The following is a 72,089-nucleotide window of genomic DNA, read 5'->3' as shown; positions in this document are numbered from 1 at the left end:
ACCAACACAAGGTAGAGATTATTCAATGACTCTCCCTGCCCATTTCTAAAATCTCCCTACGGTCACTACTTGGGCTGGTAGCGTGAGGCAAGCCCCCCACCTGCCAAGAATGAAGAAAATTAATTTTGCCACATGAACATTGATTTTAAACTATTGTTGGTGAAAAAGAACTTGCTTTAAATAACAATTGGAGACTTTGGCATATCAAGAGGCAAGTACTTCAAAGGACAAAGGAGCTATTCCCTGCTCCAGTTTAATCCACAGTGGACTTTTGATTTCCAGATGTTGAAGCATTACAGGTTAACTACTAATATGGCCGAATACACAGCCGACGTGGTCGGGCCAGTTTGGTCACATGACTAACTGACTGTTGCGAGTTTTTTGAATTTGAGCTTCCAACAAGGAATTTGAAATCAGAAGGCTGTTAGCTCCTGGACTGAGAACACCTCTCTCCTGTCTGCTCTCATCTCGCTCTCACCAGCTTCGGAAACCATTGAAGACATATGAACCCCAAGAGAGAAAAGTCTCCTACAGTGAACAAGGTTTAAGAAGAATACTGAGCCCCGACGAAAAGTAAGAGCTGTCTACAATCAAGCGAGCTGGAAACACAGAAACAGTAACAAGAACCCCCCCTTTTGACTGCCTCAAACCTCTCCATTTATTCTTTCTTCTGTTCTTTTCTGTCCCTATTTGCATGTGTGTATCGCATGTGCATGCTAGCATGGGCGCGTCGTATATCTGTAGGCGTTAACCGTATTAGAGTTTGAGTTTAAGGTTTAATAAATTTCACCTTTCTTCTTTGAACCTAAAGAAAACCTGGTTTGCTCAGTTCTTTGCCTTATAATTGGAAAGCTGTGAACAAGGATTCACAAAGGGGGAGCTCAAAACACAGTGTGTTTAAAATTAAACCCTATTACAATAAGACTAGGTGAAGACAGTAAAAGACCCCTAGACACCTTTCTCACCTGGTGGTAACAGTAGGCTATCAAAATAACTTTATATCGGGTTTTGCAGAACTTGCTAAACCATTGTATGATCCGTTTAAGGAAAAGAATGATGACATCGCTGAGGCCGAACACACTGCCTCAGTAGAGACGCTTAAGCAAGCCGTCATGCAGGCAACCTGCCTGATAGCCCCGACCCAACCCAGCCCTTTCATTTAGAGGTAGGAGCAATGGACCGAAGCCTTACATCAGCAGTCAGCCAAGAAAGAGGTGGAAGACTCCAACCTGTTTGTGCATTTCGCATCCTACAGGGGGTAGAAAATACCTATTCTGCCTGCAAGGACCATCAGCCTTTTAGGTTGTGAAACATTTCACCTACATTACTGGAGTTAAGAAGGTAATCCTGCATTCTCCACACACACCATTGAACCTTTTACTTAAACCCGGCGACACTCTTGTCTGTTCACAGTGTAATAGCAATTGGACTCTTGAACTATTACAAAGAGACACAGATATCACCCCAAGACGAACCACTCTATTGCCATTGCTGTTGGCCTATGAGGGTCACCCACATCAGTGCCCACAACCAGTGCTGGGCTTAGGAGGCCACCCAGTATTTCGGACTCCTATCCAAGATGCTCAAGACGTCTATATTGATGGAACACCATTTCAAGTGGATGGATCCCCCTACACCAGATGCGCTATTGCTCTGCCAGATCAGACCGTCTAATTCAAGCTCCCAACCCACTCATTGCAACAAGGCAAACTCGTGGCCGTCGTGGTAGCTGCCAAAATGACTGCCTCTAGCTCCACAAATATTTGGTCGGATAATAGTTACGTGTGCAACACGGCCCTTGCACTTTCCCTTTACCATAAAAATTATTTTTGTTCATCTGAAAGTAAGGATCTGTTCCATGTAGGTTTACTCCACATGTTATGGGCCACCTTGCAGAACCGTAGTGCCCCTTGTCATATTGGTAAGGTTAATGACCACAGGAAAGAATCCTCAACCCATACTCAAGGTAACAACCTTGCAGAAAGGGTGGAAAAGGAAGCTGCCTTGACCAGGGAGACTGCACCCGTTTTTTTTTTATTTCCAAAATATACTTTATTCATAAAAATCTGTAAAAATTACATTCCCAAACAGTTTAAAACAGCATCAAATCAAAAAATACAAACAGTGCAAAGTTGATCAGTTTCCTTCTATACAATCATGAGTTGCCTCACAACCCTTCCATTTCATTGTCATGCCATATACATTTTTACATTTACAGCACACAAAATTTCTCCGATACAGTTCGAGGGGTTTTCCATGGATCCAGCCCCTCAGTTCAGCTTGGTGGGGGGACCTTACACTGTGGTCTTTCCCCATTGAGCCTTTGCTGCGGCTACCCCAAGCTTTAGTGCGTCCCTCAGCACGTAGTCCTGGACCTTGGAATGTGCCAGTCTGCAACATTTGGTGGTGGACAACTCTTTGTGCTGGAAGACCAGCAAGTTTCGGGCAGACCAAAGGGCATCTTTCACCGAATTGATAGTCCTCCAGCAGCAGTTGATGTTTGTCTCGGTGTGCGTTTCTGGGAACAGCCCGTAGAGCACAGACTCCTGTGTTACAGAGCTGCTTGGGATGAACCTCGACAAAAACCACTGCATCTCTTTCCACGCCTGCTTTGCAAAGACACATTCCAGGAGGAGGTGGGCAACCGTCTCTTCCCCACCACAGCCACCGCGGGGGCATTGCGCGGAGGGGGCGAGACTTCGGGCGTGCAGGAAGGATCTGACGGGGAGGGCCCTTCTCACCACCAGCCAAGCTACATCTTGGTGCTTGTTTGAAAGTTCTGGCGATGAGGCATTCCGCCAAATGACTTTGGCGGTCTGCTCGGGGAACCATCCGACAGGATCCCCCGTCTCCTTTTCCCGTAGGGCCTTGAGGACATTCCGTGCAGACCACTGCCTGATGGACCGGTGGTCAAAGGTGTTTTCCCGCAGAAACTGCCCAACGAAGGATAGGTGGTACGGCACGGTCCAACTGCATGGAGCGTTCCGCGGCAATGTGACCAGGCCCATCCTTCGCAACACCGGGGACAGATAGAACCTCAGCACGTAGTGACACTTGGAGTTTGCGTACTGGAGATCTACACACAGCTTGATGCAGCCACACACGAAGGTGGTCATCAGGATGAGGGCCACGTTGGGTACGTTTTACCCGCCCTTATCCAGAGATTTGAACATCGTGTCCCTCCAGACCCGGTCCATTTTAGATCCCCAGATGAAGCGGAAAATGGCTCGGGTGACCACCACAGCGCAGGATTGGGGTATGGGCCAGACCTGCGCCATGTACAGCAACAAAGTGAGCGCCTCGTACCTGATGACCAGGTTCTTACCCACAATGGAGAGAGATCGTTACTCCCACATGCTCAGCTTGTGTTGTACCTTGGCTACTTGCTCCTCCCAGGTTTTGGTGCACGCCCCGGCCCTTCCAAACCATATCCCCAGCACCTTCAGGTAGTCTGACCTGACGGTGAATGGGGACAAAGGATCAGTCAGCCCAGTTCCCAAAGAACATGGCCTCGCTCTTGCCTTGGTTAACTTTGGCTCCCGAGGCCAGTTCGAACCGGTCGCAGATGTTCATCAGTCTGCGCACAGACAGCGGATCCGAACAGAAGACGGCGACGTCATCCATGTACAGGGAGGATTTCACCTGAGTGCCTCCGCTGCCTGCACCTCTGTGGGTAGCTTCATCTTTCTTCCCTGCCAGTACTGCGGTTACTGCTCTGCTTGATTTAGCTGACTTCCATAAATCACACTCACCTTACTCTCATGTCATTGAGTGGCACCTGCAAGGAAAGCACTTACCTGCCCCTCAGCCGGGCTGCACAAACTAGGTTGCAAGATCAGGGTTCTACTCCTCTCCTAATGGCTAAAATCACCCAGGGTAACTGGGTTGTTTGCCTTCCATCCTCCCTTTGTGATGAGATGATGCACCTCTTCCACTCCCATTCCACTGGTGGACACTATTCCACTCAAACTACCTTAGCTAAACTCTCACAGGTTGGATGGTGGCCTGACATGACCTCACATGTTGAACCGTGCATTAACAGATGTCTGCCATGTCTTCAGATGAACACCTCTCTTCATACTAATTGTGCCTTTTTATGTTCACAACCGCCCCCTGAGGGTCCTTGGACACACATTGAGATTAAAATTATTGGGCCTTTGACCAAATCACTACTAACTACTCATATGTACTAGTGGTCATTGATCAATACACTAAATGCATTGAAGCCTTTCCATGTCGCAGTAATACAGCCAAGACCCTATTGAGTGAGGTGTTCTGCAGGTGGGGACTGCCCCTACAAGTGGATAGTGAATAGGGATTGCATTTTACTGGTGAAAATTTTTCCTCCTTACAAAAACTATTAGATATTAAACATAAGTTACACAATTCTCATCATCCACAATCATCAGGAATTGTGGAAAGGGGGAACAGAATACTGAAAACAATGCTTTCTAAATTTTGTGCAGAACACTCAACTCAATGGGTTAACATGCTTCCGCTTTGCTTAATGGCTATTAGATCAACTTCACATAGGACCACTGGAATTTCGCTATATCAGGCAATGACTGGTAGGCTTATGAGAATTCCCAGGCACCTGACTTTGATCGGTACCACTCCATTAACCCTACAAGCGTACAATCAAAAGTGGTTGGATGATTTGGTATATTGATCGGACTGTAGCTAGGAATTCAGGGGTGTCAAAGATGCAACTTAAGAAGCAACTTGACAAACTTGACCTTTTGAGTATCAGGTTGGTGACAAAGTAATGATCCAAAATTATAGACCTAAGGAACATTAGAGGCCTGCTTTAAGTTGGGAAAGAGAACCTGACCTGAGCCTGACCGAACCACAGCAGACCCGAGCCCGACCCAGCCCGAGTCCCTCTGATTTTGCCCCGAGCCCGACCCAACCACTACTCGAGCCGACCCGAACATCCGTTTACTTACCTTCCTGACACCGAACCTGCAGGAAGCTGCAGCGCATGTGCGATGACGTCATAGTGACATCACTCGCTCACTGCGCAGATTCAGTTTCGTCCCGGACTCCCAGCTCAGGTAAGTTTTTTATTTTTTAATACTTAGCAGCAGAACACTTACTGTGTGTGTCCGGCCTGACCCGACCCGACTCGACCTGGACTCAGCCTGACCTGACCCAAGCCCGAAAGCCGGCCCTGATCCGACCCGACACATCATCGGGTCTCATCGGGTAGCAGGCCTCTAAGGAACATTCCTTTGAACCAAAATGGAAAGGTCCATTTAGCATTGTTGACAAATTAAATCCAGCTGTTTATTTGATCCACATCTCCCAGGACAAGAAGGCAACCTCACCAAAATTTAAATGGTACTATATCAATCAGATGATATTACAGGGCAATGCGATTGAAGCCAAAGATGTGGAAATACCTGCTCATAACTATTCTTGTACTTAAGACCGAAACCTCACAAATCTCCTACCGCATAATGCCAACATAGGTTGGTGGCAACCCTGTCATCCAGCAGAAGGAGGAGATGGAGTTCCATGGAAATTCACAGGAACACTGGAAGGAACATCCGAGGTTAATTGTGCTCTGACTGGAACTCGGAGGGTGTAGCGAGTAAAAGAGGCAAAAGGGTATGCCCTCCTTAAAATGTAATGTATGAGGAATCAATACCATCTGGCATTTCACCCTCAACTTGCGGCTGTAAGAACTAAGGGGTTTATGAACTGCTACGTTAATCTGTTTTCACTGCATTGCTTAAATAAATAATAATAGAATGTGTGAGCTGCTACAATTGAAAGTGGGATGCTTTCAGGAAATGATACGGTTACAGTAGTGAACAGTTATATTTTGTACTATGTGTATCAATGCATTATATTATGGTTAAGTTGTATACCTTATGTCTGAAATTATGTTTGCTACATGAAATGTATATTTGTATTTGTATGCTGTGTTGCAAAGATTCTGAAAGTGTATCTAGTACAATAGCAGAAATAGCCTTGAGAAAAGACAATTAAATGTGATCTGTGTAAACTTTTGTAAGAACTTGTTAAAATGAACAGGAACCATTTGTTAGTGTGTACCTGCTAGCAGAGAGAGAGAGAGACAATGTATGGATCATGACATCAATTCTGACTAATCATATAAGCTATGTTGGAAAATGGATTAATATGATTTGAAGGAAGCTATGGAGAAGGATAAAAGGAGGTTGAGAAACATCGATGCACACAAACTTGAAGAAGATAGATTACAGTCACCAGAACACTTGAAGAGAGAAGACTGTGCCACACCGACTCAGGAAGCAAGAACCAAAGTTTTCACTGTCTAACTAATGCAGTTGTTAAGTATTGCATTGTAAATCTTTGCTGTGCTTAATAAACTCTATATCTTGATTTAAGAATATCAGAGTTTCTATCTTGTGGGTCCAAGACTAGTTAACGTCCCCAAAGACACAAAGATCTTACAGTAGTTCGCTGAATGCGAAGGTGTTAATTTGGGGTATTAATGGAAATTATTTACCCGTTGTTACAATCATCTAGTTGCATGATTCATATGTTTTAGGAGTATAACTTTTAGTTTGGGAATTAAAATTTTTAATTTAAGATAAATCAAACACCTGTTTTGAGAAGCTGGCAAACAAACCTAAGGTAATTACAAATTAAAAGGTGGCCCATGTTTATTTACAGAGGTCAGAGTTAGAAGTGTGATAACACGAAGTAATGGGTAGCCTTCTAGTAGTTTCTTAATGGAGCCAGAAAGTCTGCAGAGATTGCAGATGTCCCCATCAGGTATATAAATTATTCATGTGGGTACCCAGAATCAAAGGAATGTTTTGGAGTTGGAGTTAAATTAGTTTAAATTTTTATCTGGGACATCCTAAGTGTACCATGTTGCTATGGAGATAGATTATGCAGGGAGATGCCTTTTGTTTTTTTTCTCTGATTTCTCACAGAAAGTCAGTCTGTACTTTGGAGCAGCTTGAACCAAGTGGAGAGAGAATCTGCCAGACGCTGGAACAAGGAGCAGAGAGGCCATCAGGAACCAGGGGTGATTCTGATTTGGAGTCACTACGCAAGGATGCGAGCGAGGCCCTTGCACAGGCTGGGAAATACAAATTCATGAGGTGTTGAAGGAGGGTTGAAGGGTTCGCCTTGCTGGATGCTAACAGAAGGACCATAAGAGATTTCATACCTCGGAGGATAGCTGTAACAATTAGGAGTGTCAAAAGCAAACTCCTGAGAGCTGTGATATGCTTTGGATGGGTCCCAGGAGAAATAAGGAACATTCAAGATCCTGTAAAGTATAGGGGATCTTTTGGGTGGAAGTAAAAGTCAAATGGGGAGTGTTCTGTTGTGATTTTGGGTTTAAAGTATGTGATTAAAAATTATCCTGTTGTTAGTAGTGCTTGCTTTGTTTAACTCTTATAAAGGTTTTGTTTAAAATGTGAAATCTTGTGGTGTAGTTCTTTCAGTTAATAACTGGAAGTTCAAATTTCTCTTTTAAAAATTTACTGGTCTCTAACAGGATAGTAACACTGTTCCCTTATGTAGGGTTGATTTAAAATGTGACTTAGTCACTGGTCCTTTTACTGTCCTTTTACTGTCAGTGTCATTTCTATTGAAGGTGTGGATCTTTTGCTAGGAAATGACTTGAATGAGGATAAGGTATTGGCGTCTCCAGTGGTTTCGGGGAAGCTAGCTGAGGCAGCGGAAACTGAGGTTTTGCAGGAAGAATTTCCTGGAATATTCCTTGATTGTGTTGCTTCTAAGTCCCAGGCTCATAGAAACATATAAGATGAGGCGGATTCTATTGTTGTGGAGGACTATTTTGATATTTTTTGTTGACTAAAACCTTTTTTAAGGATTTGGAGGGGGATGTTAGTTTTAAAGGCTCCAAGGCTAACAATAATGAATTGTTTAGAAAATCTTCCTTGGTTGAGGCACAACAGGCAGACCCTGATTTGAGAAGCTTGTCTCAGACTGTGTGTTCTGTGGCAGAGGCTGAAAAGGCCCCCAAGTGTTATGGCAAGAATGACATTTTTGATGAGGAAATGGAGACCTCCTGAGCGGCCCGGTGATGAAGATTGGCCTGTAGTCCATCAAATTGGGCGGCACAGTGGCGCAGTGGTTAGCACCGCAGCCTCACAGCTCCAGGGACCCGGGTTCAATTCTGGGTGCTGCCTGTGTGGAGTTTTCAAGTTCTCCCTGTGTCTGCGTGGGTTTCCTCCGGGTGCTCCGGTTTCCTCCCACATGCCAAAGACTTGCAGGTTGATAGTTAAATTGGCCATTAGAAATTGCCCCTAGTATAGGTAGGTGGTAGGGAAATATAGGGACAGGTGGGGATGTGGTAGGAATATGGAATTAGTGTAGGATTAGTATAAATGGGTGGTTGATGGTCGGCACAGACTCGGTGGGCCGAAGGGCCTGTTTCAGTGCTGTATCTCTAAACTAAACTAAACTAAATTGTTGTCCTTCCCTGCTGCTGCAGTGAAATTTTGAGAATTGCCCATGAGATTCCAGTCACAAGTCATTTGGGTATTCAGAACAGTCAGCTAGGGTAATGGTGCATTTTTATTGGCCAAAGCTGCATCAGGATGTGGTTGACTTTTACAAGACGTATCACATTAGATGGTTGGGAAGCCACAGCCTTCGATTAAGCTAGCCTTATTAATACTGCTAGCTACATTTGATGAACTACTTAGTAGGGTTCTTGTGGATTGTGTCTAAGAATAGGTTGGGTCTTAGGTATCTCCTGACCATTATGGATTCGTCCACTCCGTTTCCAAAGGCAGCACCATTGAAGAAGATTGCAACACAAGTTATGTTTGAGGAGTTGGCCCAATTCTTTTACAAGGTATGGTTTGCCAAAAAGAAATTCAGTCTGACAAGGGGTCAAATTTCATGTCATGTGGATTTCGGGAGGTCGTGTGTAATTTAGAAGTGAAGCAGCTCAAGTCGTCTGCTTATCACCCACCATCTCAAAGTGCTTTGGAGAGGTATCAGTAAACCCTAAGAGTATGATTAGGGCCTGCTGTCTTAAGTATCCCCAGGATTGGGCTAAAGGGATAGCATTCTTGTTATTCACAACTAGTGACATGCCAAATGAGTCTGCTGGTTTCAGTCCCTTTGACTTGGTCCATGGGAATGAGGTTAGGGGCCCTCTCATTAAGGATTTTTGGCACAGGAGAAAACTACCCTCCTAGATTAAGTGTCAAAGTTCTGAGAAAAGCTCTTAAACACTTGTGTGGTGGGTAGAGAATAACTCAAAGCTTCTCAGCAGGTGATGAAAGCACAAAAACGGCTAAGGCACATAGTTTTCAACCCAGGGATAAGGTGCTAGTCTTGTTGCCTTGCCTGGAGAACCCATGAAAGCTAGGTTTAGTGGACCCCACTATATCAAAAGGAAACTCTGTTACGTGAACTATGTAGTTACTATCAGGCTATCGAAAGAGTCAAAAGGTGTGTCGTGTGAATATGCTGAAGAGGTATCATGACTGTGAGCACAGTCAGCCGGTAGGTGCACCACAGGTGGTAGAGAATGTAGATGATGATACTGGTGCACATGATGAACCAGCTGATGAGTCTGACACAGAGTTCTCAGATTGAGCTTCCAGCAGTGAAGCTGGCAAACACAGAAGTCTTGGAGGATCTGGACCTGAGCAACAGGGGAAAGACATAGCTAACCTATTGAAGGAATATAAGCCTGTATGCGTAGTTAAGCCAGGTCATACTTCTCTGGCTAATCATGGGGTTGATGTAGGGGAAGCGAAACCAATTAAACAAAACCCCTATGACTCAATCCCAGGAAACTGACCCAAGACAGGAGGAGGCTCGATACAAGTTAAATGATATAACTGAACACAGTCAAAGTTGTTGGAGTTCTGTCATTCTGGTACCAAATTCAGAGGGTTCTCAGTTGGCATTGATTACCAAAAGGTTAATGCGGCAACTAAGACAGACATCTGAACCCAAGGCTCGAGGATTATATTGATAGGGTGGGGAGCTCTGCCTTTGTTAACAAGATTGATTTGCTTAAGGGATATTTGCAAGTCCCCTTCACTGACCAAGCCAAAAAAAAATTCTGCTTTTGTGACACCAGTTAGCCTGTTCGAATGTAAAGTCACGCCATTTGGTATGAGAAATGCACCAGCCACCCTTCAAAGATTAACCAATCAAGCGACTGCCAGGTTGAGTAATTGTGTTATGTACATTGACCATCTTTTAGTGGACAGCGACACTTGGACTGATCATGTCAAACATTTAGAGCTCTATTTGACGGGCTGGCCAAAGCTAACCTAGTCATAAACCTGGCAAAGAGCAAGTTTGCGAAGGACAAGGTCGCTTATTTAGGAATGTCGTGGTCATGGTCAAGTGTTACTGTGAGAGGCCAAGGCTCAACTGATAATAGACTTTTGTCGTGCCTGGTACAGACATGACATATATTCCTAATTAAGATACAAACTTTATTAAATATGGATTCTTTGAAACAGACTTTTATAGAGTCATTTACAGCACACAAGGAGGTTATTCAGCCTATCGAGTCCATGCCAGCTCTCCACGGAGCTAAGCTCAGTCCCACGCTCTGGCTCGCTTTCCATAGCTCTGCAAGTCTATTTCTCTCAAGTGGCCATCCAACCTCCTCTTGATGTCAGTGATTGTCTCCACTTTCACCACCCTTGTGGGCAGCGAGTTCCAGCTCATTACTACCCGCTGCATTTTCCTTTAAAAAGTGGACAATATGCTGCAAAGATGGTCACTGAAGGTCAGATGATCTGGCCTGTGTATTCAAAAACTGCCTCACTGTCTCCAAAGGACAAAAGGATACATTCCAGACTAAGAGGTGTTAACTGCACCCATCCTAAAACCCTCAGGAGACATTCCTGAATTGAATGGTTTTCTTGAGACAAAGGAGGTGTGAAGTAGCCACATCATAACAGAATAGCACCTATCCAGAAATCAATAAATAGCCATGGATTCCACATATTGGTCCACTGTATGGTCACACCAGGGGAGAAGGCCATGTGTCAAATGGCAAAAATGCTAATGGATGAATTCTTACCTTAAAAGGCAACCCTCTGCAGAGAGGGGGAAAAAATCACGTCATCACAAAAGGCAGTCTTGCTATTGGCTGTGGAAAGAAGTCCAGCCAGGCAAGGAAGGAGCCCTGCTGCTAATTCTACATTTCAACTTGTTGCAGCAGAGAATTTAAAGGAGTCACCACCTCTAATCTGACGTCTTAACCACCAGAAAATCTACAACACCTCAAGACTACAAACACCCAGGCCTGCACCTTTCAAAAAGACTGTCCCTCTGAGAAAATTCAACATGTTTACATTAAGCCACGAATACCGACCTCACTTTAAATCATTTATCCTTCTCCTCTCTATCTATTCTTGTGTATGCATTTGAGTGAATGTGTGTGCAGGTGAGGTTGCGACCATTTTGGGAATCGTGTAAAAGTAAGTAGTTATCTTTTGTTTAACTTACGAGAAAACCTGTCAGTTGTCTGTTCCTTTGACCCTAAAAACATCAGCGGCTAACTCATATTGAACAAAATACAATTGTGGTCAGTTGGGAGGTAAAAAGTGGGAACCACCCACAGCCCTTATCACCTTCCCGTAACACTTACCTGTACCCAAGACAAAGAAAGAAGTGTTACAATTTCTGGGTATGTGTAGGTGCTACAGGAATTGTTTCCCTAATTTCAGCACAGTAGTCACCCCATTGACCATTTAACAAATTTGTCAGAGTCATGTCAAACAGCATTTGAGAAGTTAAAGGCAATTTTGATAAAGGAGCCAGTTCTTGTAGCCCCAGATTTTAGTACGGTGGTTTTCGACACCAGTGATATAAGAGTAGGAGTGGTGCTGATCCAAGATGATGCTGGTATGGAACAGCCCGTTAGTTACTGCTCTAGGAAGCTTAATAAGCATCGAAAAAAGTACTTGACCATTGAGAAAGAGGCATTGAATCTTACACTGGCTCTTCAACAGTTTGAGGTATATGTAACCAGTAACCAATAGTCATGGAGAAGTACTAGTTTATACAGACCACAACCCACTTGTGTTTCTATAAAAAGTTCAGAATAAAGAACCTCAAGGTGTTTCACTGCAGCCATTTACACTAAAAATTATGCATGTTGCAAGGAGAAGCAATATAATTTCTGATGCTCTGGCGAGAGTTTAAAAAGGTGTAAGAGAGAGTGAAGATACTGTATTCTGATAATTTTATTATGTTTGAATCCTACTAATCCTAATTGTCACATTTACTTATTTTGTTATTGGTCAAGCCCTTATGATTTTGTGGATAGGATATTTATAATTGTGAAATATAAAAATGTTACTTGCACAATATGTAATAAGCTATTTAAAATGTTTATGCTGTTAAGAACTTTACAACAGTTCAGACGTACAGTCCAGGGAGGCGGGGGTGGGGGTGGCGCAGTGGAAAGAGTGCGATAAAGGAGGGAAAGTGTCATAGAATCTGCGGTCTGTAGCACCCTGGGGAGCGTGTTTAAGCTGTCCTCTGTTGAATGTTCAGTTAAACACCAACCGATTGCAAAGATTATTTCTCTTTTTTTGGAACAGACGATCATAACAGAAATTTAAACAAAAACTTTTAGTTTCTAGGGGAGCTAAGGACTGGTTGAAACCAGATAAAAAGGAGACAGAGCTTTCCAAGCTCTGATGGGAGGAAGGTGCATTTTACAGGCAGATTGAAGAAAGTGAAGATTGGATCTCGGAGCAGTTTCTGTTATTTAGAGGAGCTAATTAACCGGACACGGCCTTACAGCGCACAGGGTTGTCACTGAGAAAGGGAATACTGGTTGATCCACGCCGTCAAGCCTGTCGTGAGCAGAATTGAGAAGGTTCTGGAGAAGCACGATGTTTTTCTCATAAAGACTGCACGTGTTGTCATGGCCACGTGGTTATGGGTGTGAGCGGTTCCCACTGTTCAACTCCCACCTGACCGTATCTATTTTTTTTAAAATTCGACTTTAACCCCTTTGTTTTATGTCAAATAAACTGACAGCGACAGGTTTTCTTGAAGGTTTAAAACAGAAGAACAATTATTGAGCAATGTGCCTTATTGCAAAATTGTCGCAACCCCATCCACTCACATGTCGACCCGCGCACGCACACAGAGACAGATAGGAAAAGGGGTAAGTGGCTTTCAAATGAGGTAGGGTTTCAGGGTTCACGGTAAACCTGTTGAATTCTCTCAGAAGTCAGGTTCTCATCGATTGCAGGCCTGACATGTTTGTAGATTTCTCTGTTGGTTGAAAGTTCAATTTGAAGACAGAGGATCACTGCCAATTCACTGTGGCACAAGTTGAAAATGTAGAATTCATAGCAGGCTGTCCTCCTTCTTGGCTTAGAGTCAGAGTTTTACAGCACAGAAACAGGCCATTCAGCCCAACGCGCCTGCACCGACCATCAAGCACCCATCCTAACTAATCCCATTTCCCCGCACTTGGCCCTAGCCTTGTATATTCTGGCATTTCAAGTGCTCATCTAAATATTTCTTGAATGTTGTGAGTGTTCCTGCCTCTAACACACCTTCAGGCAGTGTGCTCCAGATTCCAACCACCCTTTAGGTGAAAAAATTCCTCAACTTCCCTCTAAACCTCCTGCCCCTTACCTTAAATCTAAGCCCCCTAGTTATTGACCCCTCCGCTAAGGGAAAAAGTTTCTTCCGATCTGTCCTATCAATGCCCCTCATAATTTTGTGTACCTCAATCAGGTCCCCCCTCAGCCTTCTCCGCTCCAAAGAAAACAACCCCAGCCTATTTAGTCTGTCTTCATAACTGAAATGCTCCAGCCCAGGCAACATCCTGGTGAATCTCATCTGCACCCTCTCCATTGCGACCACATCCTTCCTATAGTCTGGTGACCAGAACTGTACACAGTACTCCAACTGTGGCCTAACCAGAGTTTTATGCAGCTCCATCATAACCTCCCTGCTCTTATATTCTACACCTCGGCTAATAAAGGCAAGTATCCCGTATGCTTTCCTAACCACCTTATCTACCTGTGCTTCCGCCTTCAGTGATCTATGGACAAGCACCCCAAGGTCCTTCTGACCCTCTGTACTCCCTAGGGTCCTACCATCCATTGTATATTCCATTGCCTTGTCAGACCTCCCAAAGTGTATCACCTCACACTTCTCAGGATTAAACTCTATTTGCCACTGCTCCGCCCATTTTACCAGCCCATCTATATCATCCTGTAGTCTAAGGGATTGTAAGAATTCACAGCAGTCTGCCCTCCTTCTTGGCTTGTTTCCCCAGCTGTTAGCTGGACAAGCTTTTAGTGATGCTTTTTTCTGGTTTTCTCCTCTCTCTGCCTCGAGGGCTGCCTTTTTAAGTTAAAAAAGTTTGTCGCATCAGATTCTGGTAGCAGACACTTTGGTGTCTCTCCCATGCAGATCACACAATGGCTCAGGATGCGAATAATCCAGTTATGATGCTTCCACTTCATACCTTCTTTGTTTCAGTAGAACCCATTCAATTCAGGGATGTTTCAGAATGGGTACAATTAACACCTCGCAACCTGGTTAGGCAGCCTTTGTTCTAAACAGACACTGTTGCAATGTTCGAATATACGTGGCTGTTCGTTGCAACAATACTTCTTTAAAAAATGGACTAAGTTTATTTTTATAACTTCAGTTTGAGTCTGTCTTTTTTTCATTGTTGCACTTCTCATAAGCATGACACTGTGGCGTTCAGGAGTAAAAGGGAACTACTGTCAGTTGGGAATTAGTAGCTGCATCTTGGAAGACAGGATCTGAACACCTTACAGAAGAATTGCAGAGTTTTGAAGAATTGAGACACTAATTTGGTGCCAGGCATGCTGAGTATTCAGCATTTAGATGAGCACTTGAAACGCCATAGCATACAAGGCTAAGGGCCAAGTGCTGGAAAATGGGATTAGAATAGTTAGGTGCTTGATGGCTGGCATGGACACGATGGGCTGAAGGGCCTGTTTCTGTGCTGTATAACTCTATGACTCTATGGACAACCCAGTAAATCTGAGAGATCCATCTTTGCTGTAGCTGATAGCGAATGTGTAATTAGTAATACCTTGACCATAATTTGTCTGGTAATTCATATTTAACATATTGATTTTGGTTTGATTGTTGAAGTAAAAGTTATAAAAGTAAAATCTTGCCCATTTGGTTTTTGCTGGGGTCGTTAGTAAAATTCAGTTCTTTCAGTTTGTTGGTCCCCACAGGGATCATAACACTAGCAAAACTGAAGTCAATGAGAATCACAGAAAAACTCTCTACTGGCTGGAGTCATAACTAGCACAAGGGAAGATGGTTGTGGTTGTTGGAGGCTAAATCATCTCAGCCCCAGGACATCGCTGCAGGAGTTCCTCAGCGTTGTGGTCCGAGGCCCAACCATCTTCAGCTGCTTCATCAATGACCCTCCCTTTAACACAAGGTCAGAAGCGGGTTGTTTGCTGATTGGGAATGAACACTGTGCATTCACATCTCTTCATATTCAAACAGTTTATGCCCCCATGCAGCAAGATCTGGACAACATTCAGGCATGGGCTGATAAGTGGCAAATGACATTCACGTCACTTAAGTACTAGGCAAAAACATTTTCAATAAGAGAGAATCTAATCATCTCTCCTGGACATTCAATGACATTACCATCGCCAAGTCCCCCACCATCAACATCCTGGGAGTTACCATTGACCAGAAACTGAACGGCATCAGCCATATAAATAACATGGCTACAGCAGCAGGGCAGTGGCAGGGAATTCTGCAGTGAGCAACATATAAAAATACAAATTAGGAGCAGTAGGTGGTCACTTGGCCCCTAAAGCATGCTCCGCCATTCAATAAGTTCATGGCTGAACTGAATACTCCACATTCCCACCTACCCCTGATAACCTTTCACCCCCTTGCTTATCAAGAATCTATCTGCCACTGCCTTAAAAATATTCAAAGACTCTGCTTCCACCGCCTTTTGAGGAAGAGAGTTCCAAAGATTCACAACCCTCAGAGAAAAAAATTCTCATCTGTCTTAAATGGGCAACTCCTTATTTTTAAACAGTGGCCCCTAGTTCTAGATTCTCCCATAAGGGGAAACATCCTTTGAGCAATTCACCCCCAAAGCCTGTCCACCATCTGCAAGGCGCAAATCAGGAATGAGAGAATACTCTCCACTTGCCCAGATAAGTGCAGCTCCAACAACACTCATGAAGCTCGACCCCATCCAACACGAAGCAGCCCGCTTGATCGGTGCCCCATCCACCACCTTAAATGCTCACTCCCTCCACCACCAGCATACAGCGGCAGCAGTGTGAGCCATCTACAAACTGCACTCGCCAAGGCTCCTTCAGCAGCACTTTCCAACCCAAATCCCTCACCGTCCTGATTTGGAACTATAATCGCCAGTCCTTCACTATCACTGGGTCAAAATTCTGAAACTCCCTAACAGCACAGAGTATACCTACACCACATGGACTGCAGCAGTTCAAGGCAGTGGCTCACCACAAACTTCTCAAGGGCAATTAGGGATGGGCAATAAATGCTGGCCTTGGGTGTGATGCTCACACCCCAAGAACAACAAAAAATCTATGCACATAAGGACATAAGGTTACAGACCAATATGGACAGGTTGAGTGAGTGGGTAAAAATCTAGCAGATGGAGTATAATGTGGGAAAATATGAAGTTGTTCACTTTGGCAGGAAGAATAAAAAAGGCAGAGTATTACTTAAACGGAGAAGACTGCAGAATTCCGAGGTTCAGAGGGATCTAGGTGTTCTAGTGCAGGAGTCACTAAAAGTTAGTATGCAGATACAGCAGGTAATAAAGGCTAATGGAATGCTATCATTTATTACGAGAGGAATTGAAAATACGGTGTGCAGTTTTGTCTCCTTACTTAAAGATGCAAATGCGTTGGAGGCAGTTCAGAGGTGGTTTACTGGATTGATACCTGGAATGAATGGGTTGTCTTATGAGGGAAGGTTGGACAGACTGGGCTTGTTTTCACTGGAGTTTAGAAGAGCGAGGGGAGACTTGATTGAAGTTTGTAAGATCCTGAACAGTCTTGAAACGGTGGATGTTTCCTCTTGTGGGCGAGTCCAGAACTAGAGGGCACGGTTTTAAAATTAGGGGACACCCTTTTACGACAGAGATGAGGAGAAATTTTTTCTGAGAGTTGTGCGACTTTGGAATTCTCTGCCTCAGAAGGTGGTGGAGGCGGGGTCATTGAATATTTTAAAGGCGGAGATAGATTCTTGTTAGGCATGAAAATCAAGGATTATCGGGGGTAGGCGGGAGTGTGGAATTCGAAAGCACAAAGATCAGCCATGATCTTATTGAATGGCGAAGCAGGCTTGAGGGGCCAAATGGCCTACTTCTGCTCCTAATTTGTATGTTCATAATACGTAACCCACCCCCCCCATCCCTTCTGCCAAAATGCATCACCTCACACTTCTCTGCATCAAATTCCATCTGCCACTTGTCTGGCCATTTTACTAGCTTTTGTCCTGTTGCAGTTGATTGGTACCATCCTCACTGTGTGCAATATCCAAGTTATAGTAGAACCTTCTGACTGAGGCAAGAGTACCACAATAAGGCTCCTGTCTCCAAGTGACATCCAAAAACCAGCGGGGAAGAACTCACCTTGTTTAGTCATTCAAGCCAAGTAAATTAAAGTCTCACTACTCACTCTTTTCATCCAGATCTATTCACAACACGAACTATGTTTGAATTTAGAATGATTATTGAGGTGATTTGCTTTTGTACTTCCACCATGCACCAAGGGGCAAAGAACTAAACTGTGCCTCCCCTCCCCCCATAGCTTGCAATTTTCCATCCATTCTAATCACAGGCCATGGGTGTGTAATGTCCCTGTCAAAAGTAGAAAGCTTTTTCTTAGAACTCTTGTTAATCATCTATAGTAGTTGTCAACATCTCATGGACCCTACCTGTCAAGAGCTTGCACAGCAACTGACATACATGCATGAAAAAAAAACAGAATTCTGCATAAAACGTCACCATGCAGCCCACAAAAAATGATTCAAACGATTTGAAGCCATAGCTCATGTCAGGTGTCAAAGGACACTTAGATACTGAATTGTCACACTCGGGTGCTAAAAAAGCTTGTATCTTGGAATTCAAGAAATCTCAGCCTGGCCTCAGTACTTATACAACGAGTTAAATGAGCTGCTGCACATATTAGAACAGTGTCTCAAATATGATGAATTAATATCTTTGTCTTGCCCAAGGGTCATTCTCAGGAACACTGCAACAGAGGCCAGTACCTGTCATTCGCCAGGAGCTCTCCATTTCAATCACATCAGTATAAATGGAGTGATGCATTTCCTGACATGAATTAGGTAGAGAAAAAAACAAATCTATGGCACCAACAGCTCCCAATTATAAAAAAGGTGCTTGCATTGGCAGAGGTGACCATTACTCTTAACTGTAGTTCACTGACCACTTTTGTTGCAAATAAAAAGTTGGGGAAAGGGAATTATACAGAATTACAGCTGAGTCAACATTGCCTAGTGGATCATGTGGTGTGTCCAGTGGTACACTGAAGGCCATCCATGACAGGTGGATCCTACTGATACAGGTTGCTTTGTGGATGATTAAAACCTAATTATGATCTAACTGCACACATCTTTAGTGTGAAGAGACCATTTATATTGCGGTAACCTGCTGTATGGGTGTGTACTTGACTGGCGGACTGGACAAATCCTTGTGTCACCCCATTGGTTGATTCAGAATACTCCCTCGTGGGGCATAGCCAAGCCTCTAAGCCCAGAAGTACATAGAAAAACTGAGACTTATGAATGTACCACTGCAGTGGCCTATGGTAATTCAAACTTTACCCTGTGCTCTCATCAACCACCAGCACCAAGCTCATTAGATATCTTGTAACACTGCCAATCTCTATCCCGCTTCTGCTGCTGAAACACTCATCTGTGCTTTTGTTACACCTAGACACAACTACTCCAATGCTCTCCTGGCAAGCCTCCACCTTGCACCCTCTAAACTTGAGCTCATTTAAAACTCTGCTGCCCGTATCCTAACTTGAACCAAGTCCTGTTCATTCATCACCCAAGCTCTTACTTACACTGGGTACCAGTCTGTAAACACCATAGTTTTCAAGTTTTCATCTTGGTTTTCAAGCATCTCCTTCATAACCTCTCCCCTCCCTATCTCCACAATCTGCTCCAACACCACAACCCTCAGACACTGTGTCCTCCAATCCGATTGACATCATTGCAACATCTGTGGCTATGCCTTCAGTTTAGGCCCCAAGCTCCGCAATTCCCTCCCTAAACCTCTCTGCCTCTCTCTCCTCCTTTAATAAGATGCTCTTTGCAACCTCTGACTGAACTTTTTGTCACCTGTCAAAATAACTCGTGGTTCAATGTCAAATTGTGTCTGATTATGCTTCTGTGAAGGACATTGGTACATTTTACTACATTAAAGGCACTATATAAATGTAATTTATTCCATCTGATTGCAGTTTCTGATAAAGTTAACAGGCGATAATGCAATTAGGCTCAGGTAATCACTCCCAAGGATAATTTGCTTGATATGTAAAGAATTTAAACCGTGTTAGACTCCACTTATACATACATGTACTCATCTGTAAAAACTGAGAAAATGGCACTTGTGTACTTGTTAGAAACTACTTATTAAAAGTGGAACAGGTAGTTACAATGCGTTCCAACACTGCCTGAAAGCCAAAAAAAGGAATTTGTCAGTTGCTGGCAGGGTGTAGTGTAATTTTGCAGTTTTAATTGACTTTAGATAGTTTTTGTTAAACAAAAGTAATTGGACTTGTATTTCTAAATTGCTGTACATTAATGACCAAGCTATCTGAATGGTGTCAGACTAGTTTAGTAGCAGCAACATTGGCCTGATTATAAGGAGCTTCTATACCAATCTCTCTCACTGCTGTCTCTGATGGAACATCTAATGTCAGCATCTTGTGCAATGGAACTGCTGAATGCCAAAGAGAATGGCCTAGTTAAAGAGCATCTCTGCCTGTATCAAAAGATAAGACACTAGAGCACAATTATACTGAAGACCAGTTACAGGCAGTTTATTCAGTGTTAAAAATTAGGCAAACAGTAACCACGAAGGTAAAATCTCTGTACATTATGGTTCTGATCTCTCTAACTAAACCCAAAGTATACACAGCATAAATGAAGTAATCACAATACAATACACAATGGTGCATTTTATTGATCACTGGGCACTGGCTGAAGACAGCAGTCGCCACACACCAGCACAGTTTTCCTCAATATGTCCTTTTGTGAGCAGGATTGTGCACTTCAACACAATGAATGCTGGGAGCCAGTTTATCCTTTCCCAATTTTTGACCCATATATTTATCAGCCTCACTTAACCCATCAACCTCAGTTACTCCATTTAAACAAATTTAAAATTAACTAAGAAAAAATGACATCTTTGGTGCATCACTTATCAATAGATCTCAAGTCTTTTTTTTAAATAAAGGCAGAGTTAGCGGAGTGTATTCCGGCACCATAAATTCAGTCACCTACTTTCAAACCCAGAGAACCTTACACAACAGTCCTCAGGGTTAAAAATATTATCAGACATGTCCAAGTACAAATTTCAGAAAGATCTCCTTTCATGTCAGCCTGAAGAATTCTGCAATGACCATAGAAAAACATAGTAATTCCAAGATCATTTTCTGTAGGCGGTTAGCAGAATACTGAGCCTAAAGTCAGCCATACAAGAACCAAGTACAACTCTGCCTTTTATCAACGAGATAGGCCAATTTATAGCAAATAAACGATTTGTCCTGTTAAACACCCGTTTCTGCCAAACCACATTTCAATAAATGAGAGAACTGTCAATCACTTTCAAGTACCTGCATAAGAGCTTTCAAAAAAATGCAGAATTTCTCATTTTTATGAATTAAAACTAAGAATATCCAATTATAAAGCTACAAATAAATGCACCTCAACTTGTGCAACTGGAAGCTGCATCAATCTAGTATCAAAATAAAATTACAACTTACAACATCATGCTTCATATTTACAAAAGAAAGTTGATCTATCCTGGTTACTATCTTGGTCACTCAAAGGGTGGGATGTAGAATCCTGTATCTATCAGATTCTGCAAGTAGATATCGTTTTACCAAGTTAGTTCCTGCAGTGGAGCAGGGCTCAGCATGACAAGGGAGAAAAAGATAGTAAGAGAGGTTATAGAAAATTAGGAAGACAAAGAGGAGCCAATAAGTTAAAGCAGAATAGTGAAATATTCTATGGACAAATAAATAAAAAAGGAAAGGCAGGATGGTATTAGGGCCACTAAGGGACAGACAAGATAAATTTACAGATAGCTATAGCATAATGGCAGAATGTTAAACAATAAGTTTGCTTCAGCATTTACCAGTGAGACAGATCAGGTGTCGACATCAGAAGAGGAGATTATAAGTGATATAAATTAAAACAGGAGAAACATTAAACTAATCAAACTCTGAGAATAAAACCCCCAGTTTAGACATTTTAAAAGCATCTAACAAGATAGCCAAGGCACTACTGCACATATTTAAAAATTCATTGAAAAAAGGCATATTGCCAGAGGACTGGACAGCTAACGCTATGCCTACGCTCGGAAGGGAGAACATGTCCTGGGAACTATAGATCAGTCAGTTTAACATTAATATGAAAAATAATGGCACCCCTGCTAAAGGAGAAGTTAGAAAAACGTTTAGAAACCAAAATATAACAATGAATAATTACCATGGATTTCAAAAGAATAAGTCTTGCTTGACCAACCTCATTAAATTATTTGAAGTAGTAACAGAATAGATGAAGGTAATGCAAGAGAAGAAATTTATCTAAATTTCCAAAATGACCTTCGATAAGGTGCCATATAATAGACTAGTGAATAACGTCAGAGCACGCAGAGTCAGGGCACAAGTAGAAGAACAGATAGTTAGCTGGCTTAAAACAGAAAGCAGAGAGAGTAGGGGGTAAAGGGTAGCTATTCAGAGTGGTGGATGGTAGAAAGTAGAGTCCCATAAGGATCAGTGCTAGGACCACAGCTGTTCACAATTTATAACAAATTAGGCTTTGGAATCAATATGTCTAAATTTGCCGATCACATCAAATTTATGGCAGGGTTGGCGGGAATAGTCAATACTGAAGAGCTGCAGGAAATTACAAGACAACTATTAATAAACTTGCAGCTTGGGCATTTAAATCAGAAAAATGGGATATTACTTGGAAAATATGAATCTAAAGAGGTACAGTAACAAAAGATCAGACAGTAAAATTACACATCAGTCCAGGTTAATAAGGCCATAGAAAAAGCACTAGGGTTTATTTCTAGGAGAGAATTGAAAAGCAAAAGAAAGCTTGGGTTTGACCACATTGAGTATTGTATGCAGTTCTAGTTGCCATATTATGAAAAAATTAGGAGGCACTCGAGAGGAAGCAAAAATGATTTACAAGGAGGACGATATCAGAATTGCAAGTTTATACCCATCAGGAAATAGCAAAAAGACTGGGTGTCTCCCATCTTGAAAAGAGAAGTTTCAAAATTATGAAAAATTTTGATAGAGTAGACAGAGGGTTTCATCTTGTGGGGAAGAGCAAAATTAAAAGTCAACACAAGACAGCCACCAAAAAAAAAAATCAAATTAGGGGATTCAGAAGAACCTTCTTTACCATAGAGAGGTGAGAATGTAGACCTTACTAACACAGAGAATAGCTGAGGCAAACAGTGCAGATACACTTAAGGGGAGGTTAAATATGCATGAGGGAGAAGGTAGGGTTATACTGATAGAGTTAGATAAGGAAGGAGGGGAAGAGGCTCAAGTTGAGCATAAACATCAACATGAACTGACTGGGCTGAATGGCCAGTTTCTATGCTGCATATGCTATATAATTCTATGTAGCTCACGAACAAAAGCTAAGAGATAAAAATCACTTCCTGTACTTGTCGTCTCAATTGTCTCCCAATATAGTAAGCTCTGCTTTGCATTATCTAGTGCTTTTCTTCTCACCTTTGTCTGCTACTTTCTCTATATGGCCTTTGTCCTCTCATTATCTTTGTCTTCGACTCCCTTCTTTCTACCCACAACTATGTGAAAGACCCTCTCCAGAAATTAACTCACTTCTTAGGCTTTGCTTTCCCCTAAAATCATGGAGTGGTTGGGGTGGCAGGGGGAGGGTGGCAGGGTTCTGCCTAGACCACACGACTTGATTGAGAAAAAGGTGCACATGGGGAAAAAGGAAATGTTACTAGATATAGATTCCTAACTGCTGAAAAAAACAACTGACAATCAGCCAGCCCCCAAACAGCAGGAACTTCCCTACAGGGAAACTGTGTCCTTCTGCTCAGTGTTATTTTAAGATCCTGATCTTTGTTAGTATTTTGGCATTTACACTTCAAGTATTGTTATGGGTGTGAAGAGGACTCTCCTTGTTTATGCTGAATCTAAATGAGGCAATGGTTAAAACAAAAACTGTCTCAGGTATGATGCTTGTGGTAGGCATCTTCTCACTGCTATCAGAGGGATACATTGCCAATTTTCCAATGCAAATATACAATAGCTGATCTTCAACTGGCAGCCATTATGTTGAGCAAGGAAACATAATCTGCTCCCTCAATGGTCCTAGACATTGATCCTATTGCTCCAACGCATCAGCATTTTGGCTAACATCCAAATCCCAAATCATATTTTTTTATATAAAAGCTGCACTGTAAGTACCAACTTTGAACCAAAAAGCCACAGTTGAAGGAGAAAAAAAAAAACAGAATGAAGGAGGTTAGAATTGGTTAGAACTGGTAAATGAAGTTGACATGCAGATCATCCGTGATCAAATTACTTGGCAGAACAAGCTTGAGGGGCTGAATAGTCTATTCTTCCCCTCTCTCTCTGGGAACACAAGATAAAACTGAAAAAAAAAACAGACTCATTGGTTTGTAAGACCAGTAAAGTCAGCCTCACAATGAATGGGGAGGCAGTGGCATAGTGGTAATGTCACTGGATTGGTGGCCCAGGCTAATGCTCTGGAGACATGGGTTCGAATCCCACCACGGCAGATAGTGAAATTTGAATTCAATTAATAAATCTGGAATTAAAAAGCTAGAACATGCTGGACCATTGTTGATTGTTGTAAAAACCCATCTGGTTCGCTAATGTCCTTTAGGGAAGGAAATCTGCCGTCCTTACCTGGTCTGGCCTACATGTGACTCCAGATCCACAGCAATGTAGTTGACTCTTTAAAAAATACCCTCTGAAATGGCCACTCAGTTCAAGGAGAATTAGGGATGAGCAATAAATGCTGGACTAGCCAGCGATGCCCACATCCCATGAATTGAAAAAAAAATGTAAGTGATATTCACAGATAGGTCTGTAAACATCTAAAACATTAAAAAAAACTTTCTTTTATAAGACAAAGAATCTCAGTGAGCAAGTCTTAACCAGTTACATTAGGTTGCCATTTCCATCTACTGGCACTAAATGAGGATATTCTTTAAGCACAAAGTAAAATTCACATTTCCCACAGCATTGCTGTCATAAAGAAAATGTATCAAAAATTACTATGACTTACCAAGATTAGCATGCACAGAAAGACTAGCTGGATTACAAATACTGATTTCTCGAGTGCAAGTTTTTTTTTGCATTTACACCAATTTCTCTGAAAGATGCTCATTTAGATCTTTCCCATTTGGCAGGGACTGTTGTGCAGGAAAACCACTTCATCTCCAAGTCATTACCAGTAAGTGACAATTCAATCTTAAAACATTTCTACTCCATGTTAAGAACGCTCAAACAATACCTTTCCTGTGTATCCATACACCATACAAATCCCTTACACACCCCTTGAAATGCTTCTCCCAATTTCTTACTTCTCCATTATATAGAAACAAATAGCATCTCAGGTGCATTATAAATTAGGACACATTTCCTCAAAGCTGCCCAGTTGGCATTGGAAAGACTGTGATGGATTACTCCACAGCTGAGGTCAATTGACTGCAATAGGAACAGATTAAAAAAAAAAAATAGAAAGGCTACCCCATAGGCAGTCACTACACAGACATTGTACAAGACTACAGAAATGTTCAGAATTTGGTTTATGCGAGAACAGTGGGGCATCAAAACTTCCAAAATGTCACTTTAAAAAGTTAACAAAAAACCCTCCATGGAGGATTTTTGCAAGTCAGAATGCTTTTAACCCACAAGTTTGTGCTGTGAGCGGTTTCTAAAGCTCCATGTCCTCTTCAGATGTGCTGGTTAGATTCATATCACCGCACATTAAGGATGAATCCAGTTTTGAGCTCTTGTATATGTCAGGATCGTACTGTGGTTGCCTACGTTTGGAGTTTCTTTGCTCTGTTAAAGCTGCAAGTTTATCTGAAAGCGGCTCACATGGGGGTCTCCACAGAACAAGTTCCATACACGGGCGATTCCTAAGAAGGTACAAAGAGGGTAAATAATTAGAGGGCTTGAAGACAACTTACATGTTTAAATCAATGTAAACAAGAATCTGCATTCGATTTTAAAAGTGCATTGTTAATCACAGCCCTTTTACACTAGTCTGCTCACTCCTGGTAGCACTCATCTGGTTACTGCTTACACTTGGTGACAATACTTGCAGCTTCTATCTGGAATTGTTCTCCCAATGTAGAATTAAGTGCAGAGAAACTCATTTCTGCACATGCTCAGATGAATGCCAGCAGTTCCGCTGTTGTTCCTTACAGACTGGAAAGACCAGAACTGAAAAGACAAACTTCAGTCTCAATCTCAGCTTTGCTCACAGTGAAGACTATTCCAGTTAAATACTCCAATATTACATTGCTGCAAGAGTTCAGTCATTGTACTAGCCTGACACTGTAGCATATTTCACAACAATATGGCTAACAAGCTACTTTGTGCTCAGAACATACCAAAGCAACAAGAAATTTCTATGTGAGGCAGCGCACATATGGTGCGCACTGAGGTGCACTCAAACAATGCATACACTAGAGTTCAATCAATTCCATACCAGCATCACACGAACATGATACACGAGTACAAAATGAAGCAATCTTGGCTTCTACAGTATCTCCCACTCATGCTATGCATGGCAAATAGTTGATGAATCTCCTCCCCTTCCACCCCTGTCATATACAAACATGCTAAGTCACTGGCTGGTGAGTGGGTTGAATAGGTCCCAAGCCTCCGGTGTTATTTGCATGCCAAACTACAACAGACAGGGCCTTGATATTCTGAAATTTCAACAGAGATAAATGCAGAGATGGTTTGTAAAAGCTCGTCCTCCTGCTATGCGAATTGTTCTGAAGCTGGAGTTCTGGTATAATGTTAATGGGGTGCGCCATTGTGCACGGAGGGCAAACCGCATTTCACGCAAGATCCCTCAACAATAATGAACAGATTTTATCCACAACATCAATCAGAGGTCACACACTTCCAAGACAGTGCGACAGACTAAAGCAAACAGAGCCCTTTGGAGTCACACACCTCTCCTAGCTGCCACTTTAATAGTGTTACTGGCAAGTATATTAGGAATGAAAATACAAAAGGTGGTTCTGCATTAAATCTCAACTTTCCTATACCAGGATATGTGCACAAACTTACTGCCGTTTCACAATATTCCTTTCCTGGCAACCACATCAGTTAATGCATCTTTTATATTCCCCCTCCATTCACCACATTCTATCAGCAGCCCGAAGCTTGCAAAAAAGCAGAAAAAAATGAAAGCGCACATAAATGGTTTGAGAAAAGAATTTTTCTTTTGAAGCAGTTAACTGGAGAATGGGTTAAACAAAACATTATCCTTAGTCAATTTATAGTTGCCAATGTGGGTTACTGAAATTCAGTCATGTCTCCATTCCAGACTAATTTTGTTTAAGTTTTCCAAAGTCTGATCACTATTGTTTAGCAATAGAAATGGAGAGTTCAGACAGACTTGTTCACAACCCCAAGGAAAACTTGGATACCAAAACAACTAATAGAACCAATAAACTCAGAAAAATGCTTACTCCAAGAGTGCCATTTCCCAACTAATCATTAGATAATGGTGCAGAGGGCGTAATGTCTCATTCCACATCTAAACACACAACACTCGCTATTTCTTAGTTATCTGCTGTTCTCTAGCAAATTAAACAAATCTTCCTTCCCAAACCTCAACTCCCAAAAGATTTAATTCTTAACCCTTAATATGGTTAAATTACTTCTTCCACAATGAGGTAGGTGTCTTTTGGCAGCCAGTGTCAATAAACCCACTCCAGTAAAACATGGGCTTCAAGTCTTTGCTCACAAAGTACCTTAATTCAGCCTCTTAAAAAGACAAATCCTACAGCACCTCTAACATTTCTGATCCTTGTGGACTCACAGCATGACTTCCAATTTGATTAGTTTTGTTCTGTGGAATTGTCCAGACAAACTTCACTTAGGACAGTTACAATAAGATTAGAGTTCAGAGTCCATGGTGCCACCTACACAAATAGTTAGCGTGGGCCTAAGATAGATCGAAGTGACTGCAGTATTCATTTGAAATGGGAAAAAAAAGAGAAAAACACAACACCCCCAACTATGCCCAATTTCCCACCCTCCACAAAAGCGAATGCTGTGCAGTGGGGAAATGCAGATCACACTTACAGGGACTCCATTACTCTACGAGGCAAAATTTCTTCCAGTCCAGGCTTCAGTTCTTCACGGAGAGAGTCGGACAAGATTAGCACAGGCATATCCGAAATCTCAATTCCGTCAGCTTCTGGATCATCTCCCTCAATAAGCCTGGGGATTGAAAAATTATTATTGATATATAGAACAAGAAGTCTCACTGAACCCCTAATGAGGGGAGGACTACAAATTCAATTAAACAACTGCATCCTGTCTATCTGCAACGTGGCAGCAGCATCCACAACTCCTAGGAGAATGGAGAGCAGAAATCCTGTAGCTTCTAATATGAAGTTCTACCATATTAAATATTTAGGACTCAATCACAAATTTGGCCAAAACCAGTCTGATTCAGATCAGCAACTTAACTTCCCATCAGGTACTGGACTGAAATAATCTAACTCTCACCACCTCAATATTGAGAACATTGCTTTTCTAAATTATTAAAAGGCTTAGAGTTGTAAACATCATTTGCTTGACATATGCCTCATCATTTTGTTCTCACTTTCTGCAGCACTACTAAATATTTATTGTTTACTATGTTTCATATATTAAAATGGACAACACTTTGGAAGATCTGCAACATCTCTGCAGAGAGGATATGATAGTTTTCACAGTTTGCCACCTCCCAACTCCCAAGTAATGCAGTTAGTGATTTCTCTCGGGCCGCCGGGATCAATGCCTTGTTCTCCTCCTTTCCCTCAAGAATCAAAAAAAATAAATCTATTTCCTTACTTCCTATTTCACTTTCAGACCCTTTTAAAAACACAGTCAACAGCAATTAATAAAAAGATAAAAACTCCTTAGGGTCAAACACAGCCACCATTTATAGCCGCCCACTGCATGATTATTTTCTTACTGGTATCAGATATTCAAATATCAGCTGGTCCAAACTATGGTTCATTACCTTTAAGGAACATACTAACAAGAACTAACATCCTCCCTTTCCCCACTCTCCCCCACCACCCATTAAAATTGGCTAATTTTCCTCTCAAACTGTTCTTGCCTCAGATCATTACCCTGGTTATGGATTTTGGGAATGCTATTCAGAAGGTTCATAGAACTCAAGCCAGTTTATTACTGATAACATTTGCCTTCCTTGCACTATGAAGGAAATTGCATTTCAATCTCTCTCTCAAATAACAATACTTTACAAAAGTACATTAAATAGGCGAGTGGGAAATATGCAGGTTCTGGCCACCAACAAGCTCCCAAACCAATCCTGATAACCAGCAGAATGCAGAAATTGCACTTAGCAGACTACTCCTACCGATTTTCAATCTCCTTCAGTCTCTGTAGTCCCTCTTGGCTTGGATTTGGTTTCATTTCCGTGCAGGCCGTTACATTCTCAACCACCCTAAATTCCAGTGAGCTAGGTCCAACCTGCCAAGAAGTGGAGGCAACATCAGATACCCCATTTCCCTGGGGGTATGGAATGCAAGGCCAAGAGTTGCATGAAACGTTTACAGAAGTCACCAGGCAGTCCAGCATTTTCTCAGTTAGACATTTCTTTCGAGCAGGAGCACTGGAAGAGTTACAGCAAGAAGTCAATAACCAACAAATGTCAACAGGATAATTTATTCAAGAACGAACTCCATTTATTCCTATGGAAACCAAATATATTCTTTAGAAGAGTTGTAGGACACTCATTTAGCAACAGCGAGGCCAAAGGCTCACTTCCAAGCTGCCTAGTTTAGTACTACCAGCTAAAGGCCTGCTCAAGTCACAAAAAAAAACCCGACCCGAACCCGACAGAACCACATCGGACCCTTGTCTGACCCGGCCCAAGCCCCTCCATTCTGCACCCCCCCACCCCCCCAAGCCCGACCCACCCACCACAATGTTCCCTTTACTTACCGTCCAACTCCCAATTATCAGGAAGCTGCAGCAGGAGCGTGATGGCATCATAGAGATGCTCACCGCACAGACTCAGTTTCCCTGCTTGACGTCCCAGACTCGCAGCTCAGGTAAGCTTTTTTCCTTTAAACACTTACCTGCAATTCTTACTGTGTGTCCCCGACCCAGCCCGGCCCCCGAAGAGCGGCCCGACCCATGTCGTTGCGTCCCGTCGGGTTCGGGTCGGGTAGCAGGGCTTTACTGCGACCAGGTCATGCCTTTAGCCAACACCACCCATCCCCCCCACCGGCTACAAAAGTTTGAGCTACCCAATCTTAACTAAGGGAGCAATTGGAGCATTACAATTAGTCTCCACTTTCTTGGGCTAGGAAGGTGGTGGGAGAAATTAAGGATCCAGCTAGGGTTCCTGATCAAGTCAATCCTGTATGCACCTGTATAAATGCTGGGCAAGAACATGACTAGACTCCAGTATAATGAAAAGGGGAGAACATTAGGGAATGGTGGTAGTGGGGTTAAATAGACATATAAAAACCTCCCAATTGTTCTTGGTGGTGATCTGAAACAAAGACATTAATTTCACCACACCTGAAGATGAAGAAGGGCATCACCCAATCCCAAATGTCAGTGTTGTTAAACATTTACTTAGAAAGTTTCCAACATCCCCGAGTCATTTGATGGCAAAATGCACTTTCCAGTGGTAGACCACACAGTGAAGCAAGAACCTTAATTCAATCGCAGATCTGTGTTCAGTTAACTGATCTCAAGCAAGATAGCAGAAGGGGCCATTCTATTTTACCTCCTGTTAAGCAGGGCAAGGTTTTTGAAAATCTTACTTGCGTTTACTTCCTCCCCAACCCTCAGTCAACTATCCTCAACTTTTCTTTTTCCTTTTCTATTCCCATTAGTTATAGAATTAGTTATATTGTTGTCATTGTTGTTCAAATGTTCCTTTGATTTTAAATTGTTTGCTTTTTTTTTACTTCTGGGGAATGAGGCGTCAGTCAGGGAACTTTTAGGGAACAGTGATTATAGTATCATAAGGTTTAGATTAGCTATGGAGAAGGACAAGGAACAATTTAAAGTAAAAATAAATTGGATGAGAGTCAATTTCAGTGGAATTGAGAACAGATCTGTCCCAGGTAAATTGGAATCAAAGGTTGGCACGCAAAGCTAACAGAACAGGCTGCCTTTAAAGAGATGATTTGGGTGGAGTCGAAGTACACTCCCAGGAGGGGGAAAAGTAGGGCAACCAAAGCCAGAGCTCCTTGGATGAGAGAGATGAGAGCAAGATGAAGCAGAAAAGTATCAGGCTGATTCTATATTCAGCCAGGGTTATCCCTTGTAGCAAGCTCAGAGGGGAAGTGAAGAAGAAAATCAGAGAGGCGAAGAGGGAGTATGGGAAGAGACTGGCAATTAACATAAGGGAATCCAAAAGTCTTCCCTCAGCATATAAATAGTAAAATGGTAGTAAGAGAAGGGGTGGGTTGATTAGGGACCAAAAAGGGCATCTATGCATAGAAGCAGAGAACATGGCCAAGGTACCAAATGGGTAATTTACATCTGTCTTTACTAAAGGAAAAAGACACTGCCTAAGTCTAGTGAAAAAGGAGGTAGTTGAGATACTGGATGGGGTAAAAATTGATGAGAGAAAGGTTGGCTGTAGTAAAAGTCATCAGGACTGGATGGGATGCATCTGAAGCTGAGGGAAGTAGTGGGAAAATTGTAGAGGTACTGGTCAAAAATCTTCTAATCCTCCTTAGATACAGGGGTGGTGCCAGAGGATTGGAGAATTGCAAATGTTAAAACTCTTGTTCATAAAAGGGTACAAGGATGAACAACTAAAGATCACTTAATTTAACCTCGCTGGTGGGAAAGCTTTTAGTGACAATAATCTGGGACAAAATTAATAGTCACTTGGACAAGTGTGAATCAAATAGGAAATTAAACATGGATTTATTTGTTAAAGGAAAATAGTGTATAACTAACTGGAGTTTCTTGATGAGGTAACAGAGAGGGTTGATGAGGGTAATGCAGTTGTGGTGCATATGGACTTCCAAAAAGCATTTGCTAAACTGCCGCATAGATTTGCCAGCAAAGTTGAAGACCATGGAATAAAAGGGAGTGTTAGGATGGATGCAAAATTGGCTGAGTGATAGGAAACAGTAGTGAACAGCTGTTTTTCAGACTGGAGGAAGGCTTATAGCAGGGTTCCCCAGCAGTTGGTACTAAGTCCACTGCTTTTCTTAATCTATATCAATGACCTAGATTTGGGTGCACAGGATACAATTTCAAAGTTTGTGGATGACAAAAAAAACTTGGAAGCATTGTGAGCTGTGAAGAGGATAGTGATAGACTTCAAGAGGACACAGACTGGTGGAATGGGTAAACATGTGGCAGATTAAATTTAATGTAGAGAACTGTGGTAGGAAGAATGAGGTAGAGGCAATGTAAATGGGGTGAAGGATCAGAGACACCTGGGGGTATATGAACACAAATCGTTGAAGGTGGCAGAGCAGGTTGAGGAAGTGGTTAAAAGGGCATTTGGGATCCTGGGCTTATATAGAAGCATAGAGTACAAAAACAAGGAAGTTATCATGAACCTTTATAAAAACACTGGTTCAGCCTCAACTGGAGAAGTGTGTCCAAATCTGGGCGCCACACTTCAGGATAGATATGAAAACTTTATAAAGCGCAGAAAAGATTTAAAAGAATGGTGCCAGGGATGAAGGACTTCAGTTACATGGTTAGATTACAGAAGTTGGGATTGTTTTCCTCACAGAAGGGGAGGTTGAAAGGAGATTTATTTGATAGAAGTATTCAAAATCATGAGGGGTCTAGACAGAGTAGATAGAGAAAATGGTTTCCTATGGCAGAAGGGTTGCGAACCAGAGGACACAGATTTTGGGTGACTGGCAAAAGAACCAACGACAACATAAAGGATTTTTTTTTTTTTTTAAGGCACCAAGTGGTTGGGATCTGGAAATCACTACCTGAGAGTGCGGTGGAGGCAGATACAATTGGGGCTGAAGAGAACATTTGCAGGGCTATAGGGAAAAGGCAGGAAAGTGGGACTAGACGAGTTGCTCTTGCAGAGAGTTGGCACAGAAATGACAGGCCAAATGGCTTCCTTCGCTGCTGTTACCATTCTGTGCGCGCAGAATCTGGCTAATTAGTGTATCTCTCCTGTTGGAGAAACAAATCCTGCGCAAATTGCAAAACAATACTCCAAAAAATGTTTTCCTCTCTCACCACAAACTTGGCATCGTCCATTTTTGGGATAATTAAAATTTCCTTTAGTCATAACCCTCATGTCAGTACATGCCCTTTGAATTGGTTAATATAATTTTGGAGTTTATTCTGGCACATTTACATGTTCAGGAAACAGTTCTGCAACACCAACTACACTGCATGTGCTGTTTATATCATAGGAACATAGGATATAGGAGGAGTAGGCCATTTGGCCCCTCGAGCCTGCTCCACCATTCAACCACTCAACATGGTTGAGCTTCTACCTCAACGCCATTTTCTTGCACTGTCCCCATATCCCTTGATAACTTTAAATCTAGAAATCCATCGATCTCTGTCTTGAATATACTCAATTACTGAGCCTCATGGGGCAATTCCGCCATCCCAGGAATCAGTCTGGTGAATCTTTGTTGCACTCCCTCTATGACAAGTATATCTTCCTTAGATAAGGAGACTAAAATTATACTCAATACTCCAGGTGCAGCCTCATCAAGGCTCTATACAATTGTACCAAGACTTCTTTACTCCTGTACTCAAATCCTCTTGCAATAAAGGCCAACATACCATTTGCCTTCCTGATTGCTTGCTGCACCTGCATACTAGCTTTTAGTGGTTCATCAACAAGGACACCCAGGTCACTTTGGACATCAACACTTCCCAACCTCTCAGCATTTAAGAAATACTCTGCATTTCTGTTTTTCCTACATAAGTGGATAACTTCATATTTTTTCACATTATATTCCATCTGACATGTTCTTGCCCATTCACTTTGCCTGTCCAGATCCCCTTGAATCCTCTTTGCGCCTTCCCCACAACTCACAGTCCCACCTAGTTGTGTCATCAGCAAACTTGTAAATATTACATTTAGTCCCCACATCTAAATCATTGATACAGATTGTGAATAGCTGGGGCCCAAGCACTGATCTGTGTGGTACCCCACTAGTCACAGCCGGCCAACTGAGAATGACCCGCTCATTCCTTCTCAGTTTCCTGTCCATTAAGCAATTCTCAATGCATGCCAACATATTACTCCCAATCCCATGTGCTCTAATTTTGCTTACTAACCTCTTCTGTGGGACTTTTCAAAAGCCTTCTGAAAATCCAAATACACCACATTCACTGGTTCCCCCCCTATCTATTCTGCTAGTTACATCCTCAAAAAATCCAAAAGGTTTGCCAAACATGATTTTCCCTATCATAAATCCATGTTCATTCTGCCCAATCATATCATTGGCCGGAATTTTGTGTCAGGGCAGGGGCCCCACCCACCAGCTTAAAAGTCAGGGGAGAGCGTGCCTCCGCTGGGCCTGGGAGCCACAGAGATTTTACGTGGCTCAGGACCTTAACTGGCCTTGGGCACAGAGGCCTGCTGAGGTTGATAAAAAGGAACCCGACCTGAACGAACCACAGCCCGACCTGGCCCGAGTCCCTCCGATTTAGCCCCAGGACCGACTCGACCATTTCTTCACTTACCTTCCTGACACTGAACCTGCAAGAAGCTGCAGTACACGTGTGATGATGTCATAGTGATGTCACCCGCTCACTGTGCAGACTCAGTTTCGTCCCGGACTCCCAGCTCAGGTAAGTTACCAGCAGAGCACTTACCGTGTGTGTCCGGCCCGACCCAACTCGATCTGAACTTGGCCCAACCCAATCTCAAAAGCCTCACTCTGAAGATGGGCCCGACCCAAACCAAACACATGTCGTTGGGTCCCGCCAGGTTCAGGTCGGGTAGCAGGCCTCTACTTGAGCAGGACTTCCGCCCCTGTAAGGCGGTTGGTCCTGCCTCCAGGAACTGCCGGCCAATCAACAGGCCAACAGCTCTTCAGTCCCAGCAGCGCCACAGGGAGCAGCGGTCACTGCTGGGATTGCACCGAGCTTCAGGAGGATCATGGACACCGTCGCCGAAATGCTAGGTGGGGTTTCGGGCATCGCTAGGGACAATCGGCTGGGCCTCACTGAGGAGGGTAGGGAAAATATGCACCAGTGGGAGTGGCAGGAGCTGCTGGGGGGCCCGCCATGGGGTACAGCCTAATGAGTAGCAACCACCCACAATACCCTCAGGCCCGCAAGGAGGTCACCAGGTGTTACTGGGTGGCCTCCACAGCTGATGAAGTGGGCATGCACTGCTGGTAATACACCAGCAGCGGCGGGAGGAGGCCTTTAAGTGGCAGTTAATTGGCCACTTAAGGGCCTCAATTGGCCTGAGGTGAGCAGGCCATTTGTCATCTCACCTGCCGCTCGTAAAATTACAGCCTGGGCGGGAAGGCGACAGGAATGGCACCACACTGCCCCCCACCCCCGCCACTCCCACAGGTGGGGGTCGGGGGGGTGCGTAAAATTCTAGCCATTATTTTCAAAGTGTCCAGCTGTCACATCCTTTAGCATTTTCCCTACTACTGGGTGTCAACCTAACAGGTCTGTAGTTCCCAGTTTTCTCTCTTCCTCCTTTAATAGCGGGGTTACATTTGCTACCTTCTAATCTGCAAGCAGTTGCTATAGTACCAGATCCTCTACCAAAGCTGCACATTAACATTTTCACCAGCTGAAAATAAAAACTAGAAGGGCCACATCGACTAGTCAGATGAGCCTATTTAAGGTCATAAATTGCAAGATAAATTGAAACCCACTGTTTCTCCCATAACTCCCAACTAATTCTACAATTAGCAAATTGCTTATTACCAAGTAAACAGCAATTAATCTGACCAAAACTCTAAATGTGGATATTGAGATTGCAGAAATAGCAGTGAGTGTACAACAATTAGCAACGGTTATTATTCAAGAGGAAAGTTACTTCAACTTAAAAAGTAGACAAATCACTAGGATCAAATGCTCAAAAGAATCTGCAGTTTGATGTTGCTGACAATAGTAGTGCCAATCAGCAATGGAAGTCCATACACCATCAGTATTAGCAAGAAGAACAAGATCATAGATCTGTGCATGACAACATCTACTTGTACAACAGATGCACAAATGAAATGTACGTACACAGACACACACAGGCAGACTGGCTACTACAAAAAAAATTAAGAGGTTAAGGACTCTAACAACAGCAAAAGATCCTGAGATGCATATTACTGAAGGAAAATATAAACATCTGACTCACACCTAAAAGTATACAGTTACTACTCACAACTTGCAACTAAATAATTGCTCCAGGAGAAGTTTGTAGAAATAAGTGCTATTCCCAATTTCAGTTGCTGACAGATATTGTAATGGAGTGAAAGGAACTGATTTATTGTAAATCAGGATTACAGTCACGTCATGAGAACATAAATAGGAGCATGAGTAGGGTCTATGTCCCATTGAGCCTATTCCATCATTCAATAAGATCATGATCTTTTAACCTCAGGTCCACTTGCTCGCTCTGTCCTCAGATCCCTTGATGCCCTTAGTCACCAAAAATCTATCACTCTCCATCTTGAATGCATTCAACAATTGAGTACCCACAGCCTTCTGGGATAAAGAATTCCAAAGATTAACAAACCTTGAGTACAGAAATTTCTCTTCATCTCAGTCTTAAATGGCCAATCCCTTTTTCTGAGACTATGACCCATAGTTTTAGACTCTCCAGCCAGGGGAAACATCCTCCCAGCATCTACTCTGTTGAGCCCTTTAAGCATTTATGTTTCAATTAGATCACCTTTCATTCTTCTAAATTCCAGAGAATATAGGCACATTCTATTTAACCTCTCCTCATAGGAGGACCCTCAAAATCCAGGAATCAATCTAGTGAAGAAACTTTGTTGTACCCTCCTCTAAGCATATCCTTCCTTCAGTGAGGAGACCAAAACTGTACACAGTACTCCAGGTGTGGTCTCAGCAAAGTCCTATGTCATTGCATCAAGACTTAGTCTTGTATTCCAAGCCCCTTGCAATAAAGGCCAACATAGAAACACAAAGATTTATGGTACAGAAGGAGGTCATTTAGCCCATCATGTCCATGCCAGTTGAAAAGGAGCTATCCAGTTTAATCCCAGTTTCCAGCTCTTGGTCAGTAGCCCTGTAGGTTATGGTACCTCAACTGCATATCCAAGTGTTTTTTTTTCCAATGCGATGAAGGTTTCTGCCACTACCACCCTTTCAGGCAGTGAATTCTAGATCCCCAACACCCTCTGGGTGAAAAAAAAATTCTCCTCAAAATCTCTCTAATTCTTCTACTAGTTACTTTAAATCAAATCGCCTGGTCATTGACCTCTCTTCTAAAAGAAATAGATACTTCCTATTCACACTATCTAGGCCCCTCAACTTTTTACACCCCAATTAAATCGCCCCTCAGTCTCCTCGGTTCCAAACAAAACAACCCAGCCTGTCCAATCATTCCTCGTAGTTAAAATTCTCTATTCCTGGCAACATACTATTAAATCTCTTCTGTAACCTATCTAGGATGATCACATTCTTCCTGTTTTGTAGTGACCAGACTGGACGCAGTACTCTAGCTGCAGTCCAAATAGGGTTTTACACAGCTGTAGCATAACCTCCCTGCTCTTATTCTCTAGGCCTCAGCCAATAAAAGAAGTATCCTATAGATCTTCTTGATCACCTTATCTACCTGCCCTGCTACCTTCAGGAATCTGTAGACTTACACTCCCGGGTCCCTCTGTTCCTCTACACCTCAGAATCCTACCAATTACTATGTATTTTCCCTTGCCTTGTTTGTCCTCCCAACTGCATTACCTCAGACTTCTCCTAATGGAATTCCATGTGCTAGTTTTCTGCCCAGCTGATCAGCCCATTGATATCTTCCTGTAGTCTTCTTCACTATCAACTACACGTCTAATTTCCATACCATCTGCAAACTTCTTAATCATACCCTTAAACCATTCATGACGTCCCAGATAGATACTGACATGCTGTTATTGCATCACGTTCCAGTAACTTGTGGCACAAATATAGCGTGATTAAAGGCAAGTCTAAAAGTCCAATTAATGCAGTTTATCAAAATGGCAATTGCTGCGATTTCTAGCCCATAATACCCGTAACATAGCAGAACAAAACGTCATGAAGATACTCACTCATCTTCCTCCTGCTCCCGCTTGTGCTTTCGCCTGGGAAAAAACTCATTCTTCCTGTTTAAGGCAGAAACAGATGTTAGTTGGAGGAAAACAAGAAACCATAAAAATAGCAAAAAATCATCGTTACTAAATCAACCCATTTTGAGCACTGGCTTGTTTAAATTTTAAAATTACATTGGAGTAATACTACCTGCTTAAAAAAGCAATTTTTCTATAAAATTGTAATGTGGTGTTGTAGAATTCTTTTAGACTCCAAAATGCCATTGATATCCCAAATCCTGAAGATCTTCAAAAACAGTTTAGTTTTGGGATACTGACATGTCGCCTTCTGCTGAATGCATAAACACACTGGTGCAAATTTCAAGTAATAGTCAGACACACACCATTTTTAATTAGTGGGCAATGGTCACTGCGCAGTATATCATATCCGCAGTTGTGTACTTTTATAACCCAAGGAGATAAAAATGGCATCTCCAAGTACAACAGACTGGGGCAAACCCAGTCACATAATGCCATCCCACTGACATCATAAAGAGTGTCATGCACAGTCACTGACCCCAATGACACAGCAAGGTTCAGTGACTGCAGGTTACATATATTGGCTTCTGACGCTATAATAGGAAATAGTCCCAAATGTACCAGAACTGTATACTTACACCTCAACAGTCTTCCATGACAATCAATCCCCCTGAATGCACTGTTCCAAGCAAATCAAAGCAGCGAGCACCTTCAAAGGGTTTGGCTACAATGACAGGTTGAACCAACACAAGTGGTCAAAGATCTACCCAAATAGAACAGTAGACTTTATAAATTATATGCAGATTTCAAAGCATTTCTATGTCCCCATATAACTAACTGATTTTAGGTTACGTTGGTCAATCTGTCTGGGTCCTAGTTTCGGACTGCCAAGATTACAAGCTCCTCCATGACCTTGCTCCTCTATGTATCAGCAATCTTTCCCCATCCTATAACACCTTTCAGACAATGCATTCCTTTGACTCTGGTTTCTTGCATATCTCACCCAACATCTGTCAAGAGTGCCTTACAAATGCAAACAGTTGCTATTCAGTGAACCCATGTTGTAAATGCAAATGCGGTTGTTGGATGAAGACAAGATTGGAGGTTGGTTCCTGCAGTTGAACAGGTTGTAAACATTGTCTGGATTAACAGGTGGTGAATGACCACTTGGATAAGGTACTGGAGAACGGCACCTGTGAAACTGTACTCTAGTAATCAATGCTTTCAGAAGAAGACGACAGGTTGAGGCAAGAACTGGAAGAAAATACAAACAGGGAAAAATAAAAAGGAGAACATAGAGTGTACCTATGGTCATGCTAGGCCCCCACCTAGCAAGAATAAGGCACATTAATTTTGTCATGAACATTGATTTTAAACTGTTACTGGAGTGAAGAAAGGACTTGATAAACAAATCAGCCGTGGCTGGAAAAGACATTTACATATTGACAGTGTTTGGAAGGACAAAGTAGCCATTCCCTGACACATTCAACCCACAACGGACATTTGATCACCAGACGTTGAAGGTGGGGGAGCTCGCATTCCAGGTTGACAGCTAAGATGGCCAAATACACAAATGGACATGGTCAAACCAGCTAGTCACATGACTAACCTGTTGGGCAACATGAGTATTTTGAATTTGTTCAAACAGTTTGGGCAGAAAGTCTGTTTGCTCCTGGACTGAGAAGATCTCTCACCTGTCTGCTCCCATCTCTTTCTCAAGCCTCTGAATCCACTGAAGACACATGAACCCCGAGAGAGAAAAATCTCCTACAGCGAACAAGCTTCAAGAAGAATACTGGGTCCCAACGAAAAGCAACATCTACCTACAATCAAGGGCTCTACAATGAGCTCGAAGAACCGTGACAACTCTTCAGATATTGCTTCAAACCTTTCCACTTTATTTCTTCTGTTTTCTTTGTCTCTATCGGCATTGTGGCACAATGGCGCAGTGGTTAGCACCGCAGCCTCACAGCTCCAGGGACCCGGGTTCGATTCCGGGTACTGCCTGTGTGGAGTTTGCAAGTTCTCCCTGTGTCTGCGTGGGTTTTCTCCGGGTGCTCCGGTTTCCTCCCACAAGCCCAAAGACTTGCAGGTTGATAGGTAAATTGGCCATTATAAATTGTCACTAGTATAGGTAGGTGGTAGGGAAATATAGGGACAGGTGGGGATGTTTGGTAGGAATATGAGATTAGTGTAGGATTAGTATAAATGGGTGGTTGATGTTCGGCACAGACTCGGTGGGCCGAAGGGCCTGTTTCAGTGCTGTATCTCTAATCTAATCTAATTGCGTGTGCATGCTAGCATGGGAGCATTGTGTATCCGTAGGCGGTCACCGAGTTAGAGTTTAAGTTTAAATAAATTTCAACTTTTCTTCTTTAAACCTAAGAAAGCCTGTTTCTGCTGGTTTCTTTGCCTTATAATTGGAAAGCAGTGAACAAGGATTCACCAAGGGGGAACGTAAAACATGGTGTGTTTAAAATTAAATCCAAATACGGTAAGACCAGGTGAAGGCTGAAAGGGAACCCTAGACCTCTTTCTCACCTGGTCGTAACACTATAGTGCAACTATTTCTTGGGCAATGAAGAGAGAAACAGCAAAAACACTTTTTTTTTTCCTGTTGTGCTTGCTACAACACTGTGATTAAGATCCTGGACTAGCGCAGCACAGGCCAGAAGCTGAAGTTGTGAAATTGAATTCAATAAATCTAGTAATTTTTGGGCTTATACTAGAGATTGACCATGACATTTGCCAGTCAGCTGCAGAAACAAATGGCTCACTAATGTCCTCCACTGAATGGAACCTGCTCTCCCTATTCATTCCGGCCTAGATTCAGCGTCATGCTATGTGGTTGACCCAATGCCTTCCAGGCAACAAGGGATGGGCAATAAATGCTATCTTGCCAATGTTGCCCATATCACAACAAAAATTAAACACAGGAACAAGATCCCATCTAACTTTAGGAACTGGTTTGGTTACTGGTGTGCAGTACGATCAAGGAATGAGATGGAGATATTCCCAAAATGGTAAGTCTATAACATAAGCAAAACACTAAAAAAGGTATCCAAAACTACTCTTGGCCAAAAATAGTGAGGTGTGCAGAGTTATGAGATGCAATTCCTTTCCCTTCTACTGCTAAAACCAGATAAATATCTGGTTAAACCAGATAAAAATCATTACTAGCAGGAACTTTACAGTATGAAACTCCATGTCACTGGCAATACAAGGTACACAGAACTGCAACCACAGTAGCAGTACATTACTCTGCATCCAGCGATATAAAAGTTTTGCATCTGTCATGTGTCTCTCAAACACATGGGAAACAACCTAATATGTGCATAAGGCAACACACCCATGCAATGTCAAGGGATATCTGCAAGTACTGTGTAAGGTGACACATCAGGGCAGTTGTTTCATGCTAAGTAATCATAATCTTCATGTAGCTATAGTATTAAGTTATACAATGGCAGTGCTCTGGTTTTCTGTCTGTAAACACCATTCTTAGTATTTTCTGTTACTATATGCAACTATCTTTGCCATACTACGTACAGCCCAACAAGTCGGTACCACTCTTCTCATCCCATCAACATATCCTTTTATTCCTTTCTCCCTGATGTGTTTATCTAGCTTCCCCTTAAATGCATTTATGCTCTGTGCCTCAGCGGCTCCCTATGGTAGTGAGTTCCACATGTACCACTCTCTGGTTAAAGATGTTTCTCCTGAATTCCCTATCAAATTTATTATTGACTATCTTATATTTCTGACCCCTAGTTCTGGACACGAGTGTAAATGTTTTCTCTATACGTCTACCCTATCAAACCCTTTCATTACCTTAAAGGCCTCAATCAGGTCACTCCTCAGCCTTCCCTTTTCTAGAGAAAAGAACCCCAGCTTGCTTAATCTTTCCTGATGGTTGTAATCTCATTCTAGTAAATTTTTTTTGCACCTTCCCCAATGTCTCCAGTAAAAAGTTGCTTGCTATAGAACTAGTAAAACAACCATTTCACTAACTCCACTTTCTCGGTGTACGTTTTTTCAAGTAAATGGTAGAAACGTCACTAATGAAACACAGGGAAAGGACATCATTTACAACAATATATTTATATAGTGTTTTTAAAGTAATAAAATATTCCAAGGCACTTCATAGAAGCATCAGCATTATAAAACAAAACACCACCAAACCACATGGGTCAGATGACCAAAAGCTTGGTCAAAGAGGTAGGTTTTAAAAAGAGAGTGTCTTAAAAGGAGGAAAGTGAGGTAGAGAGATGGAAAGGTATAGGAAGGGAATTCCAGAGCTTAGGGCCTAGGCCACTGAAGGCACAGCCGGCAATGGTGGAGCGATTTAAAATCAGGGATGCACAAAAGGCCAGAATTAGATGAGTGCAGATATCTCGGAGGATTGTAGGGCTGGTGGAGATTACCGAGCTAGGGAGGGTGAGGTCTTGAATGAATTTGAAAACAAGAATGAGAGTTTTATTATCAAGACATTGCTTGTCCAGGAGCCAATGCAATTCAGTGAGCAATGGGTTGATAGGTGAACAAAACTTTGGTGCAAGTTAAGACAGGGACAGAAGAGTTTTGAATGGCCTCAAGTTTGTGAAGGGTAGAATGTGGGAGACCAGCCAGGAGTGCATCGGAATAGTCAAGTCTAGATGTAATAAAGACATAAATGATAATTTATAAGAAAGATTACAATGAGGGGGCACAGCACCATCTCTTCTCAAGTTCACAACAAGGAGGACAAGATTGAAGGCCTTCCCATTTCAAAATCCTGAAAAGCTTTACTTCAGGTCTCAAACTACAGAAAGTTCTCATGCAAAATATAACCAGCCGTGTGTTAAAAGGAGCAGTAAAATTCCAAGTCCATTGCATTGCCCCACGTTATGCTGAATTAACAAGTTCAAACTACCTATTTGAGCACCGTGTGTCAGGTTTAGGAGAAATGTGAAAAGTGACGTTAAAGCAACTTATAAGAATTGCTCTCCTAATTGTGTAAAGTAACTGTTTCAAACACTAGCTAAAGCACAGAATGTATCCAACCTTCTCCCATACTTTCAACAATGCCAAGCTGAACCAGCTTCTACCCAATGATCGTGAGAGAGATTCTTAATACTCACACAGCCCAATGCTTCAGTTCACAGTTTGCAGAAGTAGTTCTCATTCCTTTTGCCAAAGGATTGTATCCTGTAGATTCCATACTAGTGTCCATGTTTTCATTTATTCCATCTGGCTGCTTAAGGCCTCTTCCTTCCTGTAGTGCAGTGGTATCACAACATCCTGGTACAAACCAATCTGTCTGCCAGCATAATGGATTCTGGACATGTGCTGCAGCACGTGATGCATTTCTCCCATATACATCCAGTAGGGGTGACTGAAACCGCTGTCTGCCAGAGGGTGCCAATGAGCTATAACAAAGGCTGTGTGCCATCACCATAGCAGACAATGCAACTTGGAGTTCACTTATTTTTTAAAAAGTGGAAGCCCCTGTAAGAGAACCAATGTTACTATGAGTCAGAAAAATAACTACAATAGAAGGGCATTTTTTTTTTTGTGGACAATGCTCAGTCAAATCAATTTTTGAGTATTGACTAGATGGTAACCACCACACGCATAAACAAGTGAACAGAACAACATACTGGTTTAATGGATCAAGATCCATACATAGCAAAGTAATCTAATACATTAGCTACTCATTTCGTTTTCATTTGCCTCCTTAAAAAAAAAAATTCTTGTTACAGCATTATGAGGCTCACTGATCCAGACCACATGTACTGCAATGTGAACATATTTCTGCAATGAACAGTAGGATAATTACATTACCAGTTCAGCTTATATCGGTAGCTTAGTGACATGTACATAAGAATGTAAGCAGTCTTGATGGACTGCACCGAATACTGTGCTATTTACTAAAGCATGCCTAGATTGTACATTTGGTAGCCATTGCTTTCTTAAATTCAGTCCCACCGTACCAGACACAATTCTATCTTCATGAGCACACTTCCAATAGGTCAGCTCCAAGGACTCAATGTCCCAGCTACAAGGAACTTTCATGCCAAACAATCCATTAAGACATGCACAATGACATCACAAACATCAATACAGTGACACTGGTGGATGCAGCTTCACCCAGCATGCATCTCTGCTCACCTCAGACTATTTAAAATCAAGTGTTTTGAGTTATCATTGTAATAAGTAAAATGGAACAAAACATTGCTGCTCAGACCTGGTCCGATTGAAGTTATTGCAAGTGTACACAAAGGTTTTGTGTCACAAATGTAAAATACTGCACTACATGACATTCACACATCAAGCATACAACTCTGAAGAACACCAGATCAACTCAAGCAGCTGGGTAACAGAAATCAAGCCAGAAACTAATACAGTCATTCTCCCACCCCCATCTCTGATGAGAGGGATGCCAAGACCAAAACTGTTCAGGAACTCAACCTTGTCAGATTAGGATAGTCTTCAGCTAGCTGGTTTTGCCCATCCTCTTGCAAAATATACCACATTGCCTCCCATCCAAATACACATCTTATTCTTGATTATTGTTCATATAATGTTTATTACATGCAGACCAGAGCATCAGCCCATCTATTGATTTGGATGTTACTCTCGATTGACTCTCATTCTTTGCTAGCCACAGATTCTAAGCTTTGCTTTGAACACAAGAATTTTAGTTCAAGGAAATCAAACTACAAATTACTTTACTAGGAACACCTTCAGAAAGGATATGCATAAGTGCCTTGTAAAGTGCAACAATTATACAACACTGGTTATTTCAAGGCTACATACAGCATGCCATACGCAGGACTCATAAGCAGTAAAGTTCAGAATGTAAATTTAAATATTTAAGCTACCTACTGTTTTTGAAACAAATATTTAAATTCCATTTTACCATGTTTTGGATTAGGTAGGTTTGACCCTGTAATCTTATAGAAGTATGATCACTCACTTTCACCTTCCTCCAAGGTTTTGCCAATGGCTCATTACTGGAATTGGGAGTATTCACAGATTTTTGCTGAGACATTTTAAGTCAGAGGCAGAAGCCAAATTATATCTAAAAACCACCTGCTTTTGACATGTACTTCACCATCGATGTTAATCTTTTGAAAATTTTCTCCCAATTTTGGTGTATTTTACACATTACAAAGCAGACAGTACCTGCCTATTAAATCCTCACAAGATGAAATTAAAGAGCAATAAAGACAGAAAATGCTGGAAATACTTTTTTTAAAATTTGTTCCTAGATGTTAGCGTCATTGGCAATGACAGCATTTATTGCCCATCCCTAATTCTTTGAGAAGGTGGTGGTGAGCCACTGCCATGAACCGTTGCAGTCCATGTGGTGCAGGTACACCCACAGTGCTGTTAGGAAGGGAGTTCCAGGTTTTTGGCCCAGCGACAGTGGAAGAACAGCCATACAGTTCCAAGTAAGGACCATGTGAGAATTGCAGGGGAACTTGCAGGTGGGTGTTCCCATGCATCTGCTGCCCTCGTTCTTCTAGGTGGGAGACGTCGTAGGTTTGGAAGGTGCTGTTAAAGGAGACTTGGCGAGTTGCTGCAGTGCATCTTGTAGATGGTATACACTGCTGCAACTGTACTCCAGGAGAGTGAATGTTTAAGGTGATTGACAGAATACCAATCAAGCAGGCTGCTTTGTGCTGGATGGTGTCGAGCTGAATATTACTGAAGCTGCACTTATCCAGGCAAGAAGACAGTATTCCTTCACTCTCCTGACTTGTGCCTTGAAGCTAGTAGACAGGCTTTGGGGAGTCAGGAAGTGAGTTACACGCCACACAATTCCCAGCCTCTGACCTGCTCTTGTCACCACAGTATTTATATGGCAGGACCATTAAGTTTTTGGTTAATGGTAACTCCCAGGATGTTGATGGTGGGGATTTCAGCAATGGTAATGCTGTGGAATGTCATGGGCAGATGATTAGATTCTCTCGTCAGAGACAGAACCATAGAAAAATTATGGCACAGAAGGAGGCAACTCAGCCCGTTGTGTTCGTGCAGGCCAGGAAAACAAACTAGCCGCCCAATGTAACCCAGCATCTGGTCCATAGCCTTGCCGGTTACAACACTTCAGGTGCATGTCCAGGTACCTTTTAAAAGAATTGAGGGTTTCTGCCTTCTTCCACCATTCCTGGCAGTGAATTCCAGACACCCACCACCCTCTGGGTGGAAATGTTTTTCCTCATGTCCCCTCTAATCTTCCACCAATCACCTTAAATCTGTGCCCCCTGGTAATTGACCTCTCCACTAGGGGAAACAGGTCCTTCCTGTCTACTCTATCTAGGCCCCTCATAATTTTGTACACCTCTATTAAGTCACCCCTCAGCCTCCTCCATTCTAAGGAAAACAACCCTAGCCTATCCAATCTTTCCACCTAACTGCAACTTTTGAGCCCTGGCAACATTCTTGTAAATCTAGTCTGTACTCTCTCCACAGCAATTATGTCCTTTCTGTAATGGGGTGACCAGAACTGTCTGCGATATGCCAACCGTGGCCAAACCAGCGTTTTATACAGTTCCAGCATTACATCCCTGCTTTTGAATTCTATAACCTTGGCCAACAAAAGAAAGCATTCCATATGCCTTCTTCACCACTCTATCTACCTGTCCTGCCACCTTCAGGGACCTGTGGACATGCACTAAAGGTCTCTCACTTCTACCCCTCTCAAGATCCTCCCATTTATTGGGTACTCCCTCGCTTTTTTGGGCTCCCCAAATTCATTACCTCACACTTTTCTGCGTTGAATTCCATTTGCCATTTTTCCACCCACTCAAACAAACCATTGATATCTTGCTGGAGACTATGGCTATCCTCTTCACTATCAACTACATGACCAATTTTTGTGTCATCAGCAAATTTTCCAATCATCCCTCCCACATTTAAGTTCAAATCAGTAATATATATCACAAACAGCAAGGGACCCAACACTCCTCCCTGTGGAACGACAGTGAAAACAGCTTTCCATTCATAAAAACATCCGTCGACTACTACCCTTTGTTTCCGGTCACTGAGCCAACTCTGGATCCAACTTGCCACATTCAACTGTATCCCATGGGCTTTCATTTTACTGACCAGTCTGCCAGGTGGGACTTTGTCAAATGCCTTACCAAAATCCATGTAGACCACATCCACTGCACTATCCTCATCTAACCTTCTTGTTACTTCCTCAAAAAACTCAGTTAAGTTGGTAAGACATGACCTTCCCTTAAATCCATGCTATCCCTGATTAATCCGTGCCTAAGTGGCAGTTTATCCTGTCCCTCAGAATAAATTCTAACAACTTACCCACCACCGAAGTCAGACTGACTGGCCTATAATTATTTGGCCTATCCCTTGTACCCTTTTTGAACAATGGTACAACCTTCTTAGATTTCCAATCGTCTGCATCTAGTGAGGATTTGAAAATGATCCTCAGTGCATCCGCTATTTCCTCCTTGGCTTCCTTTAACAACTTGGGAGGCAATCTATCCGGCCCTGATGATTTGTCCACTTTCAAGGATGTCAGACCCTCTAGTACTTCCTCTCCCATTATACTTATCGTATCCAATATTTCACACTTCTCCTCTAACTACAATGACTACATCAACCCTCTCCTTTGTGAAGACAGAGACAAAAAACTCATTAAGAACCCTGCCCAAACCTTCTGCATCCACGCACAAATTCCCTTGTACATCTCTGATAGGCCCTACCCTTTCCTTAGTTATCCTCTTGCTCTTAATGTACTGATAAAACATCTTTGGGTTTTCCTTGATTTTACCTGCCAATAACTTTTCATGTCCTCTCTTTGCTTTTCTAATTTCCTTTTTTTAAAAAAACTTCACCCCTGCACTTTCTATACTCCTCGAGGCCTCCTAAAGTATGAAGATTTTTGTGATCATCATAAGCTTTATTTTTCTGCTTTAACTTATCCTGCAAGCTTCTAGATAACTAGGGGGCTCTAGATTTGGCAGTACCACCCATTGTCTTTGTGGGGACATGCCTACACTGTGCCTGTAGTATCTCGCTTTTGAATACCTCCCACTGATTTTCCTTCAAGTAGCTGTACCCAGTCTACTTTCGCCAGGGCACCTCAGTTTCTTAAAATTTTCCTTCCTCCAATTTAGAACTTTTACTCCTGTTTTATCCTTGTCCTTTTAGCATAATCATGGAAAACTTACTGTATTATGGTCACTATCTCCAAAATGGTCACCAACTGTTACTTCCTCCACTTTCCCAGCTTCATTACTGAAGACTAAATCAAGAATTGCACCCCCCTCTCGTTGGGCTTGTTACGTGCTGGCTAAAAACGTTCTCTTTTATCCCCTCTCTGTCCTTCACACTTTTTGTATCCCAGTTGATATTGGGGTAGTTGAAATCCCTGATTATTGCCCTTTAGTTTTTGCACTCAAATTTGCCAACATATTTATTCTTCTACACCTCTCTCACTGTTTGGGGGTCTATAGTACACTCCTAGTAGTGATGCTTCCCCTTTTTATTTGAGCTCCACCCATGTGGCCTGGTTTGCTGATTCAAATGAGATGGTCATTGCCCGGCACTTGTGTGGCACGAGTGTCATTTGCTATCAGCCCAAGCCTGACTGTTTTCAGGTCTCGCTGCATGCAGGCATGGACTGCTTCAGTATCTGAGGAGTTATGAATGGTACTAAATACTGTGCAGTCAAACATCCCCACTTCTGACCTTATATTAGAGGGAAGGTCATTAATGAAGCAGCTGAAAATGTTTGGGCCTAAGACACTACCCTGAGGAACTCCATCAGTGATGTCCTGCAACAGAGATGATTGGCCTCCAACAACAACCATCTTCCTTTGTGCCAGGTATGACTCCAACCAGAGGAGAATTTTCCCTCTGATTCACAATTTCAATTTTGCTAGGGCTCCTTAATGTCACGCTTGATCAAATGCTGTCTTGATGTCAAGGGCAATCACTCTCACCTCATCCCTGGAGTTCACCCCATTTCGACCATGTTTGGACCAAGACTATATGAGGTCTGGAACTGAATGGCCCTGGTGGAACCCAAATGGAGCATCGGTGAGCAGGTGCCACTTGATAGCACTATTGATAATACTTCCATCACTTTGCTGATGATTGAGAGTAGAGTGATGGGGCAGTAATTGGCCCGTTTGGATTTGTCCTGCTTTTTGTGGACATAACATTCCTGGGCAATTTTCCACATTGTTGGGTAGATGCCGGTGTTGCAGCTGTCCTGGAACAGCTTGGACAAGGTATTCTGTAGCACAAGTCTTCAGTACTACCATCGGGATGCTGTCAGCAGCCATAGCCTTTGCTGTATGCAGTGCCTTCAGCCGTTTCTTGCTATCATGTGGAGTGAATCAAAATGGCTGAAGACTGGCATCTGCAATGCTGGGGACCTCAGGAGGAGGCTGAGATGGATCATCCGCTCGGCACTTCTGGCTGAAGAAATTAGTTGCAAATGCATCAGCTTTTATTTTTGCACTCACGTGCTGGGCTCCCCCATCAATAAAAATGGGGATGTTTGTAGAGCCCCCTCCTCGGTTAGCTACTTAATTGTCCACCACCATTCACAACCGTTGGTTGTGGGATCGCTTAGCTCGGTCCATCACATGCTGCTACCACTGTTTCGCATGTTTGTAGCCCTGTGTTGTGACTTTACCAGTTTGGCACCTCATTTTTAGGATGTCTGGCACTCCTCCTGGCATGCTGTATACTTCTAATTGAACCAGGGTTGATACCATGGTTTGATAGCAATGGTAGAGTGAGGGATATGCCACACCACAACGTTACAGATTGTGGTTGAAAACAATTCTGTTGCTACCAATGGCCTACTACACCTCATGGGTGGCCCAACTTTGAGCTGCTAGATCTGTTCTGAATCTATTCTATTTAGCACTACGATAGTGCCACACAACATGATGGAGAGTATCCTCAGTGTGAAGACAAGACTTGGTCTCCACAAGGACCGTGTGGTGATCATTCCTACCAATGCTATGAACAAAAGCATTTGTGACAGATAGATTGGTGAGGGTGAGCTCAAGTAGGTTTTTCCCTCTTGTTGGTTATTATCACCTGCTGCAGGTCCTGTCTGGCACAGATGTCCATCAGTACTTGGCTAGTAGTGGTGCAACCGAGCTACTCTTGATGATGGACATTGAAGTCCCCCACCCAGAGCACATGCTGAGCCCTTGCTGCTCTCAGTGCTTCGTCCAAGTGGTGTTCAACATTGAGGAGCACTGGATTCATCAGCTGAGGAATGGCAGAAGGTGGTAATCATCAGGAGGTTTCCTTGCCCTGAGACTTCATGGGGTCTGGAGTCAATGTCGAGGACTCCCAGGGCCAGTCCCTCCCCACCGTATACCACTGTGCCACCCCCACTGGGATGGTAATGGAGGAGTCTGGGACATTGGCTGTAAGCTATGATTCGCTGAGTATGATTGCTGTTGCTCTCCCAATTTTGGCACAAGCCTCCAAATGGCAGAAGGAGGCTTTTGCAGGGTCGACTGGGCAAGGTGTGCCTAGGTCGATGCCAGGTGGTTTCATTCTTATTCATCTTTTCTGTAGTGGCTTGATACCACTGAGGGGCTTGCTAGGCCATTTCAGATGGTATAGCTGTAGGAGTGTCAGCCAGACCAGGTAAGAATGGTGGATTTCCTTCCCTGAAGAACATTAGTGAACCAGATGGGTTTTTACAACTATGCAGTAGTTTCATGGTCACCATTACTGAGAATAGCCTTGGTGGGATTTGAACCCATGTCTCCAGAGCAATAGTATGAGCCACTGGATTACTAGTCCAATAATATTACCACTGTGCTACTGTTTCCGACTCAACAGGTCAGGCAGCATCTGTTGACAGATAAACAGGATTAACATTTCAGGTTAATGAGCTTTTATCAGAACTGGGCCAAGGTTTTAAGCAAGTGAAAGGGAAGAGGTTGGGAAAAAGAACAAAAGGGAAGGTTTGTTTATAGAGTGGAAGACAGCAGAGATTAAATGACAAAAAAAAAGTTGGTGTTGCAAGGCCAAAGGGAGTGGTAACAGGACAAGTAAAAAAATGTCTGTGGGAGATGTGAATGGCAGAATGACACAAAGCTGCCATCTGAAAGCAAAATACAAGAGAAAAAAAGAGCAAAACCAAAACCTGCAAAGAAAAAGAAAACAAAATGGGGGCAGAGGTTATGGTCTGAAATTACTGAACTCAATAGAGTCAGAAGGCTATAAACTACCTAATGAAAAGATGAGGTGCTGTTCCTCGAGTTTGCGTTGAGCTTCACTGGAACAGCACAAGAGGCCAGGGAAATAAAAGTCCGAGTGGGCACAAAATGGAGAATTAATATGACAGGCAACTGGAAGCTCGAGGTCATACTTGCAAACTGATCATAGGTGTTCCATAAAGCTGTCACCAAATCTGCATTTAGTCTCTCCAGTGTACTTCAGACCACATTTTGAGCAGCGAATACAGTATCTTAAATTGAAAGAAGTATACATGAATTGCTCTTTCAGCTAGTAGTATTTGAGCCTTGGATGGTGAGGAGAGGGGAAATGAAAGCAGTTGTTGCACCTCCTGCACTCGCATGGAAGCGTGTTGTGGGAAGGGGTGATAGAGGAGCAGACCAGGGTACTGCAGAGGCAACAGTCCCTTTGGAATGCTGAAAGGGGAGGGGTGGGGAAGATGTGTTTGGTGGTGATATCATGCTGGAGGTGCTGGAAATGGCAGAGAATGACCAGTGGTCGTGGAGGCTGGTGGGGTGGAAGGTGAGGACAAAAGGAACCCTATCGTGGTTCTGGGAGAGAGGGAGGGTAAGGGCTGAAAGCAGGTGCGCGGGAAGTGAGATGGACACAGGCAAAGGCCCTGTCAACCACAGTGTGGGGGAATTTTCAGTTGAGGAAAAAGACCTATCAGAAGCACTGGTATAGAAGGTTGCATTGTAACCCATGTAACAGAGAAACTGGGACAGAATGGAGTTCTTACAGGAAGCAGGGTGAGGAAGTGTAGTCAAGGTAGCTGTGGAGTCAGTGGGCTTACAGTGAATGCTCATCAATAACCTATTCCCAGAAATGAAAACACAGACCATGTGAAGGTGAGAAGGTTTGAAAGTCGAAGCGAAGTCAATGCAATTTTCCAGTTCAGAGCGAGAGCAGGAAACTGCACCGATACTCATCAATGCACTGGAAAAAAAGAGTGTAGGACTGAACAAGGAAAATTCTACATATCCCACAAAAAGGCAGGCATACCTAGGACCCATACTTGTACCCACAGCAACACCTTTTGTTTTATTTGTCTCCCTCTGAACTTGCTGCACTCCACTCTTAGGTCCAACCCCAAGATCAAACTTGCTGACAAGGGCAGTGTTGTCTGGCAAACCAACCTTGCATAGGCCGAATGCCAACTCTCCGACACTACTTCCTAGCTCCCCCAGACCTTGACCCCACCGCTGAACATCAAGCCATCGTCTCAATAATGCTTCTATGAAGCACCTTTAAAGTGGTAAAAGTGGTTATAATCTTCCAAAGTTCTCAACTCAGGAACTATTCCTTTAAAATTTGAAAATTGGAGATGTCACTCCACTAATTAAAGTGACAGAGGGAAACCAGGGAATTACGGACTATTTAGCCTAACATCTGTTGTTGGGTCTATAATTAAGGATAGGGTGACTGAACACCGTGAAAATTTTCAGCTAATCAAAGTGCCAGCAGGGATTAGCAAAGGGGGTAGATCATGCCTGGCAAACCTAACTGAACTTTTTTTTTTGAAGAGGTGACTGCAGTAGTGGACAGTAGAATATCTAAGCATGTCAAGCACATAGACTTCCAGAAGACATTTGATAAACAGACTGTTGGCTAAAGTTGAAACTCAGAATTGAAGAAAAATTATTGGCCTGGTTAGGAAATTTGCTGAGCAACAGGAGACAGAGTAAGGAAAATGGGAAGGCAATCTAATTGGCAGCATTTGACTATTAGTGTCCCACAAGGATCTGGTTGGGATCTCAACTATTCACCATGTTTATTAACAAATTAAATGACGGAATAGAAAGTCGCACATCCAAATTTGCTGATGACACAAAGATAGGCAGAATAAAATTACAAAAGATATGACAGATTAAATGAATGAAATTTATTTGCCATAGTTTTGCCCAATGTGGGCAAATGTGAAGTCATCCACTTTGGACCTAAAAAAAGGATAGAACAGGGTACTTTGTAAATGGTGAAAAGCCAGAAACAGGAGGTCCAGGTGCACAGATCACTAAAATGTCATGAGCAGGTACAGAAAATAATTAAAAAGGCTAATGGAATGCTGGCCTTTCTATCTGAAGGACTAGAATACAAGGGGATAGAAGTCATGTTGCAGCTAGACAAAGCCCTAGATAGACCACACTTAGAGTACTGTGAGCAGTTGTGGATACCACATCATAGGAAGGACAAGTTAGCCTTGGTGGGAGTGCAGAATCTATTTAGCAGAATGATACCTGGACTTCAAGGATTAAATTACAAGGAGATTACACAAACTTCCTTGAATTTACAAAATTAAGGGAGATTTCATCTAAGTTTTCAAGATATTAAGGGTCATAAATAGAGTTGAGATCAAACTATTGCCAATGGTTGGGGGAATCTAAGACAAGGGGCATCATCTAAAAACTAGAGCCAGACCTTTCAGAAGTGTAATTAGGAAACACTTCTACACTGAGGGTAGAAGTTTAGAACTCTCTTCCCCAAACAGCAATTATATTCGATTAATTGTTGATTTTTAAAATCAGAGATTGATAGTTTTTGTTAACCAAAGGTAATAAGGATTATGAAGCAATGGCAGATACATGGAATTTGATTGCAGATCTTATTGAATGGTGGAACGGACTCAAGGGGCTAAATAGTCTACTCCTGTTCCTATTCCTTTCCATAACCATAGAAAAAGTACAGCACAGAAGGAGACCATTCAGCCCATTGTGTCTGCAATGGCCGAATAAACTATGCACCCAAACTAATCCCATCTTCCAGCACCAGGGTCCTTAGCTCCGTAGGTTACATCACCTCAGGTACAAGTCCAGGTACCTTTTAAAAGAATTGAGGGTCTCTGCCTCCACCACCTTTCCTGGCAGCGAACTCCAGACACCCACCACCCTCTCGGTGAAAAAGCTTCCCCTCTAATCCTTCTACCTGAAATCTGTGCCTCCTGGTAACAGACCTCCCCGCCAGGGGAAAACAGGTCCTTCCTGTCCACTCTATCTGAGGTGTACAAAATTGAGGGGCCCAATCATGTCATCCCTCAGCCTCCTCAGTTCCAGGGAAAACAACCCTAGCCTATCCAGCCTTTCCTCATAACTGCAACCTTCAAGCCCTGGCAACATTCTTGTAAATCTCTTTTTTTTTTAAATTCATGTGGATGTGGGCGTCGCTAGCTAGGCCAGCATTTATTGCCCATCCCGAATTGCCATTGAGAATGCGGTGGTGAGCTGCCTTCTTGAACCGCTGCAGTCCATGTGGGGTAGGGGCACTCACAGTGCTATTAGGAAGAGAGTTCCAGGATTTTGACCCAGCGACAGTAAAGGAGCGGCAATATAGTTCCAAGTCAGGATGGCATTGTGGCTTGGAGGGGAACTTGCAGGTGGTGGTGTTCCCAACTATTTGCTGCCCTTGTCCTTCTATGTGGTAGAGGTCACGGGTTTGGAAAGCGCTGTTGAAGGAGCCTTGGTGCGTTGCTGCAGTGCATCTTGTAGATGGTACACACTGCTGCCACTGTGTGTCGGTGCTGGAGGGAGTGAATGTTTGTGGATGGGGTGCCAATCAAGTGGGCTGCTTTGTACTGGTGCCGAGCTTGTTGAGCGTTGTTGGAGCTGCACCCATCCAAACAAGTGGAGAGTATTACATCATACTCCTGACTTGTGCCTTGTAGATGGTGGACAGGTTTTGGGGAGTCAGGAGGTGAGTTACTCGCCACAGGATTCCTAGCTTCTGACCTGCTCTTGTAGCCACGGTATTTATATGGCTGCTCCACTTCAATTTCTGGTCCAAGGGTAACCCCCAGGATGTTGATAGTGGAGGACTCCGCGATGGTTTTGCCATTGAATGTCAAGGGGAGATGGTTAGATTCTGTCTTGTTGGAGATGGTCATTGCCTGGCACTTGTGTGGGGCGAATGTTACTTGGCACTTATCAGCCCAAGCCTGGATATTGTCCAGGTCTTGTTCCATTTCTACACGGACTGCTTCAGTATCTGAGTAGTCGCAAATGGTGCCGAGCATTGTGCAATCATCAGCGAACATCCCACTCTGACCTTATGACTGAAGGAATGTCATTGATGAAGAAGCTGAAGATGGTTGGGCCTAGGACACTACTCTGAGGAACTCCTGCAGTGACGTCCTGGAGCTGGAGCTGTACTCTCTTCAGAGCAATTATGTCCTTTCTGTAATGTGGCGATCAGAATTGCACGCAATACTCCAGCTGTGGCCTAACCAACGCTCTATGCAGTTCCAGCATCAAATCCCTGCTTTTGTGCTCAATACCCAAGCCAATAAAGGAAAGCAATCCATATGCCTTCTTCACCACTCTATCCACCTGTCCTGCCACCTTTGGGGACCTGCGGACATGCAATCAGAGGTGTCTCACTTCTTATACCCCTCTCAATATCCTCCCGTTTATTGTATATTCTCTCACTATATTTGCCCTCCCAAATGCAATACCTCACACTACTCTGGATTGAATTCCATTTGCGACTTTTCCACCCACTCAACCAAAACATCGATATCATTCTGGAGTCCACAGCTTTCCTCCTCACTATTAATTACACGGCTATTATATGGCAGGAACATTACGTTTTTGGTTAATGATAACACCCAGGATGTTGATGGTGGGAGTTTCAGCAATGGTAATGCTGTGGAATGTCATGGGCAGACTATTAGATTCTCTCTTGTCGGAGACAGAACCATAGAAGACTTACGGCACAGAAGGAAGCCATTCAGCCCACCGTGTCCGTGCCGGCCGGGAAAGAAATGCTAGCCACCCAATCTAATCCAGCATCTGGTCCATAGCCATGCAGGTTACAACACTTCAGGTGCATGTCCAGGTACCTTTTAAAAGAATTGAGGGTTTCTGCCTTCTCCACCGTTCCTGGCAGTGAATTCCAGACATCCACTACCCTCTGGGTAAAAATGTTTTTCCTCATGTCCCCTCTAATGCTTCTATCAGCTTAAATTTGTGCCCCCTGGTAATTGACCTCTCCAATAGGGGAAACAGGTCCTTCCTGTCTACTCTATATAGGCCCCTCATAATTTTGTACACTTCTATTAAGTCACCCCTCAGCCTCCTCCATTCTAAGGAAAACAACCCTAGCCTATCCAATCTTTCCACCTAGCTGCAACTTTCGAGCTCTGGCAACATTCTTGTAAATCTACTCTGTACTCTCTCCAGAGCAATTATGTCCTTTCTGTAATGGGGTGACCAGAATTGTACGCAATATGCTAACTGTGGCCAAATCAGTGTTTTATACAGTTCCAGCATTACATTCCTGATTTTGAATTCTATAACCTTGGCCAACAAAGGAAAGCATTCCATATGCCTTCTTCACCACTCTATCTACCTGTCCTGCCATCTTCAGGGACCTGTGGACATGCACTAAAGCTCTCTCACTTCAAGTAGCTGTATCCAGTCTACTTTCGCCAGGGCACCTCAGTTTCTTAAAATTTTCCTTCCCCCAATTTAGAACTTTTACTCCTGTTTTATCCTTGTCCTTTTAGCATAATCATGGAAAACTTACTGCATTATGGTCACTATCTCCAAAATGGTCACCCACTGTTACTTCCTCCACTTGCCCAGCTTCATTACTGAAGACTAAATCTAGAATTGTACCCTCTCTCGTTGGGCTCATTACGTGCTGGCTAAAAAAATTCTCGAACATAGTTCAAGAATTTTGTCCCCTCTCTGTCCTTCATACGGTTTGTATCCCAGTTGATATTAGGATAGTTGAAATCCTCAACTATTATTGCCCTAAAGTGTTTGCACTCAGAAATCTGCCTACATACTTGTTCTTCATCTTCCTCTCATTATTTGGGGGTCTATAGTATACTCCCAGTAATTTAGCTGCCCCCTTTTTATTTCTGAGCTCCACCCATATGGCTTTGTTTGATGATTCATTTAGCGTATCATCCCTCCTCAAAGCTGTTATTGATTCCTTAACCAATAATGTTACACCCCCTCCTTTTTCATCTCCCGTTCCATCACGCCTGAAAATTCTGTATTCAGGGATGTTGAGCTGCCATTCTTGCCCTTCTTTAAGCCAAGTTTCCGTTATAGCAACGATATCATGTTGCCAGGTGTCTATCTGTGCCCTCAACTCATCGGCTTTATTTACTATTCTTTTGGGCCTCCTTATCTCGAGAGACAATGGATACGCGCCTGGAGATGGTCAGTGGTTTGTGAAGCAGCGCCTGGAGTGGCTATAAAGGCCAATTCTGGAGTGACAGGCTCTTCCACAGGTGCTGCAGAGAAATTTGTTTGTCGGGGCTGTTGCACAGTTGGCTCTCCCCTTGCGCCTCTGTCTTTTTTCCTGCCAACTACTAAGTCTCTTCGACTCGCCACAATTTAGCCCTGTCTTTATGGATGCCCGCCAGCTCTGGCGAATGCAGGCAACTGACTCCCACGACTTGTGATCAATGTCACACGATTTCATGTCGCGTTTGCAGACGTCTTTATAGCGGAGACATGGACGGCCGGTGGGTCTGATACCAGTGGCGAGCTCGCTGTACAATGTGTCTTTGGGGATCCTGCCATCTTCCATGCGGCTCACATGGCCAAGCATTTAAATAAATACCGTTTAACACTGCCAAATTCGTGTTGCACGCTGTTTAACCTTTGCTTCTTCTGACTTTCAGAGACACTCACTAATTTTGTTAATTTTCTGCATCCTGTTTCCTGCCCTGAAATTGTCCTAAGACTGCGCTCAGGTTCCCATCCCCCTGCCAATCTAGTTTAAACCATTCCCAACAGCATTAGCAAACCTTCCTGCAAGGATATTTGTCCCAGTCCCCATCAGGTGCAGACCATTTTGTACAGGCCCCACCTTCCCCAGAACCAGTCCCTATGCCCCAGAAATCTGAAGCCCTCCCTCCTGCACCATCTTTCCAGCCACACGTTCATCTGGTGTATTTTCCTATTACTATACTCACTAGCACGTGACCGTGGAAGTAATCTGGAGATTATAACCCTTGAGGTCCTGCTTGCTAATCGGTTTCCTAACTCCCTAAACTCAGCCTGCAGGACCCTATCCCTCTTTCTTTCTATATTGTTGCTACCAATGCGGACCACGACATCCGACTGTGCACCCTTGCCCTCCAGAATGTTCTGTAGCTACTCGCCGATATCCATGACCCTTGCTCCAGAGAGGCAACATACCATCCTGGAATCACGTCTGCGACCACAAAAACGCCTATCTGTTCTTGAGTCAGTAAGTCAATGAAGTGTCCTTAAGTACTTGAAACAGTTGCTTGAAAAAAAGAAATATTAAAGAGCATTGGCAAAAGGCTGTACAGCAAAATTGGGCTAGGCCTGTACTTGATAACTAAATGACCTGGTTTCTGTGTAGCATGGAAGTCTCACTCTTCACAACTGCCTACTGGAATCTCTTTAAAAGATAAAGTTTATGTGGAACGCCAGCGGGTCACGTTATGTAAGACAGGGCGACATGACACGCATTAATTACAACACAATCAAGTTATTTTTGATAAAATACTGATCCATAATATGCCCCTCCCTGTATCAAAGCATCAAGAAAAAATGAATTAAAAATTGTCAAACGGGATAAAAACACAAGATGGGATGTGACAGCAATATATACTTTAAACTTCTTTTGCTAATGGGCGTATTATACCAACACTATGAACGCCGCCTAGTGCCCATACATCGTCCTGTTCCAGAAACTTCCAGATGTTTATCTCCTGCTCAATCTTTACTGTGTTAAGTAAAAGTATTCAATTTGGTAACCGCAAAATATCATGCAATAAGCCATTTGGATTACAGAAACAGATTACAATTTGCGCCGTCATTTCAAATGGAATGGGCCAGCTCATTCAGGCAAAGTGTTGGGCTTTCAGATCGGTGGAAATAATTACGTTTGCAGACATTATTCATATACGTGCACCAAAAAAATGAGTAAGGGCAGGATTCTTAAAAGTTCACATAAAACAGATTAAAATTCACACGACTGCATAACTAACGAGTGAGCTGCTGCAGAAACGACACTGTCAGCGCAAGAATAATAAATGTAACACGAGTAAATTTCGCAGATCGTTGCTAATTCATAACACTAATAAACGTAGTTACTCCCGACAGTGCATTGCCGCAAATGCACCCCGATGGTGCACACGTACTCAGACGGAGAGAGTGACAGGCGGACAAATGCAGAGCCAATGGAAGAAGAATGCGCTATAGCTGGGACCCGGCACGAGCACTGACAGCCAACCTCGCGCACAGCCCCCAGAGCCCGGGCGCCGCCAAATGCCCTCGCGCCGAACCCCGCGAGGGCTCCCAACCAACCGTCGCTTCAAACACCGTCCAAGCTCAAATAACTGCCGCACTTCTTTTTTTTTCAAGTCCTTCCTCCCCTCTTTACCATTTACCGACTAATCAACCGCTTACCACTTTTCGCCATCCAATGTATCCTTTACGCCATGGCGTCATCGCTGGAATGATCCGAGACGTGGCCCACAATTGGGTGCCGCACCTGGCGTCGGCATGCGCATTAGCCAACCTGAAGACTGTTTGAAGGAGGTGCAATCGCCATCTTTGTTAGGGGCAGAAAGACTAATATCGGCAATGACGACATTGCAGGTAATAGGTATCATAACAACACAATTCATGGCATTGACAATGGGAGCGGGCCTGGGTTTTGGCATGTAGCTGTTTTCTGTGTTAGGACCTTCAAAGTTAGTTTTTATTTTTGAGGAAAGACATAGAGACCAAAACTCTGAAAACCAGGTTTTATTTTAAACCAGGGTAAATTCAGTGAAAACCAGTTTTTTTCCCATTACAAACCGGGGTAAATTCAGTGAAAACCAGTTTTTTTCCCATTACAAACCGGGGTAAATTCGGTGAAAGCCAGTTTTTAAAAAATTAAGCCAGGGTAGCTTCGGTGATGCCAGGTTTTATCTTAAACCAGGCTAAATTCAGTGAGATAAAAAGCAAAATACTGTGGATCTTGGAAATCTGTAATAATAACAAAGTACTGGAAATAGCCAGGCTAACGTCAGAGAAAGAACTTTTGGTATTTACTACCATGGAGACCCGTAAATGTGGTGTTGATAAACTGTAAATAATTGTGGGTTTCCATTTAGCTTAACTGTACCTTGTTAGTCCCATGCTTGTTTTCTTGTGGTTTGGTAATATTTTGAATAAAACCTGGCTTTCAGTAAATTTACCCTGGTTTAAAATAAAACCTAAATTCCGCCGATTTTTACCTTCTTTGACATAAAACCTGGTTTTTACTGAATTTACCCTGGTTTAAAATAAAACCTGGCTTTTGCTGATTTTTATCTGCTTTAAAATAAAACCCAGCTTTCACTGAATTTAGCCTGGTTTGAATTCAGTAAGTAATCCAAATTATAGAGGAAGGTATTTTTCTTCACTTATTAAAACACTTGAAAACCTCTTTATACAGTCCTTGAAGCGATATTCTTGCAGCTAAAAGTCCCAAACTCCTCCCAGTTGCAATGGATTGAATTTCCCAGACCTTCTCAAAGTTAATGTCCCCTTTGCTCACTTCTGAGCATTTTTCACCTGGACATTGGTGAATAAGGTGAACTCTGGTGACGCTGTTGATTTTTTCTTCTCTAAGCCTCAACTTTCAAATCAGGTTCAAGTCTTTGCAGCCTTTCTCTGTATCAGTGTTTTGAGAGCAGGTATTCCCTCCCCTCTCTCTTCTGAGGCTGCCATCGCTGGTCTTTGTCTTCCAGTCTTCCTTATAGCCTCCAGACTTCTCCAAGTTTTAAAAATTATCCAGAATCAAAAAGGTCAATAGTCATTTGCTTTTTCAATATGTACAGCCCACAGGTCTGGCCACAGCAGGACCACCCAGATCTTCCTTTGTTTCCAAATTTTAGCAATTACAACTCAGATTTGTATTTTCAGAGCCACTGGATCCTTGTTTATGATCTCAGAGTCTGGGAAAGCGAAACCCGTTGTCTGTCAGGTGTTATAACCTTGCATTCTCTGCTTTTCATAAGGGTCTTTGATCTGGGTTCCTTGTTCTGGGAACAAAACTCCAGCTTGTTACTGGGCAGACTTGGTGTGAGGTCACACATTTCCTCTGACTCCATCTTACACTACATTAAAAACCACAGTTTTTAAAACATAATTATGCTACAAAGTCCTGCGTTCATAACAAAGAGAATAAGGGCAGAGAGCTTTACAGTAATGGTCGAAAGGGCATTTTCTCTTCCCAGATTAACCAGTCCCATTATCATTGGATCAAGGGACATGAAAGGCTGAGAGTTTTAGGTTTATTTGTCCTGTTGTAAATATATTTGAGAATTACTGATTGGTCTTGTTTATGTTGACTGCTATGACATGTTGTGCAAATGAGTTGCAAGAAAACATGGGTTTTAAAAAATTAAATAATGAAATATACTTTTGCCCTGTAGCTTCAGGTATGTACAGCATTACATGTGCCCAACCCTGCTTTCTGTACATCATGAACGCTATAAAATGCAAGTTTTTTATACTGAGGGGAGCTTCAGAATAATTATAAAAGCGGGTGGATTATTGCAGCGTTATACAGGGCAATAGCAGATATTGAATGAGCACTCGGGCTAAGAATGGCAACTACAGAGACTACTATATTCACAATGCAAAATAGTGATAGAACATCATCAGTCATTCAAGTGCACTGTATGAACAAAGTGCATTTGGAGAAGGTAACATTATTTTGATATTGTGGTGCTGTTTGTTTTCTTCTTTTTAACACTCTAACATGTTTCTTAGGTCCTTGTGAAGAGGCCATTCCATACCTCTAACAGTCTTCACCTGTAATTAAAAACAAAATTATCTGGCTCAATCTTCCCATCAAAACATTTTCCATTCTGATGTGCGTTACTGTATCATTTTGTATGCTTTTATGACAATGTCCTCCCTCCTTCCTGTCACACAGTTAGAAAGAAACAATTACATCTTTATTATTTACATATCTAAAATAAAGAGATTAATGTCACTATTATACTAGTAGATAGGTGTATTTTTGACCAATAAATGCATGATTTTACTCCCCCACCCTAAAATATTTACCGTGGCTCAGTTGGTAGCACTCTTGCCTCTCAGAAGGTTGATGGATGGTTCAAGTCCCATTCCAAAGATTTGAGCACAAAATCTAGGCTGACACCCCAGGCTGAGGGAGTGCTGCACTGTCAGAGTGCTGTGTTTTGGATAAGACATTAAATCTGAAGTCCCATCTGCCCTCTCAGGTGGATGTAAAAGATCCTATCGTACTATTTTGAAGAGGAGCAGGGGAGTTCCCGTGGCCAAAATTTATCTCTCAACCAACATCACTAATACAGATTATGTTGTCATTATCAGATTGCTGTTTGTGGTACAGGCTAAATTGGCTGGCATGTTCCCTACATTACAACAGTGACTGAACTTTGAAAGTACTACATTGGCTGAAAATTGCTTGAGACTTAATGAATTTGTGAAAGCTGCTACATAAATGAATGTCTTTCTTTCTTTTGTTAAATGCATTAAGCATTTATCCGCTAAGATCCCTAATAGTAATTTCTAGTCTATACAGAATAGATGAAAGATCATCGGCCTGAAACATTAACTCAGTTTCTCTTTCCACAGATGCTGATTGACCTGCTGAGTATTTCTAGAATTTTCTGCTTTTATATCAGAATAATAGCTGGTTTGTTCGGAGCATTTTCCAAGGCTGTAGCACAGCTTACTCTTGACTCCATAATAATCTGGGAAGGAAGATCACAGCATCTGTCAGCTCATCTGCTTGAATACTGCTTGTCACTGGGCAAGGGTGGAGCTGTACTAATGGGATTGTGGCTCGGAGTACCATGTAAACAGGATGAGGTTGCATAGATAACTCATGAATGGTACCATTAATGGGAAAAGAAGTGAGGAAATTTGAGGGCATGACTGTTAAAGGAATAGATCCTCAAAGCTTTACTTGATCACTGCTTGTAGGAAGCAGGAAATCTTGTGTCTTGTACAGTCATACATTTCTGTCACTCCAAATGTCAGCTAACTTGCCCAGGTGAAGGCTTTGATCATGCTGCCCAGCAAACGCTGTTTCACTTCAGCAGGTATATCCGGCAGGCCAGAATGCAGACCATTTCACATAGGAGGGTTTCAGTCTGTCCCTGAAACAGCCAGAAGGGACTATTTCAATTATATTTTGCATTTCAAAACAGAAGTATAAAAAGACAAGAAAAGAGCTTGCATTTATATAGCACCTTTCGTGACTTCATGACACCCCAGTGCACTTTACAGCCAATGAGATACTTTTGAAGTGTAGTCACAGTTGTAATGTAGAGTTGTAGAGTTATACAGCACAGAAACAGGCCCTTTGGCCCATCGTGTCTGAGCCGGCCATCAAGCACCTAACTATTCTAAATAGAAAATGGGACAATGTGATAATGATCGGATTATCTGTTTCAGTGAAGTCAGTTGAGAGATAACTATTGGCCAGGACACTGGGAGAACTGTCCTGCTCTTCTTTGAAATAGTGTTATGGGATAATCCAGCTGAGGGCAGATTGGGCCCTCGGTTTAATATCTCATCTGGAAAATAGCACCCTGCGGCAATGCAGCACTCCTTCAGTACTGCACTGGCAATGGCACAATAACCCACACTGAAAATTCAACTGGTTTTACTGATGAGAATTCCCATAATAGCAGTAGGCATCTTTCACCAGCATGTATGAAAGATACATTGTGTTATCCACTCTATAATTAATATGTGCTATGGTGCTGATAATGTGGTCCTTATGTAGGGACTGGCAGAGGTATTAGGTTTCAAACGCACCCATGAGTGAGAAGAGGGAAAATGGCTTGAAATGTGCCCAAAAATAAATGCAAGTAAAATGGCCCCCGAGGCATCTTGGTCACACCCTATCCTGGAACAACATGGATTATAGGGTGATATGATAGTTTGGTAGATGGGATAGGCTAGGTGGAAGCAGACATTTTTCCAGGAATTGAGTGGTTAAGAATGAGGGGCCCTATATGCAAGATTAAATATGAGATTTAGATGAGAAGTCAGGGGGAACTTCTTTACATGGAGTTGTGAAGCTGTGGCATGCACCTCCAGGGTTGGCACAAACTATATGATCATCCAAGATTAAATTGGAAGGTGGATGAGGAAAAAGGGTTCAAGGAATGTGGGAATAAGGTGGGTAAGTGGATTAGGACCATTGGCTTGCATGGAGGGCATATGCTGATTATGGACTGATTGGGCTGCATAGCTTGGTTCAGTCGTTGCTTTTATGTATTTACTTGGAAATAAGTGAGGGGTTCTGTCTTTGCCATTGTCACTCTACTAGACAAGCTGCTACAGCTATGTGCTATTTTCTTCACAATAGGAACAAGAGTGGGCCATTTAGCCCCTCCAGCTTGTCCAACTATTCAATGAGAACCCACACACCTGGATCAGGGAAGTGAAGTTTCCTACAGCATTAATTTTTCATGCTATGGCTTGCTTCTAAGACAGCACAATCTGGCAGTGCACACATGCATCAGGGAAATGCGAAAAAGCTGTTCAGAAAGATAATGATCAGCTGGACAAGATGCAATACTTTCATTGGATGACAGGATTGCCTCAAAGGAACCCATGTGGGTATCGAGGTTGTCATATCAAGCCCATGGGCTTCATAAAGGGAAAAGGTTTACATTCAACTAATGTTTATCTGACCACAGAAATATCATCATGCACGTTAGTGTCATTAGCCAGAAATACCCATAGTATTTCATTGTGTATAATTCACTGGTGCTCATTTTATTTGAAACACTAGGTGGATAGCTCTCAGGAAAATAAGACTATCCCTCTGCATCTATAACTGCAGACCCCGACGAATAGCCAAAGTGCACTGTGACATTGACATCTCCATATCTGCTTGTTGCCATCTCCATCTTTAACAATTGTGCTCAAAACATTTTCTACTCTACTGCACTGTTGCCCTGGTGTTTTGCTCAGTTATGATTGGGTCTTTAAGGCTAAGACTTTGGTGTAAATTAGAAACAATTATAAATTAAATAGGAGTACTCTCAACACTGAACCCTGGACACCCGACTCAGTAATTTCCCCTACCCTGATGTAACCCCTCAATGATTACCTGTTGCTTTCTACCATTAAACCAATTTCTTTTCCATTCCCAAGATTTATCCAAAATCCCCACAGATTTGAGTTTTACTGACCATCTTTCAGGTGGAACTTTGTCAAACACTTTCTAGAACTCTAGGTACAACATGTTGGACTTACCACTTTTCATTTGGATTGTCACTTCCTCAAAACAGTCAGAGATTAATCAACCAGGATCTTTCCCTTCTGAATCCATGTTGACTGCTGTTATTTTACAGATAACCTTTAAGTTTGCACTTGATAATCAATTCCATCATTTTACACCAGACTGAAGTGAGACTAATGACTCTGTAGTGGCCTGTGACTGATCTGTCCCACCATGTTGGCTTGTTTCCAATTTATCAGTATTTGTCCAGCATCCAATAACTGCCTGATGGTGATCAAACAGGGCATTTATAGCCACATGCACACAGTCCCTCCCTCCTTTGCTGGATCTGGTAGATTATAATATAAGCAGCGATTCCTGCCTGAATGGGGCACCTGACCTTGATGCAGTGATGCATTGCTGATTTATTAATCATTTCCTACATTACAACAGTGTCTACACTTAAAAAAATACTTAATTGGTTGTAAAGCACTTTAGAATGTCCTGAGGGTGTGATAGGTGCTATATAACTGCAAGTGTTTCTTTGATATGACTCAGGTCATCCAAGGCTGCACAAAATGATCTATTTGTATAAAAAAAATCAAAGCTGTTATATTTACAGAAATGGGCAGGGCTGTGCCCCTAATTGAAAGAGGCTGCAATTCTGGATCAAGCAGCTGGCATAACTCAGTTATTGTCTCCACTGAGTGCTTTCAAAAAATCAAAAAATTACTACCTTGGTTTGTATACACTCCCACATGGGTATGTATGGCTAGCAAGTAGACGGCAACTAAGTAGTGAACTCACTTGGCTTCCAACTTATCCTCTTCCTAATCCTTATTGCCATTCCCACAAAACAGAGGAGCCAGAGAATTCCAAGTGGGAGCTCCACATTTCCTCAAAAACATCAACAGTTTTAAATTTGACACCAGAATATTCGTACAGAACATTTTTTCCAAAAGGTATTAACTGCCTTTGCCAGTCAAGACGCCAATTTACCTGCAGTTTCTCACAATCTATCTCTAGTGACTGCTACAGTTTTCTCCTGCCACGGGACACCATGATGATATCGACAACCTCACCTTTGTTGTGGCATTATTTCCTTGGAGCAGGGAAGGGCAGACCTGGAGAAAAGTGCAGTGGAGATGAAGATCTTGGTAGAATTTACTTGAAGCAGGGCTGCCAGTGTGCAGGCAACTGACACTGAAGGGGCATTAGAAAGACTTATTGGGCTTTGTTGGGATAAGATCCTGACAAAAGGAGTTTCCACCGTTATTATCTCCACAACTGTGCTGACCCATGCCATGTACTAAATCAGAGGAAAATCCAGACCCTGTTTTTAATCAATTTAAGAGAATGCTCTAAGTTGCAATATTGGATATAGTTGTACCAGGATGTTTATCTCTCTCATTGTCAGTTCCTTCTTCTATTATGACATCACATGAGTATGTTACATCGGACATGACATTTCCTAGATACCATAACAAGCTGAGATGATGTGATATATGATGATGTATAAGAATTTTTTCTGTTACGACCAGGTGAGAAAGAGGTCTAGATTTCCCTTTTAGCCTTCACCTGGTCTTGCTGTAACAAGGCAAAAAAGCCAGCACAAACAGGTGGTCTTAGTTTTAAAGAAGAAAAATTGAAATTTATTAAACTTAAACTCTAATTTGGTTGATGCCTACAGATACACAATGCACCCAAGCTAGCACGCACACATGCAGATAGAGACAGAAAGAAAACAGAAGAAATAAAGTGGAAAAGTTTGAGGCACTATCTGAGGAGGTTTTTTGTTACGGTTCTTCGAGCTCAATCCTTGATTGTAGGTAGATCTTGCTTTTCGTTGGGGCTCAGTATTCTACAGTGAACAAGGTTTATAAGGAGACTTTTCTGTCTTGAGGTTCATGTGTCATCTGTGGATTTGGAGATCCGTGAGAAAGAGATGGGAGCAGGCAGACAGACAGGAGATCTTCTTCAAACCAGGAGCATTCTGCTTTCTGCAGGCTCTCAGTTCAAACTGTACAAATTCAGAAACCCCCAGGTTGCCAAGCAGGTTAGTCATGTGACTAACTGGTCTGACCACGTCTTGGCTCTGTGTATTGTGTTATGACCAGGTGGGAGAGAGGTCTAGGGGTCCCTTTCAGCCTTCATCTGGTCTTACTGTAACCATTTTGGGAATTGTTTAAAAATAGTTATCTTTTTTAACCTAAAATAAAAGCAGTCATTTGTCTGTTTACTTGACCCTAAAGACACTCAAGGGCTAACACATCAATTTAACAAAACACAATTGCGTTAAGATGGGAGGTGAACAGTGGGAGCCACCCACACCCCTTACCACCTGTCCGTAACACCTTTGCTCAGGTTTTTGCATTTGGCAAGCCCATTTAAACAACTGCAGATGAGGTAAATGGATTTGGGAAGGTGCTTCAGTGGTTTAGTTTGTTGTTCTAGATACTGATTGAGTGTTGCAGAAGGAGCTGCAGAGTTTCGCAATCCATACACAGTCGAAAGAGATTGCAGGAACTGGATAATAACAATACAGATTAGTAGCAGAGCGCAGGGGGCATCGTGTGATGCTCCTGAACCTAGCTGTGCGTTTGAATCCCACTTCAGAGACTTCAGCACAAAATTGATGTTGACATTGGAGTGCTGTACTGTCTTTCAGATGAGATGTTGAACTGAGGCTCCATCTTCCCTCTTAGATGGGCACAAAAGATCCCATGGTACTATTTTGAAGAAGAGTGGTGGATTCTCCCTAGTGTCCTGGATCAATATTTATCCCTCAACCAACATGACTAAAACAGTTTATCTGGTCATTATCACATTGCTGTTCATGGGATCTTGCTATGCACAAATTGACTATTGGCTTTCCTACATCACAACAGCAGCTACACTTCAAAAGTTCTTAATGCCTATAACGTGCTCTAGGACAACCTAAATTTGTGAAAGGTGATATATAAATGCAAAACTTTCTGCTATATATTGGCATGGAGATTACACATATTTCTTGGCAATAGATTGTGTATTTATATTCTGGTGCCCACATCAGGATGCTAGCATATAAAGTATATTTATAGACTGACTCCTTGTGCCATTTACCATCTGTGGCTGGGAGCAGGTGACCTGCTCACAGTCTGGCAGAAGATGTATGAGAATGCCCCCAGGGGAGGAGTTGCGGGTCTCGGTCTAATTTATTCACTGTAGAAAAATTAATGGGGTCCACTTGACACCACTGTAAGATCAATGGTTCGTGGCATTTTATATTAGCAAAACTTGGAGATCCTCAAAGAAAATATCAACAGTCCAGATTCAATTTAAAAATCTCGGTTTTATCTTCTCCGGCACAATGAAAACCAGGTGGTAGGTAAGTTAAAATGGAGCAGAGGTTTCCTGTCGTGAGTTGAATAACTGCAATTTTAAATTTCTAGGTGGCAAAGTTGCTAGGGTCCTCTTTAAACATGCAGTTTAGCTTCAATTATGTCCTCAGCTGTTTTAATCTGAGACCTGAATGGGGGAGCAATGACAATTTTCCCAACTAGATAAACCTATAATGAAATGAGATGTTCACACTCTCTGGGCTGGACTGGATCCCAGAGGTAAAATATCATTGTTTCAGCCACCGCATGGTCTGCTTCCTGTTTGTAGAGGAATCTTATTGTATTGTACCAAACATAAACACTAAATATTGGATCTTACCTGTCCTGCTGAGACCTGCATGACAGTGGATGGCTACTGTTCCCTCATGGAGAGCAAATGCCAAGACCTTGACCATATCTAGGATGCTCGTTGTAGATGCCACTCCATGATCGTTCCACATTAAATTATAGAAATATACTTGAACAAAGCAAAGCTTTGTCACTGTCCAGTGCAAAACACTTATGAAACAGATTGTAGCAACAGATAGAGAGTAGGGGGCCAGAATCAGAGGCAATGGTCAAGTTGTTGTTGATGTTGTACACAATAGCTACTGTAGCAATGGTGTAATGTCAAAGAAGTACTCCAGCAACAGTACAGAATAGAGCCCCGACCATTACCCCTGCAACCACACATTGGCCCCACAGAAATTGGCACAGGGACAGTTGTCCCACCAGCCTTGCCTCCTTATGACGTGAGGGACTTTGCAATGGGTTGGATGGAAACTGGTCTCCAGTGCTCACAGAGGTGGACTCTTTTCCAGATCCCACCCAATTTTCCTCAACCCTCTGCTGGGAATGGAACTAAGATTGAAGGATTAGAGGGGTCAAAGTCTAGGTTTGGCTGTCTTGTGAGAGCACAGTTACAATGACGCCCTGCAATGCTAATTTGACTTAAAGCGATCTGAGCTACTTAACCTCCCTTAGTAAGCTAACCCAGAAGTTACTGTCCTCCATATTGAATAATGCTTTCTTGCGTTTCATCCAAATTCTACTCTTTTTGAGTTATACCTTTGTCCCATGACCTATATTAAATCAAATATCCTCGAGTGATCCTCACTGTCCCTGAGCCTTACAAATTTTAAATACCTCCACCATGTTTCACTCAGTTTTACCACAAGATTATTACAGAAGAGAAAGGGCATTCGGCCTATCTTAATGCATCCATCCTGAGAGATCCTAATGTGTCCATTGACGCATCCAATTATTAAATGATTGCAGGATTTTTAGCTCCACTAATCTAACTGGAAGTTTATTCCATGTGTTGATCAGTCATGGTGAAGCATTTTATGCTATCAGTACTCAAATTACCTTTTACTTGTTTGAACCCCTGCCCCCTAGTTCTATTCCCACAGTTTAATTTAAAGTAGCATTCTGGGTTAACACTTTCTATAATCTGAACAATTTTATACACCTCAATAGGATGACCTCATAGACACCTCCTTTCCAAGCAGAAAATCCCTAGTCTATCCAGTCTTTCCTCATCACTCAGACCACTGCCATTAAAGATCAACCTCCTACCTCTTCTCTGCATTGACTCAAGTGCTTGAATGTTTCTGCTGTTTCTTGGAGACCAGAACAGAATGCAGTATTCAAGATACAGTCTAACCAGTGGACCAGTTTGATCATTACCTCGTCTGATTTGTATTCGACATTTTTAGCTATGTCAGTGTCCCATTAGCTTTGTTGATTGGGTTAACTATTAGATTTACTATTAAACCTATTTAGCATTGAGTCTACTAAATCTCCAGGAAGGTGTGGGTGCAGAGGATACGATTTTAACCCTGCCCACCAGTGGAAACCAGGCCGGTGGGTGGATTACCCACACTGATCCCACTGGCCATGTTTTTAACTGAAGGTTCTACACATGCATCTAAACGGCCAAAGCCATTGGGTTCATTCTTTAAATATGCAGGTTAGTGTTTGATGTTGACATTGGGTCTCGACTATAATTTTAACTTCCAACTGTGCAGGGGAGCTGTTGAAGCTTTCCCGCCAGGCTCGACCAGGTCAGTAGAAGATCAGGATGTCAAAAAGCCCTGAAAGGTGAGTCTTTGACTTATCCTTGTGAGGGGTCTACCCTAAACCCTGATCTGAACCTTAGAATTCCCCCAACCCAAACCTGACACAAACCACTACAAACCCAAGCTAAGACCATGCCCTTGAACCTCTACCTGAACATAACCCTAAAATATTTCCCCAACCCTAATCCTTAACTGTGACCCTAACCACCCTAGAATCTGACCTTAACCCAAAATCCTAAATCTAAGAGCACCAATAACCGTAACCACCCAAACCCTAACCTAAACCCAAACCCTAAAATACCCCTCAAGTGAAAAAGTCTCCAACCCTAATCCTAACCTTAATAGACCCTCCCCAAGTCTATCCTGACCTGAAAACCTAACCCTAAAATACATTCTCCTAACTCCATTTCTAATGCTGACCCTAACTACCCTGAACCAGAAGCCCATCCCTGGAATACAGCAGCAAGATAGTTTTCTTCAATCTAAATGTATTTCTGTTTCTTATGTTTGCTTTTTGACAGCAGTCACACGTCAATGGAATGTACCTATAGTAATCGCTATGATGATTTACTACAGAAATGACCATGTGATGCTGAAGATTACTAAACTGTTTGTGCCACTAGAGAGAGCCATTCACCACCGAGATTGCAACTGACATTTGAAAGAGCAACTGGGTTTTGAGAGAGTTCAGTAGGATTAGAAACCCTGCCTGTTCATTAGAATTTGATGTTGGTATCTCCCCTTATTAAGGGTCCTTGTTCCACATGCAGAAGTCTATTCTAACAGTTGCAATGCTATGTGATGAGTTAAGATTAATCAAAAGCTTTTAAAGCCATTTAAGCAGCTCCAGAAAGTTGTTGGGAGTTTGGACTTCTCCTGATAAACATATGCTGCAGTGAAATCACCTCGCTTCTACTTGATGTCATCCTGATCCATAGTGACACAACTAAGCAGCTGATGAGCCTTAATGAGCTCCTTCTTACTGAGTTAAAGGCCTTACCCTCCTAACAGACCCTTCCTTCCTCCCCAAGAAATAGGCCTCTCCTTCCCATTGCAAGAAATCCCTCTCATCTACCAAGTCCCCGAAACCTCACTGTCCCACCCTCACGTCCACCACCCCCCAACCCCCAACCCTAAGTTCCAACAAGGCCTCATTGACTTTTTTACTAATGGAGGCATCGGGTAAGTACGTGAAACCACTCTGAAGTTCCAGTGGTGGACCACAGTTGGCGTTCTCCCCTGGGTGCTGCAAGTTAATGACCATGTGGATTTCAAGACTGTGGAGAGAAAAATTAACAAGAGGTTTTTGGGGGAGTGATGAGAAAGAAGATTGAGGAGCTTTACCCCTCTGTTAGGTCATTTTTTAAAAATTTGTTTGTGGGATTTGGGTGTCCCTGACTATGCCAGTATTTATTGCCCATCCCTAATTGTCCTTGAGAAGGTGGTGGTGAGCTGCCTTCTTGAACTGTT

At 42.6% G+C, this 72,089-nt stretch overlaps 1 protein-coding gene and 1 long non-coding RNA gene across 3 annotated transcripts; one reads left to right on the top strand and one right to left on the bottom strand.

Annotated features, from left to right (window-relative positions):
• The first annotated feature begins 5,007 nt into the window (after positions 1-5,007).
• Positions 5,008-6,377, top strand: LOC137383009 (uncharacterized). Its single transcript, XR_010977325.1, has 2 exons — positions 5,008-5,054; positions 5,309-6,377. It is a non-coding gene; the product is annotated as an uncharacterized lncRNA (long non-coding RNA).
• Positions 6,378-20,033: 13,656 nt separating this feature from the next.
• On the bottom strand, positions 20,034-59,457 carry ccdc117 (coiled-coil domain containing 117). 2 transcript variants are annotated; one of them, XM_068055275.1, is made up of 6 exons: positions 59,380-59,457; positions 42,880-43,246; positions 37,745-37,798; positions 28,897-29,151; positions 27,606-27,743; positions 20,034-25,414 (listed from the first exon to the last, which is right to left on the bottom strand). In XM_068055275.1, the coding sequence occupies exons 2-6, from the start codon at positions 43,194-43,196 to the stop codon at positions 25,207-25,209; spliced, it is 972 nt and encodes a 323-aa protein (XP_067911376.1). In that variant the 5' UTR covers positions 43,197-43,246; positions 59,380-59,457; the 3' UTR covers positions 20,034-25,206. The 2 variants fall into 2 exon arrangements, with proteins under 2 accessions (XP_067911376.1, XP_067911377.1); XM_068055276.1 differs by lacking the exon at positions 59,380-59,457 and adding an exon at positions 59,278-59,337.
• Positions 59,458-72,089: the final 12,632 nt, after the last annotated feature.

The sequence above is a fragment of the Heterodontus francisci genome, chromosome 23 (assembly GCF_036365525.1).
Source record: "Heterodontus francisci isolate sHetFra1 chromosome 23, sHetFra1.hap1, whole genome shotgun sequence".
NCBI classification, from domain to species: Eukaryota; Metazoa; Chordata; class Chondrichthyes; order Heterodontiformes; family Heterodontidae; genus Heterodontus; species Heterodontus francisci.
The sequence above is the reverse complement of the archived record's forward strand: the minus strand, read 5'-3'. Positions and strand labels throughout refer to the sequence as shown.

What these genes read in the sequence shown, in the direction of transcription:
- ccdc117 (XM_068055275.1), bottom strand. Translation starts at nt 43,196, where the DNA reads ATGGTGATGGCACACAGCCTTTGTTATAGCTCATTGGCACCCTCTGGC. An exon ending in CGGGAGCAGGAGGAAGATGA is followed by an intron (nt 29,152 to 37,744) that starts GTGAGTATCTTC and finishes TAACTCTTCCAG; the next exon opens with TGCTCCTGCTCGAAAGAAAT. An exon ending in CTGAAGGAGATTGAAAATCG is followed by an intron (nt 27,744 to 28,896) that starts GTAGGAGTAGTC and finishes TTCAATCCCCAG; the next exon opens with GCTTATTGAGGGAGATGATC.